Source organism: Adiantum capillus-veneris, chromosome 9, assembly GCF_014529385.1.
Source record: "Adiantum capillus-veneris isolate H3 chromosome 9, ASM1452938v2, whole genome shotgun sequence".
Classification (NCBI taxonomy): domain Eukaryota; kingdom Viridiplantae; phylum Streptophyta; class Polypodiopsida; order Polypodiales; family Pteridaceae; genus Adiantum; species Adiantum capillus-veneris.
Genome location: NC_140939.1, coordinates 4,571,421 through 4,643,509, shown reverse-complemented (window position 1 = coordinate 4,643,509; position 72,089 = coordinate 4,571,421). Strand labels below are relative to the sequence as shown.

The window sequence follows — 72,089 nt, the reverse complement described above, 5'->3', positions numbered from 1 at the left end:
CAACAGATATGGAGATAACGTGGCGAAAGGGAAATTGGTTTCAGAAACTCAAGAGCCACCACCAAACATTGATCGGCTCGGAGCTATTTTTATGTATGATAAGAAAACAACCAGGGTTTCAACTTATAACAAGAACGTGGGAATCTACAAGCATGAGAGTGAGGGTATTGTCTCTTACTTTCTCAACAAACAACCATACGTAAATGAACTAAGCAAAGACAAGGTTCTTTACTTATTCTCTTATGAAACTGCTACGGAGAAGGGCATAGTTTTTGTTGATAGATACGGACGAGAATACCAATGTATTCTCCTAGAGGAAGTAGAAAGAGCAACAGGTCCAGGAGCATCAGCATATGCCCCTGAGGAAATGCCAAGAGCCTCCCACACCCCAAGCAAGTCAACGAATCCTTTTTCAGATGAGTGTGACACTACCTCACATTCCACCCGACCGCAAGCATTCAACAACCAAGACCAACCAGCAAACCAGCCATCATTGCAGGCATGGCTTCGATAGAGTGAAACAATGGAACCAGACCGAAATCGAGATGGTTATCAAGCCGCACGAGGGCTCAGGGATTTGCAAGAACCACCACACTATTCAAGGTATCAAGCAGAGAGTAAGCCAAAGACACAATGGTCGATAGAGCCTACAGGACCACCCATAGAACGAGTTCAAAGAGAAGAACCACCTGCAGCGAGAACCGTTAGAAATTATGGCTTAGGAGCACCCTTTGGGAGAGGAACCAGCCTATTACGGAAGGCCTGAGGAGGTGTATCGACTGGGACGGGGCGATCCAATGATGAGATTTGTAGACCATCGAAGAATTAGACCTTCTCAAGTGCAAAAATGGGTAAACAAGAAATACACAGGAAAAAAGACCCAAGAGATCATGTAGCAGCCTTTGTGCGTGTAATTAGAGCCGAGGAGGTGTTAGATTTTTCCACCCAATTTGCAGGGTTTGGACTAACCTTAGAGGATGATGCGGCCACTTGGTTTGACTCTGTAGAGCGTAGAGACTTTGAGTCGATGGAGGAAGTGTTTGACGAGTTTATTGAGGAATTCTCTCAGAGGGGGATAGCTCATAATACCGTCTCACAGATCCACAAATTCAAATAGAAAGATGGAGAATCTATACGAAAGTCAGCCCTAAGACTAAAAAGATATGTTAAGTTCTGTCTTGTTGAAGAACTGCCAACTCAGTCCAGACTTATGCTGATATTCATCCAAGGACTAAGGAATGCAGATCTCTAGAAAGACTTAGATATGAAGAGGAGCACGACGTTGAATGAGTTGACCAAGGAGGCTATGTACCTTGTGGACAATTGTGTGGTCTACAAAGAAGGGGAGTTCAAGGACCTTGATGACAATTCATCTTCACAGCAAAGTGGAAGCAGGTCTTCTAAGACAGCACCGAAAGGAGAAGTAGCGGTAAACCAGGAGCAGCTCGTAGATGAAGTGCTAAAAAAGATCAACTTGTACGCCAAACCCCAGGCTAAACAGCCAAAGTGGTGTGCTATTCAACAAAAATGGACAAACCATGGGACCGAGTAATGTTATTATAACAAGGGATATGTGAGAGAGAGACCTTATGCTCCCCAAGCTCCAGTAGCTTCCCCTCAAGTTCCACCGATGCCCAGATATCAAGCAGGCAACTTACCAGGACCTGAGTAGAAAGACCACAACCGGTGTTGGGGCAACAACCACCCCTACCAGGATTAGGACCAGTTGGTGTAAGATACACACCAACGATAACTGAATCAGAAGAAAATACTTTGGTGCCTATGCATGCTTATTATGAAGATCCCAATGGATATGCGGCAAACCCTGTCTATTATCCACCGGAAGAACCCTCGACACCAGAACCATGGAGCATGATAGGGAATCAAGGACCACCAACTGCTGCACAGGCTGCAGGAGAAGGAAGATATAGCGTAGATGAACGAACATTGATGTTCATAGCCAATGGAGGCATGGGCGGACAGAGACATGCTTACCAACAAAGAGGGGCTCAAGGAGCACCTCAACAACCCAAGGGACCTTGTTACAAGTGTGGAGGAGGCCATTGGCTGAGAGACTGCCCTCACGATGAAATCATTAGAGTCAATGCGTATTGCCCAGAATGTGGGATTACTCATTTGATTCCCGATTTTCCTAAAAACCCTAGCAAAGGAGCAAAAACTACCTTGAACATGTTAGACACGGTACCTTCCAGTGGAGAATCGGAAAATGAAACAATCATACCTATTCAGGCGGTAACACGAGCCCAAGCCCAAAGAAGGACGAACGAACCCATAGTAGAAGAACCAAAAACCGGTGCCCAAAGTTCAGAAACGAAAAATCAGAGAAGCACTTGGAAAGCTAGAAAGGCGCGTAGGAAAGCCAGGAAAGAACGAGAGCAAACAGCCCTATCCGATGAGTTGAAACATACAAAGAACATATTGGAGCGGTTAGAGCATCTAGCTAGTTTAAGCTCACACACCACAACAGTCATAGTACCCAAGGAAATAGCAGAGCCCAAAAGTACAGGATTAGGAGGATCTGTACTGGCAGACAAGGTAAACGAGCAGTTGGATGCACTGCTAAAAGCTTATGAAGCTCGACTTAAAAAGAACCAAACCCAGGAGCAAAGGTGGATGACTTATCCATATGCAAAAATAGAAAAACAGAGCTTGGATATGTGTAAAAAGATGATTGAGACGGCTCAATCATTGATGGAAGAACTGTTGGGTAAGCACCAGCTCCAACCCCTATCCAACCAACATTAGAGAAACATGAGGAAACAAAGGAGAGACTCACTAATGATTACAAGGACAAGGGAGAGCCTATCATAGTGCCAAATACCACCGATGGGGCAAGTGACGGGTTCCAGCCTAAAATATTGGCAGAAATGGGTAAGGACGGTAACGGTCTAGATGATCTGTGGAAGCAAATCCGTGAGGCCAACAAGGCTGATAGGACGAGTAACCACATGAATAGCACGAGAAAAGAAAAGGAAAGTGATCTTACCTCCTATTGAAGAATTTGAAGCAAGATCGCAGATGGACTTTGAGATACATTCACAAGGGGGAGACCAAGGATCTATTAGTTCAGGGCACAGCCAACCAGACTCATTGAGAACTTTACCCTCTTACCTGGGAGAGTACTCGAAGCTAAGTCGGAAGTGAGAGCAATCCCATCTCAAAGACTTCCTTCTAACAAGATTGAGTTGTTATCCACTCCGGTGGCATGCACAATCACGTTGGCAGAACTCCTAAGGTTAAGGCCAAACATGTGGACCACAGTAGGAAGATGCCTAGAAAAATTTGGAGTGAAAGACCCCAACTTGAAGCTACAAGAAAGGATCAGGGAGTTGGACAGGCCTAATTTAAACACTAGGCCAGTGCCATTGAATAAGGTTGGGGAATATTGCGAGGAGAAGACGGAAACACTACGCTACCGGTAGTGTTCCAAGGAGTAGTCTCCAATGCTATTCTTGACAGTGGAGTGGGGGTTGCTATCGCCACCAAGGAAATCTGGAAAAAATGGGAAAAACCAGCTCTGAGGGCTACCAGAATGAAATTGCAATTGGCAGATGGGTTCATGGAAAAGCCTCTAGGACTCTTAGAAAAAGTAATTGTCACTTCGTGCGGAATCGAGTATGAGCATACATTTGCAATAGTCGATTTCGACAAAAAGAATAATTATGAGATAATCTTGGGACGACCATTCATGAGACAATTGAAGATGGTCCAAGATTGGGGTTATGAACACATATACCTCAGACATGGTGAAACGACAACTAAAATACACCTGAAAGACCATAGTTACAAGGATGTGAACCAAACACCTGTGGAAGAGTTTGATTCGGCTACAGTAGCAGGATCAGAACTACCAGCATGGTTAGGGCAACCAAAAGAGCTATGGATGTGCGGAGCTTCACATTGTGGAAGCTTAAGAAGAGAGGACTATGTCTTAGAAAGAACAATTGAGGACAAGGAGTACATTCCGGAACCTTTCCCTGAAGATACCTTGGAACCCCTGGAATGGGAACACATACTAGCAACATTGGATGTCTGTACCATTACCAACAGTCCAACAACAAAATTTTGCGATAAGGATGGCTATGATGTGCTACCCTTTTACATGGTAAGCGTTGTACCAGAAAAAGAAACAGTAGAACCTCCAGAACAAGAAGAGTTTTACAATTCCTCTGAACATTTGGAAGTAAATGATGATGCAGATAATGAGTGTTCAGACACCTCAAGTGAGCGTGGAAATGAAGCCGAGAATATCAAGTTTTATGATTTTGTTAATCAACACCCTAGACGCCAAGAACGCTGTAGGAGGAAACGAGCAGGAAACAAAGCGAGAGAGAACCTGATGCCCAGGATAAAAGGTAAAACTCACTATTTGATGCTTGAAAAGGCAGAGGATTGTGTGAAAGATCAAATATCAAAAAAAATCTCAAAAAATCGAAAAGAAAAAACGCGAGAGGAAACAAAACAGGTACGAAAAGCTAAAACCAAAACAAAATCACAAGAATCTGAAAAATCAAAAAGAGAAACAACAAAAGACCAAGAGTGGACCAAACTGGAGCGTAAATAGAAATACCAAGAACTGAAACGGTCTCTGAGAGAGATATGGACTACTGAAGAAGATAGTGATGGTAAAGGGGAGTCAGAAAAGGGGAACATGAACGTACCATCACACTATCGGAAGTTTACTATCCAGGACAGAAAAATCATCATGACACCACCAATCAGGGAGAGAACCAACCAAGAATCTTACGATGGGCCTGAAAATGCAAAAAAGATAGACCTCGCAGAACCAGGTGAAAAGCCTCAGCCGGTCTATATAGCTAACGATTTAGAGCCTGAGGAGGAAGTGCAGCTAACACAAATTCTCAAGAAGTATAAAGATGTGTTCGCTTGGTCCTATAAAGACCTCAAAGGAGTTGATCCATTGATATGCCAACATACAATTCCTTTGAAATCGGATGCAAAACCTAGCAAACAACGTCCTTATACATATAATGACACATTTGCCAAACGAATCAAAGAGGAGATTGATGAACTGATGGAAGCTGAATTTATCTATGAAATAGAACATACAGATTGGGTGTCACCCATTGTGGTAGTTCCCAAAAAGAATGGAAAACTGTGAGTGTGTGTAAACCTCAAGAAGGTGAATGCAGCAACCATAAGGGATAATTATCCCTTGCCAATCACAGAACATGTCCTTGAGCGAGTGGCCGGGAAATGGGGAAGATTTATGCGTATCGAGTTATGCCATTTGGCTTAACTAATGCACCAGCCACTTTCCAGAGGTTAATGACTCACGCATTCAAGGAATACCTAAGAATATTCTTAGAAATTTACATGGATGACCTATGTGTACACTCTCTTCTGCGAGAGGAACATATAGACCATTTGCAAAAGGTCTTTGAAAAGTGCAGGACATATCAAATCTGCCTTAACTCGGAAAAGTGTGTATTTATGGTTAAGCAAGGACGAATCTTAGGACACATTGTCTCAAGAAATGGCATTACCACAGACCTAGACAAAGTCAAAGTCATTGTAGACCTGCGCCTACTAATGTGAAGCAAGTGCAATCCTTCATGGGACACTGTGGATATTATCGAAGATTCATATACATGTATGCGGTTATCGCACAACCTCTGTATCGTTTGCTATAGTCAATTCCAAGTGGATCGAGGAGTGTGAAACTTCATTCCAAAACTTGAAGGAAAACCTTATATCGGCACATGTACTAGTGGCACCAGATTGGGAAAAGATATTCCATGTGCACATTGATGCTTCAGCATATGCCATTGGAAGTATTCTAGCTCAACCTGGAGACGAAACAATGGATTTTCCGGTTTGCTATGTGAGTCGACAGTTAAACAATGCAGAAAAGAACTACACAACCACCAAGAGGGAAGGGTTAGGAATGATTTATGCTGTAAAGAAATTTCGGCAATATTTGCTTGCAAACAAATTTGTGTTCTTCACAGATCATCAAGCTCTTTTGTACCTAGTAAATAAACCTTGCAATACAGGAAGAATTGTACGCTGGTTTATTATATTGCTAGAATTTGACTTCACATGTGTGGTCAAAAAGGGTAAAACCCATCTACGAGCGGATCATCTTTCAAGGATACACAATGGGGAAGCTCCTGAAGGAGTAGATGATGACATACCATATGCTTATCTTTTCAACGTTGAAATGGTACCTAAATGGTCTCAGGAAATTGTTAGCATTCTTTCCTTCAGAAGTAGGTTTGATCAGACGGAATGCAAACCCAAACAGCAAACAATTAGACACACAAAAAACTTCCAGTTGATAGCAGGACGGCTGTATCATCTTAGATCTGACCTAATCCTACGATTATGTATAAATCCGGAAGAATTCGAGTGCTACCTTGAAGAAGCACATGTCCAGGGTTGTGCATTTCATTGTTCAACCGTGAAGACACACCAGAGACTGAAACAATTAGGGGTTTATTGGCCAACTATGTATGCGGACACACATTCCTATATTATCAATTGTACTATATGTAGTGCCAAACGACCAGTGGATCACGCAACTTTGTTTCAGGTAAACATAGCACCTGCATGGAGTCAATATATCATTGAATTCTTAACCACCAAGACGTTCCCTGAGAACATCACAAGAGTACGGGAAAAAGCTATAGAGCTGGAAGCTCGTAACTTTCAGTTAATTGGGAATCAACTCTATAAGCGGGGAAAGGACAATCAACTTAGAATCTGTGCAAGTGAAAGTGAATACCTGCTGATTCTAGAACATGCACATAGCGGAATAAGTGGAGGCCATTTTTCGGGCGATAAGACAGCAAAAATTGTCTTAACCGCAGGAATTTGGTGGCCTACATTGCACATGGATGCCGAAGAGTTTGTAAAGCGTTGTGATGCATGTCAACGCACCAAGATGCCAATAAAAAGAGATGAGATGCCATTACGGCCAATGATGGGAGCAAGAGCATTTGCAAAGTGGGGCATTGATTTTGTGGGACCTATCTCACCCCCTGCATATCGCACCCATACCCAATATATCATTGTGGCTACGGACTATCTCACAAAATGGGTCGAAGCCAAAGCAACACAAAAATCTGATGCACGCACCATGGCACAATTTTTGTATGAGAATGTTTTTGTACGTTACGGGTTACCCGTAGAAATTGTCAGTGACCGTGGAACACACTTTCTCAATGAATTCATTGAATATCTGCTAGAGGAATTCATGGTCATACATAGGAAATCAGCACCATACCATCCACAGGCCAATAGGCAAGCTGAGGCCACAAATAAAACACTATGCACGGTTCTCACTAAAATAGTGTCAGAATCACGAACAGATTGGGATCAGCAGCTACACTCAACACTATGGGCATACAGGGTAGCTTACAAAACATCAATAGGAACAACACCATACAACATGGTATTTGGGCTACATGCTATACTACCCATAGAGTTTTTAATCCCAACTCTACGCGTAGCAAAAAGCTTGGAATAGACAGGACATGAGCTCTCTTCAAGAATTGATGATCTTGAAAAGCTAGATGAACTCCTCTTACGAGCTGTTGCTTCAATCTATGCTAAAAAGAGAAGACAAAAGGAATTTTTTGACAAGCATGTGCGTACCAAAGAGTTTAAAACAGGTGATTGCGTACTTGTTTATACCTTGAAACAACATGCCAAGAAACTTAAAAAGCGAAGGATGGGACCATTTGTGATTAGTGATCTATCACAAAGTGGAGCTGTCAAGCTTGCTACATTAGCAGGTGAAGAAATGCCAAGCTAGATTAGTGGATGTCGACTGAGGAGGTATTATCTACCACTCCACACAAATTCATCAAGGAAAACAACAAATGAAGGAAGCTCAAGACGAAGACAAGAACGCATTGCAAAAAGACGGCTTCTGCGACAACAACAAAAAAGTGGAGCACCATTGCGAACCAATGTCATTCGACTGACTAAGTTGGAGGATGAAACAGTGGAGCCAATAATTGCGGTCAACATAGGCAACAATCAAGTTGAATCAACAGCTTTGCTTGATTTGGGTGCTCAAGCAAATTTGATCTCTTACGGATTATACCAACAGCTCGAAGTCACAGGTCAACTTCATCCTACTCCTCAAGTACTGGAAAGTAGCACCTCACACCTGCTGAAAACATTGGGATGGAATATATTGCATGTATAGATACATCAATATATTTATCCACACAAATTCTATGTGGTGACAGATGAAAGCACACAACACCCAATGATGCTAGGGCAACCTTGGCAAAAAGCATACAATGTGCAGATAGATTGGAAAGCAAAGGTGGTCAAAATTCAACATGAAAATGAACAACAGGTGACAGATTTTGCTCAGCAATACAAGCATGATCAACTACAAGCCATGCAATCACTGGAAACAAAGCCAAAAGCACAAATGCCATCAAAGAACAACAGGAAACCCAAGACCAACAATCAGGTAAAAGCCAACCATGTTAATTACAAACAGATGAAGTCACCGACCACAATGCAAAAATCTAGGCTACCTAAACAAGGTAAACAAGTATGGATGCGGAAGGATCGAAATGCAATGGCAAAAAAACAACAATGTAACAAACGGATTCCAACAAAGCAGACTGTTCAACCCCAAACCAAGGGCATAAAACGAATGTGGATCCCAAAGAAAATGCTTAGCCATAACCCAAATGTCACTCACATTTGGATACCAAAGCAAAAGCCAAAGGAACTCCCTACGGTACAAGCAACAATGGAAAGCAGGCAGCTACATTTCAAAAAGGAGAACCGACATAAGTGGATGCCGATGAAAGACAAACCAGTGGCAAACAAGCAAGAGCCAAAACATCTACAAAAAAAGGCAGCAACAAAATACCAATGGAAAGTCAAGGCCATAAGGTCCATAGCCATTACATCCCCACCAGTTCTATCCTTAGACACAGCTACGACTCCATCAACAGTGTCGGCAAAGCAATTGCTTTTTGCCAAAAAGACAATTAAACAGAGAGCAGTAGAGTTACAGCTATTACTTGCAAAGAAAGCATGCAAGAAACCTCGACGGCGAATGCCAATAAGCATCTTGCTTATTCCCTTCTCTTGCACAGCATTAATTTTTCCATGCATTGACCGAGTATGCATAAAGTAGGGCCACATTAATCGTCCAGGCATTAGCACAACTTTTTCAACCTATACACGGCACATACTCCGAGGAGAAATCTTGTCATCCGGGAGGACTCCGGCTAGGGGGGGGGGGAGGCATTCTAGAGGCACTCTCAAATGCGGAACCAATGACAGAAACAGCAAAAAAGGGCATGATTTTCGACTAGTTTAAGAGTTGTTGTTTGATTGCGAGATTTTTTGGAGTAACCCAAGTATATATGCCCTTATACAGCATGAATCTACAGGTATATGGGGCCAAACGCCAAATCAAGCCCCTAAGTGTGTGTATATAAGTAGAAATAGCTATTTTTCAGGCAAAATATTGGTAAAACGAAGAAATCCAGTCATAAAAACTGCATGTGAGTGTATATAATGTGTTGCGGTGATGTTTGTGATTTATTATGATTTTTGGGGATTTTTTGGATTTTGATTTGCTATTTTTCTTTTAATTTTGCTAATTTTTTACAGAAAAACTTCAAAAATACAAAAAGCAGGTGCAAAACAGTCGTAATGAAAAAAAAAATATGGTGATGATCAGTGACTATAGAACAACCTATGGTACAGTGAGGGTGCAATTATGAGACTGGAGCGGAAAGCATGTTTTGGCCAGGTTTTGACCGAAATGACAAATTTTTGGTAAACAGAGCAAATGGAGTCCAAATCAAGAAATTTTTGAGCCTAAATCGCATCTCGCAAGAAGATAAGAGCACATGTCAAATTTCATGAAAAGTGGTTCGGGGACCTCCATTATAAGAAATTTTCACCCCATTTTTAGTTCATTCTCACTATTGATTTTGTGGAGAGAGCTTCTACCACCTAGAGCGGATCACCCTTCCAGAAGCTTCTATGACATGCACGTCTACCCGATCAGCTCCAAACATGAGAGGTAGGCTCACCACCTTGAGCTTTTCGTGCATGTTTGTCATTATGTTGCGAAAACTAGCGTAGGGGTCACACACAAAGCAAGCGGTAGAGACCTGCAAGTAGAGATGGCGGCCTAACGGCTAACCCGAAAGCAACAAGACTTCATCAGCAGCTTACCCTAGTCTAGGAGACCAGTCCTGGATAGCCAAAGGTAGTGGGAAACCATCGGAAAAAACCCTAATTCTCAGAAACCCGCAAGAAGCCACCCAATGGGAAATCGGTGAAACGACGACTAAATGCTACCAAAATTCATGGGTAGGAGCATCTCGACATGCTCAACAAGTCTATATGACCCGCATGACCAAAAAATGACCCGAAGCGGCACTAAACCAGTGAAACGGCATCAAACACACAAAGCGTCAAAATGCACTTGCGGCCAAACCGCAAGTCCGTTTGCCACCAAACTTCACGAGCGGCTTTCCTAGACCATCAACAACCAAGTCCTATGGTGGTAGACCACCACAAATCATCAAAGGTATGTAAACGCAACCACGGGTGCTTCTAGAGCGACAAATTGCCAAATGGAGCTCCGGTAAAGCCAAAGTCGACAAAAACCATACGGCAAGGATCCCCAAGGGATCGGGAAGCTATGGAGACCAACATCGAGAAATTTCATCTCCAAAAAGCACTCCAAAAGTCAGAAAATGGCCTCGGAGGCTCTGAAGTCCACACAGGGAGTTATACTCTATCCATTTTACTTTTTGGTTGAAATTAGGCTCAATAGGGACTTAGGGGGGCAAAGGGCAAGCACTGGGAGCACTAGCATTGAAAAAATCACCAATAGACATCCTATGCGTAGGATGTCTCAAGGGCCCTTTTTGGCACAAACCTCAACATTTTTTGTCATGCACATGTTCTGAATGACATTTACAAGCCATACACCAAGTTTCATCACATTTGGACCAGATTTGACCTCATATGCATGGAAAAATGCAAAGTTAGGGCATAGAGGCAATAATGGGCCAAATACCTACCAAATCTTGTCCAAATCCCATGAAACTTGCACAACACATTCACATACACACCAGCAAACAATCTGTGTGGTCAGAGAGAAAAAAGGATGAAATAGACATCCTACGCGTAGGATGTCTAATGGACCTTTTTGACATGGAAGGGATGTTTTATCATTCCAGATCTTATTACCTCATCATCAAGAGCCATATGTCAAGATTGAAGCCATTCTAATCATTTTTGACCCCCAACACCTTCAAAATACACTTTTTGAGCCCAAAAACACCTTACAGAGCCCTACAAGCATCAAACCTTGTCCAAATTCAAATCCAAGAACATGGCCATTGTTGGACGGGAGCTACTCACACACCCATGAAGTGCATGCAAACACTACCTAGATCAACATAATGTCAATCTAGGACACAGATGACACGATAGGCACATGGAGGAAATCTCTTTGGCTTGTCAAGCTGAGACCATCCTACACATACAACACTCTGGAAGGCCAACTAAACCACAATCAAGAACCTCACTGCTCTCAACTACACCACCTAGCCACATACACACATACGGAAGGTAACTCACCTAATCATGCCAGATTCATGCGAAACTTAAGGAACACCATCCCCTCACTAGGATACACCTGTCCCTAAGCTTCTACACTCAAAACCCTCACTCTAAACCCGTCTGCCAAAAACGCGTAGAATGACAGAGCAAAATTTTGAAAGTGCCCAAAACTGAAATTTATGAGTACCTATGCGTAGCTTATGTCTCCACGATTCTATAGACTACTAGCACGCAGAAAACAAACATCGTTTGATACACTTACGGCCATAAATAGCTCATAGATGCGTCGACGTGTGCGCTTCGTCTCGCGTGGAATGCTTGGCTTTGTCGTGTAGCTCTCCTCGAGCCTACAGTAATGGTGCAGTTGGATCTCCAATGTGTTGAGCGAGCAGGGCGTAGCAAGAGGATGAAGCTCACACTCGCTCTCTTTCTCTCTCACACACAGGAGGCGGCAGCGCTAAAGTTTGATTATGATAAAAGTCTCTTTTACAAAATGACCTAGGTACCTTATATACTAAGGCTACCTTAGGTTTAACCAAAAATGGGGTTGAAAGGGTCGAATGGCTTTGTATTTACAATCTGGAAGTGCCATTGCACCCCGGCTTCTGAAACTAGAATAACTACTCATTACAAATGACGTTTATAGCCATAATCCGCAACATTTCATAACTCGCAAAAGATAAGACTTTGGTACGACACTTGAGTTATGTTGTGTTGTTGACCCAGCGGTCAACATTCTCCCCTTCCGCGTTCATGTCGTCCCCGACATGACCTGATTGTCGATGGCGATGTGGTCTTTGCTGTCGTTTTGTTGTTGTAAAGAAAGTATAGATTGTAGCCTTTGCAGTAGCTTGTCTTGTTCGTTCAATCCGATGTACATAGTCTTCACATGATTCAAGAAAATCATAATTGATGAAGAACTTTATGTCTTTCACATCCACGCTCCGAGCTGCAGCATCTGTTTCTGTCATTATAGGTCTACTGCCATATCTAAATTCAAAAAGAACCCAATGTCGTTTAACTTGACTCTTATCATCATGGATAGAGAAAGCTCCATCCATCACTTGCTCCAGCAAATCTGTCGATTCGGAGTATTGGTGATTCTCAGAAACAACTTCTACAATCTGTAGGATTGAGTGATTGGCTTTCTGATCTTGTGAGCCAATGACAACTTTGTAAGGATTTTGTAGAAATTGTATGGCTAAACCCGTAACTTCTTTAGGCAAAGTTGCACTCCCATGCAAAGTCTTTCTGTCAGGCCGAATCCAGGACTTAATTATTCTAATCCCCACAAACTAAATGTCTTTCTCATGTTGGCTTATCGTCTATAGGTATGCACGTCGATGTGCATTCCTACAGAATGATTCACTAAACATGCTCATTGAAACAGCCATACTTTGCAAGAGGGTGCCTCCTCTTGAAAGTCCTCATACCTACTTTTGAGAGGTGCTGAGCGGTGTTCGAAAAACATCGAGATTTAGTGTATTTTTAATCGGCTAAGGTTGCAAAATCCCAGCTAAGTTTTGAGCTTGCCTCTACAAGAGTGTCAAGAGATCAACTTTCAACTTTGCCCTTATTTCCTTTGGTTAGGAAAAATGTTTTTTTTAAGCCCTAAGGTGGTCCTCTTGACTCTCTTGTAGGTATCTTGTAGGTATGCACATCGACGTGCATCGACGTGCATACCTATAAGAGGATCAAGAGGAGCACCTTAGGGCTTTAAAAAACCATTTTTCCTAACCAAAGGAAATAAGGGCAAAGTTGAAAGTTGATCGATTTTTAGGTCAAAATTTGAAGCTTTTGTCGGTATTTACAATAAATATTGTAAAATTTGACCCCAAGCAAGGCATGGTGTTCTGCCATGGCAACGTTGGCAACAACACTGTAGCCCAGGTACATGGGGAGGAAGGGACGATGACAATCTATATTCACTAAAGCGCTGTAAAAATACCCACCATTGTCAAAAATATAGACCAACAAATCTTTAAGTTAATCGCTACTATGATTTTAAAAAAAGGGGGGGGTGTAGGTATGCACGTCGACGTGCGGTCCTTGCGCTCCCTGCCTCCTTGCCCTCTAGGCATACACAACGACGCTGCCTCTCTCCTGTGCCGATCTAAAGAAATCAGAGAGAAAGAGACTATTGTCTCTCTTCACTGATGCAGAGATAGCGGGCGAGAGAGCCAAGAGCCTTGATCATGCATTGATGAGAGAGAGAGTGTCCAGTGCCCAGGCACATGTGGCCAGAAGAGAGAGGGTGCGGAGAGAGCGTAGTGGTACATACGCAAGACTGTACGTAGAAATCTGACTGCACGCAAAGCAACGGCTTCCTTCTCTCTCCCATTTTAGCTGCAAAGCATGATAATCCCACTCTTCTCTCTTGCACTCACGCTCACATACTCACACATACACACGAAACGTTGTCCAAGTCAGGCCTCCACTAAAACACACACACACACACACACAGGCACCTCCATCCACCATGGCCACCCCCATCTATGACACCTTAATTGAAAAGGATGAGGCCACTCGTGACAGAGAGCGAAAGAGACTCTCTCCAAAAAAAAAAAAACCTAAAAAATTGATGCCGTGCTTCTAAAATTAGTGCACTATAAATTGATGCTATGCTTCTAAAATTAGTGCACTAAAAATTTGATGCTGTGCCTCTAAAATTAGTGCACTAAAACTTTCTTTATAACTATAGACTTCAGAGGTATCTCCAAAGATTCTTCCTTTTCTTTTCTTTTTTAAATTGAGTCTACCTTAAAAGAAATATAATCGGCATATTTTAGCTTAGGCACCAATTGGCAACGTGTGCACCGCTGGCAATGCCCACCACGCAGACCTGGCAGCACTTGTAGCACAAAATATAGAAGAAGAAGAAAGTGGTACCACGCGGCAACCTGAATTGCTTTCTCCATTATACTATGTATTAGATGTGTTGTTTATGTAAGCTAATTTTTCTATTTCCTTGTAATCTAAGACATAGATTACATGTACACTCAAAACCACATACTTTGCTCGGATTTGGGCTTGCTCGGAAAAGATTGCTCGGGGTATGGTAAGACTCATTATCATGGACCTTCATATTGTCTTCCATTATCTTTCCAATCTACAAACATTCAACAATAAGTAAGCAATGATCGTCAAACTTTGATGGACTAAAAATTTGGTGGAAGGATTCTCACCTTGTCCACGTTGATGCGAGTCCAATGCTTATTCACTTGGACAACTTCCAAAGCATCATTGGTCATTCTCACTATAATGCCAAATCTTACAATAGCGTCATCTACACACTATAAGGGAGTCCACACCCCAAGCTTGCACATCCAATGATCATAGTGAAATCGTATGTACAAAGAGGTGTGGGCTTTTAAATAGCACCTCCTAATAACTGATGCTCTAGCCTTACAACAATACATATCCCCATTGTGCATGCCCTCCACAAAACCCCATTTTCTTCTAAAAACGTCCCTAAATATTCATAATCCACATCTTTCCATACAAGCATTGTGGTTGTATCCACAAATGCAAACTCTTTAAAGATATGCACAAAACAGTGAATAGGCAAACACCAACTCGAGCTCACAAACCTTGAAGCTTTAGAATAGCTCAAGGAGTTTTGGACATCTATTACCATCTTTTGCTTGAAAGATGCTATCGACCATAAATCTGGTTGTGGCAACTCCATACTTAATAAGAAAGATACTTTGATGGGTTCAAGCTTCCCATAACCTTGTGTAGAAGTAGGTACAATATAGGAGTGAGAATAGTAGAAAAATTTTATTTGAACCAATTTGGTTGGGCAAAGGTGTGCGAAAATTGTTGCTCCAATATCTACATGTATAGCATTGAATGTGTTGGAGAGGCTATAAAGTGGCTGCTCCTCCACCAATGTAGATGAAAATATGACTGCAAAATCATGCCAAATCATAATTATGAATCCATAAAAACATTCCACTGTGACTTCACACCCAGGTTTGTATTCTCAAAACATGTACTTACAATGTCCTGGGAATCGAACTAGTTGTTGCAATTGCATGCTTGACATTGAGAAAACATGTTGCACAATGGCTATGATCCCCTTGTCCTTGCGATTCTTGAAGCCAAGGAACTTTCCTTTTCAATGATGATCCAAGTTTGCACGGTTTCGAACACAATGAGGGCCAATACCAGATGGCTGCATGTATACCCAAGCACCTTTGGTGAACTCTTGTGGCACCCACTCACCATTTATATCTTTTTGTGTTGTGGCATGCAAGTGTTGTGACCTCATCCTTTGGCCGCCTTTAAGGAGTAGAGCTTGTCATGGGTGAATAAACGAAATTAGGTGGAGAAGGAGGACCCTGCTTGTTGTTGCAAGTGGAGAAAGGGAATGATTTTGAAATCGGTGTGTCATAGGGGGTGGTAGTCGCAAAGAGGAAAGGAGTGTGGTGACAATGGAGATAGCAAAAGGTGGATGATCTTTGCTTGGTGTGGGAATAGGAGGTGGGAGGGGAGGAGAAAGGAGCTTCTTTGTTGCTACAGTGGAGATGGTAGTAGAGAGATAGTGTTGGAGTAGAAGATGAGTGTAAGGGTTGCAAGCAAGGAGGGTTTCGAAAAGAGGTTCTAGAGAGAGAAAATCACTTTTTAAGTATAGAATAGTTTTGAGAGAGCTTTAGAGAGTAGAAAATGATGTTTTCAAAGTTTTTGAAAAATTTTGAATTTTAAGGTATTTTGGTATATGTTTTGACTTTTGGAAGTCAAAAAATATTTTTTTGATCATAAAATAGGTTTACGAGGGTTTTAAGAAGATGAGATTTTCAAAATTTTATAAAAATTTCAATTTTTTAGGGTTTTTTCAAAACCGGATCAAAATAGAGGAAAACTTGGAGGTTTTGGTTGCTTCCTCCACCTTCTCACTAGGTAAGAGGCCATTAAGAAGTGTAAGACTACTTTATCCCTTTACTTTTTTTAGAGCATAGAGTGTGTCCACCACCCTCTTCTCATTAACTGGCCTCTAATTAATCTTAATCCCAAAGGACCTCTAGAGGGCTCATATTTTTCTTAATGTATTGAGTATAGCAAGGAAGGGTATTAACCCCAAAAGTGTGTACTACACAATAGAGGTAGGGTAATTTACTATCATATGATTAAATGCATGAAAGAAAGGCAAATAACATATCCACCAAATAGATCACATGTCTTTGGAGATTGTATGTGTAGGTGATTAATGTCCAAAAGGTAACATGCATGTGTTGCATGAGTGCTTGACCAATATTAAACAATAAAACTCCAATCCAAATGGTCTCCCTGAAGCAATCAGGGAGTACTATGGATTAAGATTAAGATGTGTGCGTGTGTGTGTGTGTGTATGTGCGTGTACACACACACACACACACATATATATATATATATATATATATATATATATATATATATATATATATATATATATAATTTTGTATTGCCATGCCAAAACGCGAGAGGGGTGGTGTAAGCAAAATTGGAGGGACCCTCTCATGTTGTGGCGTGACAAAGCACACACAAAAGTAGACGGATCAGGAAAGATGGACATAACAAAAAGGATCATAGATTCAAACAAAAAGCTCATAATTTCATATTGTTTTAGAAGAAAGTTATAAACTTCTTACTTGTCTTCCTATTCCTCTTAGTATTTAATCTTTTGTGGCTTGATGGGGGTTTCTTCTCCTGTGGCTTTGCACACATTGTTGCTACAATGGCTACTTTTTGAGATTGTTTTAACTCCTTTGTGAGCTTTGCCACCATTGCTTTAACTTTCGAGAGCTTCCACTCTGCCTCTTCTAACTCGACATGTAACTTCTTGGATAGCTTGGCCTTCCATTTTTTCTGCTCAATCTTTTTGTCTTGCACACAAATCACTCAAAGGCCAAGTTTGTGTAGCCAGGGTGTTGATATTGTGTCGGTGATTAAAAAGTTCAGCTGTAATGATTAACCATACACGTGCTACAAGTTTAGTTAGAGGTTGCATTGAACCTTGTATGGCATTAAATGCACCTTACTCTATGTAATCAGGAAGGTGGCCATCACGTCACCATGGGCTTTTTAAGAAGCCTATAAATATGAATCGCCAGTTTACCCATCATCGTTTTTGTGATTACAACGTGCTCTCTATCACATATTTACGGGCCTTTTCAGAAGCCTATAAATATGAACCGCCTATTTACCCATCATTGTTTTTGTGACTATGAGTGCTCTCTATCTATAGCCAGAGAACACCTAGTCATTACCTTCATGTTTTTCAGCCAAAGTTCTTTTTGTGAGTACAAAATGGACCCTTATCAAATTGAGATTGAAGAGGAGCTGCCTTGCTCTCAGGAGACACCCAACAACATGCTATTTTAATTTCTTTAACGTATTGTACATCACCGCAAGGTTGAAATCAAGCCAATGTTTAACCTAGAGTTCTCATACTTCCTTGCAAATTTCGAGCACACCTACTAGCAACAAATGGCTAGCAGGAAGTTGAGTAGAAGGGAATCAATTTTGTGCATATGAAGGAGATAAATTCTAATCCTTCAAAGAAACATATTTTCTCCACAAGTTCCTTGAAGCTTCCATTGCAACCTAAAAAGAAGGAAAAAAACAACCAAAGTATGCACAAGAATGACATGAAATGTTCTGTGCATGACCGTAAATGTCGAACGATCGTATAAGGTTTCATATGAAGGTATCATGAAAGTCTAAGCAGTTTCAATGGCCTTAGATAAAGTTCTCGAATACTGAGGCTTAACCTTAGTTTTGTATTCCGAAGCTAAGCCTCAGATAAAACCATGTATTCATTTGGAAATCGTCTAGTCCATCTAGATTGAGAATGGTCTCGTAATACATGGAGATGTACTGCATAACTATAAGATTGTTATCAAGCTCGTGTCCCAAACATTCCAATTCTAATCTTTTTCTTCTTTGAATAAATTATTTTTTCACAGACGCATTAGGTAAAGGATCAAAGTATATGAAATATCGGATGCCATAATTGCATGGATGAATATGAAGACTATCCTTGACATTGTTGCTTGGATTCATTGAGCCAAGCCGAGAATTGGACAAGTCAATGAAGAGAATTGGACAAGTCAATGAAGACATCCAAAAATTCCTTTGAATAGCAACAAATAAGATTAAATTTACTAAAAAAATGATTAGGTCTTCCCAATCTTGAAAAATTAAAAATTCTTTCAAAACATCTGGAGTGCATAAGTGAAGGGTGAGTTTAGAAAATGAAAAGACCATGGAGGTGGAAAGTCAAAAGAACTTTTGTGTGCATATAAATAGAGATGGTCGAATCCACCTTATTCATTTGTGTTTTTCCTTTTAATTTTCTTTCCTCTAGCATTTTCAAGCCATTAGAGCCAATAAGAAAGCCTTTATTTTTTTTTAGAGCCATTAAGTATAACTTTTCATAGAATGTGTGACCGATTTTGAAAAAAGACAAATTAGGTGAAATTTGAAGAAGATTTAGTGCTTGGAGCAAACGAAGGAAAAGGGTGAGGTGGCAAATTAGGTGGAACTTGAAGAAGATTCAGTGCTTGGAGTAAACAAAGGGAAAGGGAGAGGTTGAGGTGGCAAGCGAGAAAGGCGCGGAAGGATACACGATGGGATGATTGACAGGTGGTTGTCTCGGTCTGTGGCAAAACTTCTCTCACCGACTTTTATGTCTTCATACGCTCGTCTCTCTCTCTCTCTCTCTCTCTCTCTCTCTCTCTCTCTCTTGCAGACGAAGAGCACCAGCAAAGCGAGCTCACAAAAGGTGATCTCTGTAGAGGGGTGAGGAGGTAGGGGGACACATGTGTGGAGGAGAGAGGGAGGCGCATAAAGAGAGGGGGGTAGGTACTAAATGGCACGGCCATGGGAGGGTGGGATCTACGGTGAGGGATTGTGGGCTAAATTTAAAAAAGTAATCTAGGGTACCCACATTTCGAAAGTAATCTAGGGTACCCCATTTTGCACACGTGGGATTTGAGCATGTGACCTCACCCTTGCGGCACATGTCCTAACGACTTCATCTTGTGTGCGCTTCTGAAGCATGCAAGCCCTAATTTACTTAAAACATGTGTGCAAGGCGGCAACATGGAGAGTAATCTAGGGTACCTAGATTACTTTCGGCATCACAGCCAAGATCTACGATCCGCAATCGCCTCACTGTAGATCCCACCCTCCCATGCCCGTGTCACTTAGTCTCAAGGACAAAGGATTATCGCGGAAGGTTGGGGGAACATAGGGCCCTCTGCTGAGGTGGATTTTTGGAGGGGGTGGAGACACAAATTTTCTAAGGGAATCCTAAACTTTATGGATTTCGTTTTTAAAGAGCGAATATGTCCGACACATTTTGAGAATTTGATAGTCCTTGGGATGAAATTTTATAATCACACAACTATAACATCATTTTATGCTTAAAGATAGTATGTAAAGGTGACAGGCGGAAGACACGTGGAGGAGCTGAGGCAAGAAACGATGGGTTTATGTAATTCATTGCATTGACTACAACGATGTGAGTTTGCGCAACTGGCTTAGAGCGGAGACCTTGCTAGCAAGCGAAACATCATGAGCTCGATCGTCGATCGTCGATCACATATGAAGTAGATAAATTCTAATCCTTCAAAGAAACACACTTTCTCCACAAGTTCCTTGAAGCTTCAATTGCATATGCGCAAGAACGACATCAAATGTTCCGTGCATGACCGTAAATGTTAAACGATCGTATAAGGTTTCATATGAAGGTATCATGAAAGACTAAACAGATTCAATGGACTTAGATAAGGTCCTCGAATACTGAGGCTTAACCTTAGTTTTGTATTTCGAAGCTAAGCCTCGGATAAAACCCTGTATTCATTAGAAATCGTCTAGTCCATCTAGATTGAGAATGGTCTCGTAATACATGGGAGATGTATTGTGTAACTATAAGTGTCGTTGAACTCGTGTCCCAGACATTCCAATTCTAATATTTCTCGTCTTTGAATAAATTATTTTTTCAAGGACGCATTAGGTAAAGGATCAAAGTATATGGAATATCGGATGCCATAATTGCATGGATGAATATAAAGACTATCCTTGGCATTGTTGCTTGGATTCAGTGAGTCAAGCCGAGAATTGGATAAGTCGATGGAGACATCCAAAATCTCTTTGAAAGCAACAAATAAAATAAATTTTTCTAAAAATTTGATTAAGTCTCCCCAATCTCAAAAAATTAAAAATCTGATTAAGTCTCCCAATCTCAAAAAATTTGTGTGCGTATAAATAGAGATGATCGAATCCACCTTACACATATGTGTTTTTCTTCTTAATTTTCTTTCCTCTAGCATTTTCAAACCTTTAGAGCTAGTAGAAAAGCCTTTTATTTTTTTTAGCGCCATTAAGTAAACCTTTTCATACAATGTGTGGTCGGTTTTGAAAAAAAGGCAAATTAGGTGGAATTTGAAGACGATTCAATGCTTGGAGCAAACGAAGGAAAGGGTGAGGTGGCAAATTAGGTGGAATTTGAAGAAATTTCAGTGCTTGGAGTAAACGAAAGGAAAGGGTGAGGTTGAGGTGGCAAGCGAAAAAGGCGCGGAAGGATACACGATGGGATGATTGAGAGGTGGGTTGTCTCGCTCTCTGGTAAAAGTTCTCTCATCGACTTCTATGTCTTTATACGCTCGACGCAGAGTCTCTCTCTCTCTCTCTCTCTCTCTCTCTCTCTCTCTCTCTCTCTCTCGTCTGCAGACAAAGAGCACCAACAAGGCGAGCTCACACAAGGTGGTCTCTGCAGAGGGATGAGGAGGTAGGAGGGCACATGCGTGGAGGAGAGAGGGAGGCGCATAAAGAGGGACGAAGAGGGGGGGGGTGTAGGTACTCAGTGACACGGCCATGGGACGGTGGGATCTACAGTGGGGGGGATTGTGGGCTAAATTACAAAAAGTAATTTAGAGTACCCACATTTCGAAAGTAATCTAGAGTACCCCATTTTGGACCCGTAGGATTTGAGCATGTGACCTCACCCTTGTGAGGCACATGTCCTAACCACTTCATCTTGTGTGCGCTTTTGAAGCATGCAGGCCCTAATCTACTTGAAACGTGTGTGCAAGGCGGCGACATTAAAAGCAATCTAAGGTACCTAGATTACTTTCGACGCCACCGCCAAGATCTATGGTCCACAATCGCCTCACCATAGATACCACCCTCCCATGTCCGTGTCACTTAGTCCCGTTGGGAGGGGGGGGGGGGGGGCTCACAGAGGATTATGCGGAGGATTGGGGGAATGTAGGGCCCTCTGCTGAGGTGGATTTTTGTAGGGGATGGGGACACAGAATATTCCAAGGGAATCCTAAACTTTATGGATTTCTTTTTTAGAGAGCGATGTCTTCACGATTTTGGGAAGATTTTTTTAAGCGGAATCTCAACGGATCCTCCTGGTTGTTATAAAAAGGGCAAGGTAAAAAAGGGACGAGCCATAGGTGGCAGCTAGAGGGGCAGAAGACACATAGAGGAGCTGAGGCAAGAAACGATAGTTTTTGGCCTTCAGAAGGCCATAGGAGAGTGGGTGAAGAATTAGTGTACTTTTTGTATTGTTGATTAAGAATCACGGATTGGTGACACATGTCAAATGAGCTTGTTTTATAATATATATGGGTTTTTTCATCATTTCAACTTGGTCCCTTCTTTTAATGCTCAATTGACTTCTTTGTTTAATAAAAGTTATATTTTATTTTTATAATGTAAATGGGTCTTTCCATCATTGTAATTTGGTCCCTTTATTTAATGCTCACTTGATTTTTTTTGCTTTTTAAATCTTTGTTTAATTTATAAGTTTTATAAAGATTATATTTTTATTTTATAATATAAGTGTCTCTTTTCATCATTGTAATTTGGTCCCTTTATTTAATGCTCATTTGACTTTTTTTTAACCTTTGTTTAGTTTATAAATGGGTCTCTTCATTTAAAGATCTAATTACTTTCTTGTCAATTTTTTGATTTTAACCATACTTTTTTCTTGTAAATTTATTTTCTTTACAGACAATTTTTAACTAAAAATTTATAAATTGTCCTTAAATGAAAGAATTTTTTTACCACTAAGATTTTTTTTTCAACTTTTGCTTTTGATATGCAAATGTCTTCTTATTACTTTAGTGCATGTATTATTATTAGGGATTAGCTTTTAAAAAAGTCACAACTAAGGATTTTTTTTCAACTTTTTTGTTGGATGTTCTCCATGTGACATTTGAACGTTTTTGAATTTTAATGTGTGCATATGGGAATGTCCCTCACTCTCTCACTTCGTTGGAGTCGAGGTATCTCTCTCTCTCTCTCTCTCTCTCTCTCTCTCTCTCTCTTCTGTAAGCCATCGTAAATCTTTGCCTTGTTTTTATGTAATTTATTGCATCGACTACAACGACGTGAGCTCTCGGAACTGGCTCAGAGCGAAGACCTTGCTGGCAAGCAAAACGTCATGAGCTCGATCGCCTATCGTTTGTGTCTGCCCAATTCTCTCGTTCAAGACTTAATGCTTGACACAATGGAATCTCTTGGAGATTCCACCTAATAGTGATGGTATAGAGCCAGGTCAGTAGTAAGTAATAGTGTTGTGTGAGAGCGAATATGTACAGAGTAAGGTATTTTGAGTTGTTTTATTCGAAGAAATGATCATGTCGCCAAATCATCATTGTTCGGAGTCCTACGTGGTTGCTTCACCACGATTTTTATTCCGAGATGGCAATTTCTCTGGCTAGGCTGGAAATAGAAGCGGCTCTCCTTACTGGAAGGAGCTCTCTCTCTCTCTCTCTCTCTCTCTCTCTCTCTCTCATGTGCAATGGAACAAGTTGTCTAATGCCATTGATGCACAGAGCACAAACCAATATCTATAGCAAAGAATGGGACAAAACGTGCTTTCCAACCATGGCATCAGTCGCCTGCAGAAAAGCGGCAAAAAATTGATAATAATGACCGGACAACGCCATGTTGGATGAGAGGCTGTGCAGCAATTTTGAAAAGACTAGAAGAGCATACCCATGCCTGGATTTTTCTTCAACCAGTTGACGCTGTCAAGCTAAATTTACCTGGTTACCACCAAATCATCACAAACCCCATGGATTTGGATACCGTAAAGCAAAAACTTGAGAGAAACGAGTACACATCTCCGCAGCAATATGCTAAAGATGTACGACTGACATTTGCAAATGCCAAGTATAATCCAAAGGATCAGGATCCTCATTTTATAGCACATCTTATGTCCAGCATGTTTGAGACACATTGGAAGACTTTCAATTCCGAGCTTAAGCAGCTTCAGCGTCCGAGTGAATGGGGCAATCATGACGAGGAGGACCACATTACCAAGAGGAGCGTATTCTCACCGACCACATCTTTAACCACAATGAGAGGCATTTCCAAGCTTAAGAGGCTCAAGCCACCCAGTGAATGAGACAATTGCAAGGAGGACCACACTACCCAGAAGGATGTGCTCTCTCCAGCCACATCTTTGGCTGCAATGAGAGGCAACAACCAATCTTAAACCCCCGCCATCAGAAGGGCTACTGATCTGGGCTCTAAAAAATATCCCCACGTACCAGTAAAGAATTAGAATCCAATGAGCAGAGCACCAGATATTCGACTGATGAACCTTGCGGTGGAAAAAGCTTCAATCATCTCACCTTCAACAGGTCAAACAAACGCAAACAGGCAACGACACCCGGACAGAATACAAAACAAAAGACCTAAAAACAACAAAGACAATGATTCAAATGAATCATCTTCAACAGGTCCGATTATCGGCGCCTACCAGTAAAAGGTGCCAACCCAGTGAGCAGGGCACCAGATATTCCACCAGTAAACCTTGCAGCGGACAGAGATTCAATTATGTCAGCTTCAACAGGTCAACAGAGGGCAAAAAAGCAACACCCAGACAGAAGACCTAAAAACAATGAAGACAGTAATTCAAATGAATCATCTTCAAGTGATTCAACTGAATCATCTTCAAGTGATTCAACTGAATCATCTTCAACAGGTCTGAGTATCACAGAAGAGCAGGCAATACGTAGTTCCGCAGACCTGCAAGAACTAGACAAAATCCCCTTGAAAATGCCAGCTATACTTTGCTGCCTGCAAAACATTTTGGCGCAACACTGATCTTGATTTTAAAACTCCTGATGGTTATACTTACTGATTAAGATACGAAGCAGATAAGGATCAAAGGCTGAGACAGGGACGGACAAAGACAGAGAGACAATTATGGTAAGCACAAGAGAGAGAGAGAATTAGGTGGTGTTGTAGAAGGGAAAGATACTCACCATGCCTTGAAACCATGAGACACTAATGAGTGTTGGAAAACTTATGGAATTAGAATTACATCCCACTCATGAGAGAGAGAGAGAAATGAAATGAAATGATATATTAACGTCTACAAGAGGCCAAAATGACCTATGAGACCAACTGATTACAATGATGAGTCTAGTACCAAGTCTGGGTACAAACAAGAAAACTACAAACAAAGAACTGATAGGAGTGCTACCGACTCCTATGGGTGGCTGGTAGGCTGAGCAATGGTATCACCATAAAGGTACAAAGTGGGGATAAGTGTCACCATGATACAATATAGCAGTAGCATGAAGCCTATCCCGATCGACATTCTGGGTATCGTGCTAGAATCCTATGGATCCTCTGCCGCAATCTCCGCCGGTGCTGCGTGGCTCCCCTCCTCAGTCGCGGTCGTCTCGATCTCCCTAACTCTGTAGCTCGATCAATGAGAGTACCGCTGATGTGTGTATGGGTGGGAACCGAGCTCTCTGGTGGTGGTGTCCCCTCTGACTCTGTGGTACTCAGACTGAAGAAATCTGAGATGCGTCTCTGGGACTGTCTCTGTCTTTGCCCATTCAATAGAGCGTCTCTATGTCTCTGAATCTCAAGTAGGAATAATCCAAGACATCTTTGATCCTGATATCTCATGACTCTGTCTAACGAGTCAAAACCATCTCTGAATAGACAATGAAAGCGTCCCCGTATCTCATAGTAGACTGTGTAGCGACATATATAGTGAAACTCTGTCTCTGGCTCTGCATGGCATAACTGACATATCCTACTGTCTGCTGGTATGCCTCTGAATCTACCTGTCTCAATCCCAAGCTGGTGTGAAGATGTGCGAATCTGGCCAATAGCACATCGTAACCTATGAGATAGATGTGTGTCCATGTAACTGGGCCGTGTGACAAATCCGTCTGTCGTGAGTTGAAGAAGATGTTCTCTATAGAAAACCCTCTTCGTACCCAACTCCCGTGATGGTTCTATCCATGTCCTCTTGCTATCAAGCTGGATAAGATCCTGCCGAATGAGTCTAGTAGTCTCCATCCGTGCAAGAGCCAAGGATGGTGCATCAAGAGAATACTGGAAAGGGGGCAGCCTGTCCATGCCTCTGAAACCACGTGCTTATCTGTGCATACCAACATGATGTATCTCCCTGTAATGCCAGCTGTCTGGATGACTCGAGAGCAAGCCTGGCATACCTGTCCCTGGTGGTGTCCCATAAGCTGTGTACAAATGATACTGATCTGGTGAGTGCCTCAACCTCCATAGGTGGGGCAGCCAGCTCCGCTCGTATGATGTCATGTGGGATTGAGGCCTTGGCTCTAATCAGCCTAGAAATCATAGATATCAGGGGTCTCTCCATATTAGTCCATCCAGCACTGTCAATAGACGGTCCCCAAACCTGAACCGCGTAGTGCATAACTGAAGCGACCAAAGTATCGAAAAGCCAGAGCTTTGTTCGAGGTTCCTGGAACTGAACCTGCGAACAAATCCTCTCTAAACCACCTAGGGCTGCATAGGCACGAGTCAATCTAGTGTCTGCTGCCACTTTCAGTGTGAACCTCGGTCCACTAAAGACCACCCCAAGATATGTGTATGCATCAGTGTACTCCATACTGTCCTGTCCATATGTGAAAGTAGGTGCTGATCTCCTAACCCACTGTGGCGTGGTATTAAATACCATGACCTTGGTTTTACCAAGGTTGACAGACAATCCACTATCCTCTGCAAAACTATGCAATGCGTCCAAATGTCTCTGCATACCCTCTGGCGATTCTGATATCAACACGATATCGTCAGCATACAATAAAAGAGGGATCCATGTCCCTGCATGCTGAGCACCTCTATCTCCTCCTCTGTCAATATAATCAGAGACCCCATCAACATACATACCAAATAAAGTAGAGGACAGTGGGCATCCCTGTTTCACTCCGATGGTGGAGTGAACTAGGTCGGATATCCCCTCTGATGTGCGTACATGACCCATCACTGAACTGTACAATGCCATGATCCCCCACATCAGCTCTGTGGGTACCCCCAATTCCATAAGCCGGTGCATCAATCTGGCCCTCGGCACTGTGTCAAACGCTTTGCGAAAATCCACAAAGCTGCAGTATATCCGTCTACCATGTGCTCGACCCTCCTCAATGATAGCTCTGAGTGTAAAGACATGATCTAGTGTGGAGAAACCCCTTCTGAAACCAGCCTGCCCAGGTGCTCGTATGCCCATAATCTCTGCCCAACTGCTCAGCCTATGCTCGAGGATGGATGCATATAACCGTGCCAATGTGTGTCCTACCATGATAGTACGGTAATTCCCCGGCACTGTGGGGTCACCTGTCTTGAAGATAGGTACAATAGTAGATAATCTCCAAGACTCAGGGAGACCCTCACACATGACACGGTTGAATAGCCGTGCAAGCATCTCTGCCAACAAATCCCCAGCATGTATAATGTGCTCTGCTACCAAACCCTCATGATCCTGTGCCCGTCTGGTCTTCATCCTGTCAATGGCCTCCTTTACCATCTCAGTGGTAAAGAAGGTGCTCGTAGCCGGACATGGCTGTGGTGGGTCTGGTAATGGTGGTTGTCCAGGTACAGTGTATAAAGATGTTGCATACTGCCCCCATATCTCTGTAGAAGTAATCACTGGTGGGGGAGACTTCTCATGGAATAGACGCCAAGCCTCTCCTGAATCTCTACTAAGGAAGAGCTGATATAAATCTTGCTCCATCTGGACCAAGAAAGCTCGCTTCTTCCGCCGCACTAGTCGTCGTGTAGCAATGCGAGACTGTCTATAGGTGATCACTCCCAATGTAAGGTCCCGCTGTATCTGAGCTCTCCTCTGTCTACACTCCTCATCATACCAATTGTTCTGAGGCATGTGTCCAGAAAGACGTCTCTGCCCCGGCTGAGTGTGTGGATATGCCTCTGTCGCTGCCCCATGTAATGTCACTGTCAGCATAGATGTGATCTCCTCCACTGTGTATACTGGCTCTGATGTGCATAAAAGCCTACGTATCTCCTCTACATAGACTGAATCAGTCTCTGGTGTAAAAGTATAGCGTGTATGTCCACCACCCCGTGAGGCCTGAGATGTATTGTACTCAAAGGAGACTGATAATGTTAAAAGTGCATGATCTACTGCTATCCCAACTGGCCTAGGTCCCACTGAAATCCTGAATGTGAGAGATAAAGCTCGGATATGTCAGAACATAGTCTACAGTGCTGGACCCATGTCTATGTGGAAAACAAGTAAAACCTGTAGACAATGGGAAAGTCGTTAAGCCATTCAGTATGGCTAAACTGTGAGTAGTCGTCATCTCTCTCAGGTATCTCCCATACTCTGTATGCTCTCTGTCGTGTGAGCATCTCTCAAGTCCCAACTCCTCTGGCTCAAGCTCTCTAAGCATCTCCTCTGATGTGTCATAGAAGACTGTCTGTGAGCTGCCTGTACGGGCATTGAAATCCCCCAGGAGTATGATGTCTCCATCTCTGGAGAACTCCCAGATATCATCATCAAGTGCAGAGTAAGGAGACTGTTCTATGGGTGAAGCATATACTGAAGTGCTGGGAGGAAAATAGCATATGGCGATGTACAAGAAACGTCCAGTCTCTGCCCTCAGCCTCACCCACAAGTATCTGGCCTGATAGAGAGAGAGAGAGAGAGAGAGAGAGAGAGAGAAAGAAAGAAAGAAAGAAAGAAAGATTTTTAACGTCTATGTCAGGCCGAAATCGGCCTATGAGACAAATCAAGTGTACATTGTGTGTATGTCATCCGTCTATCGGAAAGACAAATGAAACAAAATTGATACAAAACTGAACTGAATGTAGGTAGTGGAGTATCTGAGGAGGGATGGAGCTCTATCTCTAGGGGTATATGCATGTCTGTATGCTCAAGGTAGTACAATCATGAGAATGCATCAAGATAGAGAGAGAGAGAGAGAGAGAGAGAGAGAGAGAGAGAGAGAATCTGTCTGATGCATGTATACATGGTCTATTATGATCATAGAAGCCATCAATCATCTCACATACGTCCAAGCAAACAAAAGTTTTAGTCAAATGTGATCCTACTGTCATGTTCACATGACAATATCCATACAAAGAACATGGATCTCAAAATAGTCCCTACCAACAGATCGGTGAGGTATCAAAAGATGTACAGATCCAAGAGTTCCGGATCCAGTAAATCAGCCAGCGACTGCCTCGGTACAATCTGCACCCACTACATTATTAGTACATAAAAAGGATTATCTACATAGAGAGAGAAATATTCATACAACCTTACCTGCTCTGTACAAAGCAACTCTTGCGGTTGTGGCTTTACTACTGGGGCCGCTCGAGATGAGGTGGTGACCATTGCTGATGAATTGTAAATCGCTTTTTGACCGCCTGAACCAAAGAATGGGACCCCCGTCTCAGCATTGAGCAGCAACTCAATGATTGAAAAAGGCTTTATCAAAGCCTGGGGTCTGGTTTGAGCTTTCGCCGCATCATCAATAGATAGACATGGATGGACCAGGGACACTGAGGTGTTGATTCCTACCAGCTTACCCGATGCAATGAGGAACACCGGACCACCTGTGAAATTAAGACATCCTAGTATCTTCAACATACCCTAAACTAATCAAAATTGTACTCTAGCTAAGAACAATAAAAGCAATGAAAATAGAAACGATGATTACCCGAGTCTCCAGGTACTGATCCACCACTACCTGCAACTTGAAAGGAATCCAACATGTGTGTCGCAAAATGCCCTCTAGTAAGAGCCCACGTCAACTGCCATTGACCACCTGATATAAAACATAAAGTGTCTTTATCTCTTGCATGTATTCTCAATAACTAAATTTATCTTAAACAAAGAAGAATCAATTCACCTGAGCCCACACACTTGCAAGTTGAGTATCCAAACAGAAAATACTCCTCCCCAATCTGCAAGCTGAAGCGGATAAGTCCACAGGAGCAGTAGATCTATCAATACGCGTCATCACTCGCATAACAATGTAATCATGGGTTGCATTAAGTGCTTGGACCTCACATTGCACCTCCTATGAAGAACCAAGAAAGTATAATCAGATAGAGTATTAAATTCCATGCACGGTTCATAGAAGAAAACGCTTATCAAAGATATTAAGTCCAAATTTTTGAGTTCTAACAAAACTCTTAGAATGCTAGACTAGCAAAAACTCTCTCTCTCTCTCTCTCTCTCTCTCTCTCTCTCTCTCTCTCTCTCTCTCTCTCTCAAAATGAGGCAGGGCTCAAGCTATGTGTAGCCTATTTGCTGTAATAAGATAAAGCAGGGGCCAAGCTGTGAGGGCCTGATTGGTGACAATACAAAGATTGAAGCTGCTGCAGGAGTAATATGCAGGGGCCACAGCCGCAGTACAAAGTACAAAGGAGAAAAGTTAGGCAAGGAGCTAGTGCGTGCAAAGATGAAGCCAACTTTTCCTTTTCTTTATCTAGGTGATTGACATACTAGAATCATGGCATTGTAGATATTGGGTCTTATATGACACTTTGGACTTCTACAGACGTCATTACTTGATCTTTCTCTATCTATCCACATCTCAAACAGCCCAGCAAAAGTGATATTAGGTGCAGCGGAATGAATGTTGTATTTTCAAGGTTCCTTTTAGTTCTTAGGGAAAGAGAGAGCTTTCCGTCTTATGGAGAGTGCTATGATCACGAACAAAGTGAGTGGATATTGTGCGTGCAAGTGAATGAGACTGAGAGAAGGAGAGAGAAGAGATACGACACAGAGAGGTTGTAAAACCCTCCTCCGAAGGCCCCACTCTCGTCGGCGAGAGTGGTCTACTTTGATTGCACAAAGGTGTACAATGCGTATGCAATGGACTGATGCAATGGGACTATGCCGATGACGACGACGGTGACGACGACGGTGACGACGACGGTGATGACGACGGCGACTTGGGCTGAAATCTGAGATCTTCTAGACGCTGAATTTCTTGGATTGTTTCAAGGCTGAAAATGGACTGTTTTGGCTGCGTTTTCTTGGCTGAAAAATGAGGTTTCTTAGGGCTGAAAACTGATGGTCTTTACGGGCTGAATCTGCTAGGTGAATGATGCCGGTCTTAATTTGCTGCTGAAATCCAAAAACGCCAGGGACTGAAATTGGTCCTTCTGTCGCCGGGATTCTGCAAATGCAAAAACGCTAGGCTGATCTGCTGTGTCATGATGACGTTGGGGCTGATCTGCTGTGCACAAATCGCCGAGGCTGATCTGATGCAAAAACGCTAGGTCTTCTGTGGAGAAAACGCCAGAGTAGTCGCGGGGGTTGGTCTTGTTGAGAAGTTGCCTGTTGAGCAAGGTGCTCCTGCTGCCTCTTCTGCCAAATAGTGCTAGCTCTAGTTTGCTTATATACAAACTTAGCAAAATTGCCCTACCTACTTTTGTTGGAGAGTCGCTTAAAAATAATAAGTGAAAATACCAATAAATAGGAAAATAGGCTAAATGCACTAGAAAATTCCCCTAACTGATGCTAATGGATTCTGATGGGAATTCCGATGATCATGATGTGTGCAACCGGAGGATATGCATCTATGCTAAGTGACTAGGCATGCACGGTCTACGAATAGACTCACAAAAGTGCCAGATCACTGCTAATCTAAACTGACTGAACCCTACTGTGGTGTAGCTTGTCCACGGACACATAGGGTTGGGATGTGTCACGTGACAAGTGACAAGTGACAAGTGAGATGTCCTAATGTAAGGCATCACATGACACCATCAATACTATTGAGGAGATTTGCCAGCCTTCCAACACAACGCCACTCAAGTGATCCTCTAAAACTCAATTCGTCGAGTTTCTAGACCTCTCGCATCCACCCTTATCCCTTTTTGGCATGAACCAAAGCTTTGGACAAGAGAAACAAGTGCTCTGGAAATCAGCACGCCAACTTTAAAAACATGCCAAAGAGCTTTTTATCAACATTATAAGATACGTTTGGCAAATATACAAGCGCTGACCTCGTCACAAGATATACCCAGCTCGCATATGGTAGAGCTGGATGCCTTCACCCAAGACCAGCCAATGAAGGTCCACATTTATCCTTTAAAGACAAACTATAATGGCACTTTTAGTCTGACAATGTGCTAAAACTTATAAGGACACAAATATATGACAAAGCAAAATGTGGTGCATATGCACTAGTAAAAATGTTTAAAAAATGCTCCACAAACTTCACTCTAGCATGTACAGTGTACTGACATTTCTCTCAATCCAAGAAGAACATGATGAGGCTTATCTCGAGTTCCGATAAAAACAAAGTCACCCAAGATCTAAGATCTTGCATAAATTCAAAGTTACCTAAGATCTTGTGGATGTAAACCGTTGGACAATTAGGAAACCCAAGAAAGAAGGGCTTGTCCAGCCTCCCCTTGTTCCTCTTTTCACTCATTCAGAGCGGACCGTGCACTTAGCAGCCGGCCAATCGACGTGAGGTGGGAAAAAGCAACCTTGGTGTGAGCGCAAGGCCACTAAGGGGTTCGCCCGCAGAAAGAGTAGAGCTCGGGTAAGAGAAAAGCCTTCTCTAACATAGATTGCAAGCTAAAGAAAGAACTCAAGACCCTCGAGAACTCAAGAACCTCGAACCTCAAGGATTCAAGAACCACAAGAACCCAAGTTCCTCGTGAACTTAAGTACCCAAGATCTCATTGTATCGTCATCACCCAAAGCGGAATAAATACTTCGCGTGAAGGTGATGAGCATGGAGGTGGTGAAAAGAATTTTCTGCACCAGGAGGTTTTTCGGACCCTCCCCCTTCCCCATCTACGCCACGGTTTGCACCAAATCCTATGGAGGCTTTGGTCAAGACAATGATGGACATGATGCTACAACAAGAAGCGCAACGCGCCGCTTTGGACCGTGAGCGCGAAGAAAGAACGGCAGCCTTGGAGCGTGGGCGTGAGCGTGGGCGTGAGCGTGGGGCGTGAGCGTGAGGCGTGAGCAAGCGCGCTTGGCGGCCGAAGAAAGAACGACAGCCTTAGAGCATGAGCGTGAGCAAGCACGCTTGGCAGCCGAAGAAAGAACGGCAATCTTAGAGCGTGAGCGCGAGCAAGCGCGCTTGGCGGCCAAGGAAAGAAAGGTAGAATTGGATCACGAGCATGAAGACAGACGAGCGGCCTTGGAGTTAGAGCGTGAGACGCAGAGAGACCAACGCATGCAATTAATCGTATAAAACAATGTGACTCAACCCTACTCTCATAAACACTCAATCTTGGTTAGACATATGTATTGTAAGGATTCTAGGTACTAATCCTTAATTAAGTACTTAAACTCATGATTAAGACTTGAGAAACTTGAATTGAACTCAAAAGCAAAACTTAGAAGACTATGTGTTGATTGATTGATGATTGCTTGAAACTGAGTACAATAGGCTCCTTATATAGAAGACGAAGAGTCATAAATGAAAAGACACGTCTCATGGTGAAGAGACGCGACTGTAGACGTAAAGACACATCCTTTCGGCGAGCAGCTACAACCATTGGGCGAAGAGTCGCACCCGTAGAGCGAAGGGGTGTGACCAGTCGTCGAAGGAGTGTGGCTTTTGGCGAAGAGGTACGTCTCTTGGACGAAGGGGTGTGACCATCCAAGCGTAGGGGTCCTCCTTGGCATGGCACTTTGCGTATCTACAACTAGAAGTAGATGTAATGATGTTAACATAGCCACAATCGTGACATTCCCTCCCATTTAAAATGAGTGCCCGTGTCAAAGAAATGATTTTTGATGTTGATAGAACCTTGGAAAAGCATTGAATCTTCGAAAATCTTTGATCTTTTAGTTATCTGAAGTCTTTGTCTTTAACCTTTGCTACTTGCAAAACCTTTTTGCTTTGACTTCTAAATCCCATGTCATTGCATTATTCAAAGACTTTTTAGAGGAATCTGGCATAATCAGGTTGACTGCAACAAGAGATTGATCTTCAAAATTCTTCATGCGATGTAAGACTTCTAATTCAAAATCGTCCAGTAACTGCGAAATATTTGGGAAAGAGGAAATGTTCTCAAGGCATTCTTCAGATGGGGTACCTTCAACTTTATGAATCACCGGAGAGGATTTTGGCTTTAGATTGTGATCATCTTCCAATAATGAATCCCAAAATTCTTCAGAATCATCTTCAGAAACTGTCACTTCATGAGTTGCAATTGGCATATCATCATCCAACAAAGAATCAAAGAAAGCATAGTCGTCTTCAGACTCGGAATCCGCAACTATGTCCTTATCTTTGTCTGGTAACGAAGTATCACTTGGAAAAACTTCTTTCTTAAAATCATCTTTGTCTTCAACAATTGATTCAGGAGAAGTTAATAAATTCAAAAATTCATCAATTAGAATTTATGCATTTGCATCGGAGATCATATTCTCTTTATAATCCACTGTATCATGTCGTTTGACTAGTATACGTGAGGCTTGAATCACTCTTTCCGCATGAGAGCCCGTGTAAAGTCAATCACGTCCATCTTTGAAGAAATTGGTAGTATGTCCTCGAAAGCTAATTGCTAGATCATATTGGAATACCCAATGCTGACCAAGAATCATGTCGTAATAAGATAAAAGCATGACTTCAATATCAATTTTGATCTGCGTAAGTTTGAATCTCAAACTGCAACTGTCAAATTGTCTGATCACAAGTTAAAATTGATCCATCTGCTAATTCCACATCATATAAGTGAGATGTCTTCTGAGTTGGCAAACCAAGCTGTTGAATTATCTGAGTGCTGACAAAATTATTCGAGCATCCGCTGTCCACCAAAATATTGATGGAGCGACCATTGATACTTCCAAGAAGACTTAAAACTTGCTTTGAGAGAGGCTCCAAAACTGAAGAATTGCAATTGAGCATGCTTCATAAGAATAGTCGTATCCTCTGAGACACGAATCGTACTGATCACAAATTTTCCCTTATCCTTAGCAGAATCTAATTGTTCAGAATTTGATGATGTTTCCGCGTTGGAATTTCTTTTCGAATTAGACGGATTTGGTTTCTTTTGACATTGATACCATCTATGGTCACCACCACAAATTGTACATAATCCTTCCTTCTTTGAAGTCGAAGATCCATTTGACGAAGAGCCTTGTTGAGTATTGGAATGCCGATCTTGAGAAAACTCACGTCCTTCACCACGATCAAGTGGAGGAACATTTTAAGAAGATCTGCTTTGAGATTGTCGATCTTGAGAATAGAACCTTGAAGTTGAACAAAGTTGCGTTGCTTGCTGTCTGAACTGAGACTGATGTTGCTTACTTTCGCTATAGCTGTCTCTACGATCGCGCTGTGAAAAGCGAGCGCTATTTGAAGATCTATCACCAGGGAAAAAATTACGTGTAGGGCGCCAATTATCGCCAGACGCTCCACATAGGCAATTGCAGCATCCAAGGTGATAGGGTTGTATTTGTGCACATCGTCCTTCAGGTTGGTTTCGAGTCCGTTGATAAAGCTGTGAAGTTTATCAGAGAGACTAAGGGTATCTATCTCCAGAGTTAATCTTTGGAACTCTGTGGTGTACGCGGCCAAGGAACCTGTCTGGCTCAGGCGGCGAAGAGAGGACCGGACATGAAAATCCGCATTGGCAGGCTCGAACGCCTTGCGAATAGCACGCCGGAATTTATCCCAAGAAGATGTGTGTTTACCATCAGCAACCCGTCGTTGCCACCAAAGAAATGATGTGTCCTTGAGCAGAGAACTAGCAAGGGCAACTATTTACTCTCGACCAAGTCCGTGTGGGACATGTAGACCTCCATTTTGAATAGCCATTGGTCCAGCACGCGCTTGTCGCGGCGACCAGTGTATGGTTCGGGCAGTTTAACATCAAGCTTCTTCTTCTGTGTAGCATGAAAAATTTTGTAAAGTAATTGAAGTTCGCAATTGTCTACCTCTTCTGTTGGATCTGGTTCGTTTGGTTCGTCCACTGAAGCTTCGAAAGAAGGTGTTGAAGATGCTGCAATAGTAGTCCGAGATGCAGCACGACGACTTCGAGAAGTGTTTTGCGTCTGCATTTCATCCAAGCGAGTGTGAAGTGATGCGAAATTTGTGGAAAGTGTGGCCATCTACTCCTTGATAAGAGTAAGGGCATCGTCAGATTGACCACCTCCGTCCTGAGAATTCGGCATGGTTACGCCACAAAGGGAACTCTCGAACAAGTGCAAGTTCTGGGACGGGTACTCCAAGAGCGGAAATTATTTTTATAACGGGTTCTGGCGCTGAAAAAGGCTTCGGAAAAACACGAGCACTTTGTGTGCAGAGGGGTACACTCGTAATTCTTCTTTGGTACCTTGTCTATGTATGAGAAGTAGAGGGTAGGTGTAGGAAGTCCGTCATCAGCCATCGTGCGCACACAATGAGGCTGCCAGAAGCTTTGGCGCTCGAGAAATGCAGAAGGACATTCGAACTGGCTGGCGGAGAGCACCCACGCTGCAAATAGGCCATCGCTGGAGTGTTTGGGGTAATTTTTTAATGGTTTTGGAATTTTAGAGATGTCCACACTGCAGCAAGTTGGCTGGCCACTCAATGAGTAAAATTGAGGTCATTATAATCTTGTTGCCATCGTAAAAACTGCCCAATGTGAAAAAAAACCCAGCCAACGCGTAGAAATGAAGTTCAGCGTGGAGAACCAGCCAGCAAAGGTCTAGTGAAGCGTTTTTTTTTTTTGTCACTTGGGTAATATGCTACCGCTTGGGTGGTTTTGGTGGCCCTAGGTGAAGCGTTGCTTGGAGCATGTAGCGCTTGGCAACGGATGCGACGCGAGGAGTCTCCACCATAAGGGTGCAATTCAGCCATCTTTCGAAATTTCCGCCAAAGGGTACTCAGATGAACAAGTACACACTGGAGCTTAAAAAGGCACAGTCTTTCGCATTGACCCATGCAACATCACGAGCATCACACTTGCACATAGCCATGCTGCTGTCTCTGGTCTTGTATAATACTAGAACATAAGTAACTTTGGGTTACCTCATGCCGAGATGTGCAGGTACATTGTACCACCACCTTTCTTCTGCTTCCATGTAACTCGGGGAAGGGCAGGAGAGGGTAGCAGCGAAGGTGAGACAACCTTCAGGTCCCGGGAGAAAAATTTGCTCTAATACCACTGTAAGGATTCTAGGTACTAATCCTTAATTAAGTACTTAAACTCATGATTAAGACTTAAGAAACTTGAACTGAACTCGGAAACAAGACTTAGAAGACTCTGTGTTGATTGATTGATGACTGCTTGAAACTGAGTACAATAGGCTCCTTATATAGGAGACGAAGAGTCATAAATGAAAAGACACGTCTCATGGTAAAGAGATGCGACTTAAGACATAAAGAGACATCCTTTCGGCGAAGAGCTGCAACCATTGGGCGAAGAGTCGCACCCGTAGAGCGAAGGGGTGTGACCAGTCGTCGAAGGAGTGTGACTTTTGGCAAAGAGGTAGGCCTCTTGGGCAAAGGGGTGTGACCATCCAAGCGTAGGGGTCCTCCTTGGCATGGCACTTCGCGTATCTGCAACTAGGAGTAGATGTAATGTTGTTAACATAGTCACAATCGTGACATGCATTCCTCGTGCGAAAAAGAAAACGCACTTTGTAACTTCCTCAAAGCTGTAACTTTAATCACACCTGCCCTCTCACTTAAAGTTTGAGGGTCTTCTATTCAAAAACTTGGGAGTTAGATTGGATTCCCTTACTCCAAACTTTCTCCGAATAGCAACGTATCCTTTGAGGAGAGAGAACAAATATTTGATGTTTCTGTGTTCAATGGTTCTCGTCCCACTGCAAGGATTAAATTCTATGTACACTAAAGTGTACATTTTCAGCTTTTATTACTGACTCCACCATCTGCTGCAAAGTATCTTGCAGATGCGTCTACAAAATTGAGGCAAAAATCTTCGTTAAATTTTCTTTATCTTTCCTTCCTCAGAGAGGATCAAGAGTGGAGCTACCTTGGCAAGAGTGAACCACTACTTGCTTTGACTCACTCGTGTTGCTATTGGGCAAACTGATCCCAATCTTCTTGGATGCCTTCCTCAAAGCGTAGAGGAAAAAAAAAATTGTCCAAAATTCAACCTTGAATTGAATCCAAGTCTTGCTGTGAGTTCCTTGCAGAGCTTTGGTATACCACCAAGTACTTGCAATTCCCCTTGAGGTGTTTGGTTACATGCCTCACCTTTGAGACTTCTTAGAAATTGCCGTTTGCAAAGGCATCTTCGAAGTGTCGAATGAAAGCGGTAGCTTTCGGGACATCTTCCCTTCCGTCAAAAGTATCAAACTTGACTGGAGTGTTCCTAGGTCTAGAGACCTTCTTCATATCCTTCCCAGAATGACGGGATTTCTTGGCTATGGTTCTAGATTGATGTTCATGGATATTTTCTGAATTCTGAAGGATCTTGAGCATTCCGCTCCTTGGATTCTCTAGGTTCTTGAGCATCATGCTCGTCGCCTTCTCAGAGAATCCCAAGTCTTGTGTCGACTTCTTGCAGAGAGAAAAAAAAAATTCCAACTCTGCGAGCTTTTCCTTGCAGGACTTAGGGTTCCGCCTGCTTACTTCTCTCTTGGCTTGTCATGGTTTCTTCCCGTATCTTTTCAGAGTCATCCTCCTTTACAGAGAAAGAGAGGAGACCATGCTCTGATACCACTGTCACAAACGGGAGCGCATAGCAATATAGAATATACTCGGATAAATAGAATTTATCACTTAATATTGAAGCCAAAGGATATAGAGAGAAATAGAGAGAGAGAGAGAGAGAGAGATAGAGAGAGAAGATCAACACAGTATTGGGACCAGAAGATGGGTTGGTCCCCCCGCCCCCCGTAATAATATCTTTATTAATGAAGAGAAGTCTATACAAGCACTTGAACCGAACATATTACCGCGTTCGTTCTAGAATAAGACTTGAAGGTTCCCGAAAGCCTCAGCTTTCTATTCCTAAGGCAAAACCCTATTCCAAGGAACTTCCGTTCCTTATTTCAAATCCTCGAGAACCAAGGTTCTCGCCTCTGGATCTCACCTTCTAGACTCAGGGCATGGTATCCCTGCAACTTTTTTCCGACTCTGTTTCCAGAGTCCTCTTCTAGTAGAATAACTCCGCTTTCCCGGACACGAAGTCCTTACTTGGGAATCCCAACTTCCGGATCAAAACTTGAGAGACTACCTCTCTCCAATCCGTGGATCTACTTCCCAAACTCGGGTACGAAACCCTTGGGCTGATCTAGCTCTAGTTCCTCAGAGCGCTTTCTCCTGCAAAGGTCCATGCCTTCCTCTACTCCTACTCTCTCACTAAGAGGAAGTACACTTGCAAACAAATACTTAGAGATCATAACATGAAAATCGTTACCTTCAAAGTCTCTACGCTCGAAACGCAACTCGGTTCTCAAAAAGCAATTCTTCAGAAGAGATTTCTACATAGAAAATCCTCTCTTCCAATCCTACACACAAGAGGTGTGTTCTCGGGTTCCTTCTCGTAAATCAGCCCTGTCTACGACGTTTATCGGCTGAAAACAGAGAAAAACAGCAGCTTATCGCGATGGAAACGCGCTCCTAGGCACTTCTTCGCAAGGGAACTCGCTCACTGGGCCCTAGCGACATCTGGTACACTTGGGGCAACCATGGGTATCACCAACAATGTCTTCTTTGCGGCTCAAATCTGCAGCTCCTTGCAAAAATTAGTCTTCCCACTGGGAGAAGGCGTGTGATGCTTTTATAGCTCCCTGGCCACGACAAAGATAGCAGAGCATTGGCTACTCGCTTTTTTTTTTTTTTTACTCTTCTGCCAAGAAAAAAAGAGAGAAAAATCGTTGGCTGGTTTTTATTGCTTTATTTAATCATACGCTATCGACTTAATAAGTGGGTGGCCGGTCACCTTTAAAAATGGTTTGAATCTTCCCAAAAACTCAATAAAACCTTACAAGTTAAAAACAAAACTTTCACAACACTTTCCAGACGTCCCTGGATGCAATCACATGCACAGTTGCAATGCAGACATAGACTTCCTCGCAAGAAAGCATCTGGATTCCTGAAAAGCAACCCGCTTAATCAGAAAGCATCCGTTTTTCCTCAAAGTTTCCTCTGAACCCATCTTCATTCAAGAGCTTGCTTTTCCTTGTGCACAATTCTAACACAGTTCGGAATTTCCTCTTGACTACGGATATTCCCTTTCCGATGCACCCGTCACCCACCTTGTGACGCATCAAGAACACCCATCACCTAGTCTTTTCCTACCAAACTTACGATACAATCTCCTTCACGGTGCTCTATGTCACCCATCCTATGACGCATCAGAGATGTCTGTTCCCGGATGGTCGGATACTTCTTACTGATGCTCCCTATCACCCACCGATGTGACGCATCAGAAGTACCCGTTCCTGGTGGCCTTACAGATATTCCCTTTCACAGTGCTCTTGTCATTACTCTGAACGACGCACTAGGGATCCTCTGTACTCAGATGTCTCCAGTGAGACTGTAAGGTGCAACGGAATGAATGTTGTATTTTCTCAAGATTAGTGATCTTTATTGCTCAAGGTTCCTTTTAGTCCTTAGGGAAAGAGAGCTTTTCGTCTTATGGAGAGTGCTATGATCACGAACAAAGTGAGTGGATATTGTGCGTGCAAGTGAATGAGACTAAGAGGAGAGAGAAGAGATACGACACCGAGAGGTTGTAAAACCCTCCTCCGAAGGCCCCACTCTCGTCGGCGAGAGTGGTCTACTTTGATTGCACAAAGGTGTACAATGCGAATGCAATGGACTGATGCAATGGGGCTATGCCGATGACGACGACGGTGATGACGACGACTTAGGCTGAAATCTGTGATCTTCTATGGCTGAATTCAGGGTTGTCTTGGTGGCTGAAAATGACTGTTTTCTTGCGGTCTTAAGGGCTGAGATTCTCTGTTTTTGTCGAGGGTCCTTGGCTGAATAAAAACGCTGAACTGATGCAAAGCTAGGCTGCGTTTTTATGGGCTGTTGTCGTAGGCTAAACACGCTGATCTTGCAGGTTTGTCAATGCTGAAAAAACGCTTAAGGGGCAGTGTTTTCCATGCTAGAAAAACGCTGAATTGACCAGCAGAACTAGCGTTAGTAGTTGGCTGAAAAAATGCTGAGCTCGCAGGGACAAAAACGCCAACAGAGAAGGTGTGATGGCGATATCTCCAAGGGAAGGAAAACGCCAGGGGATGGGTCTTGATGGCGATGCTGGGCTGAAGCGAGAAACGCCAAGGGAATGGAGATGGATGGCGATGCTAACTGCTGAGGTTGCTGAGGGGGGAAACTGCTGAGAAGTTGCCTGTTGAGCGGGAAGCTCCTGCTGCCTCTTCTGCCAAAAAGTGCTAACTTGGGTTTGCTTATATATTAACTTAGCAAAATTGCCCTACCTACTTTTGTTGGAAAGTCACTTAAAAATAATAAGTGAAAATAACCAAAAATAGGAAAATAGGCTAAATGCACTGGAAAATTCCCCTGACTGAATCTGATGGATTCTAAAGGGAATACCGATGATCATGTTGTGTGCAACCGAAGGATATGCATCTATGCTAAGTGACTGGGCATGCACGGTCTACGAATAGACTCACAAAAGTGCCAAATCACTGCTAATCTAAACTGACTGGACTAACTGAACCCCTGCTGTGGTGTAGCTTGTCCACGGACACATAGGGTTGGGATGTGTCACGTGACATCCCTTCCTTTTCAAAATGAGGTACTGGTACCGAACTGTATGGCGTCGAGGGAGATCGCCAATAGCATCCGAAATCCTGGAAGGGACTCTTCGCCGGCCCACTCTGATGTGTGGGTCGTGCGGTACTTGAACTTCATAAAGGTCTGCAACGCTTGCTTCTTTGGGCCGCGCCGAAAGCGACTCAAAGTCTTTTGTAGCTCCTTTGATGCTTCAACTTCGTCGAGAATCCTGCTTCTTTCGTCTTCAAGAATCTCCATGGCTGAAAATTCCTGAAACCATCTCCAACACAAAACCATGAACATACCATTCCATGTAAAGTGAAGGAAAAAAATCTTGTCTTCTCTAAAGACTGTGTATGCAATGTAGATGAACATAGAGACGGAGTGACAACCCGTTCATCAAACACATGCAAACAATGCGCTCGAATCTTTTCAGTTTGATCGAAATCAATCAACTGTGGCAAATCACAATGGAAGTGCCCATTCTTGGTGCTCGTACTGCATGTACTCTTTCGGAAACTGTGTCATGCCAAGGAAGAGACGTGGAATGCGACTTCCTTACATACAAACTTTTCATCTTTTCATGAACAATCCGCATACATTCGTGCTCATCCATGATAGAAACGTGCTCAACATACAATATGTCATGCCTAAGAAAAGGGATCACATAATGATGATGACTAAAATACAGGAAACCATCACGAATGAAACACTCGAACAATACGTGCGTATCAATCATGCGAACACACAATACTTCCTGTGAGGGTTCTTTGGACCAAGGCTCGAGAGCCAAGATCGATCTTTCGTGATTGATCGAATCTGCAACGAGGTTAGCTTCACTAGAAAAAGCATCCACTAACACCTCATCCTGGTGAACAATCACATCTTTTTCAAGCAAGTCATCATGCTTGTCTTTATCATCCAAATCATCATGCAAATCATTATCATTCAATTCATCATGCTTCTCATAATCATGCAAATTTTGTGTGTCATGTTGTGGAGACAAAGAGACTGAGAGAGTCTCCTCCTCCTGAATCCTTCCAATCTTGTCCTGCATATTAGCAACGAGAGATGGAGAAGAAGCAATGTCCATTCCATGAAAGACAATAGGAGAATCACCTTTGGCATTGAGAGTTAAAGTGTTAGCCTCCCAATCAACGAGAGGGTTCAGTTCACGAAACCATTTCATACCTAAAATCATATCACATCCTGAGAGAGGAGAAACAACAAATCTTCTAGTGAAGGCAGTCTGTTGAATTGCAAACAGCACATCAAGGCACTCCTCCATGATGAGAGCGTCCATACCGGGACGAAAGCCAGAGACCTCGATAGGAGATCTCGGACTAGCTTCGAGGCGGGCTCTCTCAACAAGAGAGGAACTGATCACATCATGCATACTACTTGGGTCAAACAATATGACAAAATGGTGCCCCGACATACGACCATAACATTTAATGAGAGAATTATCAATGGGAGGGTTTTGAGAAACTTTGGGCACACCCGTGTTATCATTCATTGCATTAACGGATGTAGTGGGTGCTGTGGCTTCTTTAGATTCATTCGATTCAAGCTTAGGACATGTTCGTTTTATGTGACCCTTAATGTGACAATGAAAACAACGACCTTCCTTAGAATAAGTGCTTTGTTCTTCCGACGTGATGTAACCTCCTACAATTCCTTGTGCTACCTTTTCATCCGGAGTAAGCTTAGGTTTAGCAATTGTGTTAGCCTTACCCTTAGATTCATTGGAAGAATTCTTTGATGAGAGACTATTGGAAGATTGGTTAGAAGAGTTATCATTCTTACCATTCTTACCGTTCTGAGGGTTCTGAGAAGTCTGCGAGGTACTTGTGGAAGTCTTGTTCTCCTTAGGCTTTCCCTTGTTGTGCTTCATCTCATGTGCGAGAGCAATCGCTACCGCCTTGTTGAGATCGATTGGATCGAGTACCTCGACATCGTACTTGATATACTCATCCAATCCAAGGAGAAAAGCCTCTTTGCGCTCATCATCCGACATGCGTAGTTGGGTACCTAGTTGCAAAACACGATTAGAAAAAGACATAACTGGCATACCATTTTGCTTGAGAGCGCGCCAATCGTCCTTCAATCGTGCGAGGTACTGAGGTGGCATAAACCGCGCCTTGAGCTTGTCTTGGAAATTAGCCCAATCAAAAGAAAGGGGCGTGAAATCATCGACTGCCTCTAGGTGCGTGGCTAGCTGTGCCTCTTGCCATGCTTGGTACCAATTGATGGCATCACCGGCAAGGTACATAGTTGTCGTCAAAACTTTGCTATTTCCTGTCTTCTTAGTTGTCACAAAATAAGCATTAAATTGATGCAACCAAGAATGAATAACCGTAGCATCCATCTTACCGTCATACTTACTGAAAGTCAACTTCTCTGTGACTGGATGGTTGGAATCCACATCGTAGCTTGCGCCACTTGACGAACTCCCGCGATCTTTGGGTGGTTCGGTTTTCGAGGCTAGGACTTGGGCAAGCAACTCTTGAGTGCGTAGCTCTCGTCGAGCTTCACGCTCGGCCTCCAAGGCTGCAGCTCGTGCTGCCGCTTCCTCCTTTCATAGTTCTTTTCTTTCTTTTCTTGCATCGCGCTCGTGTTCTAAGGCAATGCGATTTTCTTCTTGTTGTGCGGCAAATCTTGCGTTTCTTTCGTCGCGCTCGCGGTCCTTGGCTGCTTGGTCTGCGGTCATTCTTGCAATTTTGTCGTCGCACTCACGGTCCTTGGCTGCTTGGTCTGCGGCCATTCTTGCAATTCTGTCGTCGCGCTCATGGTCCTGAGCAAGGCGATTTGCTTCTTGTATATCCATCATTGCCATCATCTGCTTGACCATTTCCTCCATAGGGTTTGGTGCACTTGGTGGCGTAGATGGCGAAGGGGGAGGGTTGAAGAAATCATCTCCGGGTGGGGACGAGTCTTCGTCGCCTCTCTCATGTTCATCACCTGTATGCAAAGTATCCATTCCGCTTCGGGTGACGACCATGAACTAGGATCTTGGGGTCTTAAGCTCGCGAGGAACTTGGGTTCTTGAGGATCTTGAGATTCTTGAGGTCCTTGATTCGTGAGAATCTTGGGTTCTTGAGGTTCTTGAGGTTCTTGAGTCTTGAGGGTCTTGGGTTCTTGGGGTTCTTGAGGTTTTCTTTCGCTTGCAAATCGCGTTGGAGAAGGATCTTCTCTTCACCCGAGTTCAACCCTTTTCTACGGACGCACCCCTTGGCGGCCTTGCGCTCACACCAAGGTTGCTTTTTCCCATCTCACGTCGATTGGCCGGCCGCTAAGTGCACGGTCCGCTCTCAATGAGTGAAAAGAGACACAAGAAGAGGCTGGACAAGCCCTTCTTTCTTGGGATTCGTGTCACTCTTCAACAAAACACGATTAGGAATCGCCACGCCCAAGTAAACTTGGGTTCGTGCGATCGCAACAAGCAAAAAAATTTATTGTGGTTCTTGTGGTTCTTTCCTTGAGTAATGCAAAACACTTCCAAAGCTCTGATACCAATGTAAGGTGCAGCGGAATGAATGTTGTATTTTCTCGAGATTAGTGATCTTTATTGCTCAAGGTTCCTTTTAGTTCTTAGGGAAAGAGAGAGCTTTCCGTCTTATGGAGAGTGCTATGATCACGAACAAAGTGAGTGGATATTGTGCGTGCAAGTGAATGAGACTGAGAGAAGGAGAGAGAAGAGATACAACACCGAGGTTGTAAAACCCTCCTCCAAAGGCCCCACTCTCATTGGCGAGAGTGGTCTACTTTGATTGCACAAAGGTGTACAATGCGAATGCAATGGACTGATGCAATGGGGCTATGCCGATGACGACAACTTAGGCTGAAATCTGTGATCTTCTATGGCTGAATTCGGGGTTGTCTTGGTGGCTGAAAATGACGGTTTTCTTGCGGTCTTAAGGGCTGAGATTCTCTGTTTTTGTCGAGGGTCCTTGGCTGAATAAAAACGCTGAACTGATGCAAAGCTGGGCTGCGTTTTTATGGGCTGTTGTCGTAGGCTAAACACGCTGATCTTGCAGGTTTGTCAATGCTGAAAAAACGCTGAAGAGGAAGTGTTTTCCATGCTAGAAAAATGCTGAATTGACCAGCAGAACTAGCGTTAGTAGTTGGCTGAAAAAACGCTGAGCTTGCAGGGACAAAAACGCAAGCAGAGAAGTTGTGATGGCGATATCTGCAAGGGAAGGAAAACGCCAGGGGATGGGTCTTGATCGCGATGCTCGGCTGAAGGGAGAAACGCCAAGGGAATGGAGATGGATGGCGATGCTAACTGCTGAGGGGGGGGTACTGCTGAGAAGTTGCCTGTTGAGCGGGAAGCTCCTGCTGCCTCTTCTGCCAAAAAGTGCTAACTTGGGTTTGCTTATATATTAACTTAGCAAAATTGCCCTACCTACTTTTGTTGGAAGTCACTTAAAAATAATAAGTGAAAATAACCAAAAATAGGAAAATAGGCTAAAAATGCACTGGAAAATAGGCTAAATGCACTGGAAAATTCCCCTGACTGAATCTCATGGATTCTGAAGGGAATACCGATGATCATGCTGTGTGCAACCGGAGGATATGCATCTATGCTAAGTGATTGGACATGCACGGTCTACGAATAGACTCACAAAAGTGCCAGATCATTGCTAATCTAAACTGACTGGACTGACTGAACCCTGTTGTGGTGTAGCTTGTCCACGGACACATAGGGTTGGGATGTGTCATGTGACAGAGACAAACCCTCTCGCCTAAAATTCCAATAATTCATTTAGAATTATTTTTCTTGGTGTTCCAAGCGAGAAAACCCTCTTACTTATAAATCCAATAATTCATTTAGAATTATTTTCTTGTCAGATAAAGCCAATTTAGCAGCTGATGTCAACAAAAACATGGCGGTCCATACAATGCCACCTCAACAGTCCAACGTAATTTGCAGGCAGGTTGCCACGTCAACAGTCCAATGTAATATGCGGAAATCCGTACACCTGTTGCCACGTTAGCAATTTGTTACACCAAAATATCTGGTGTGTGTATGTGTAGGTCCCGCTTTAAATTTATGTAAAGCTCTAGGAACTTGGGACCCATCGGACAAAGTCCCATAAGTTGGTGGGAACTCTTCTTTAATAAACTGCCTCACTCAATGACGTTATGTCAGTTGGTGGTAACTCCTTCTGCAGCTTCTAGGGTTTAGGCCTCTCAGTCGGGATCTGCAAGTCGGCTCAGGTCTTTAGTGGCTTGACACGTCAGCAATTTGTGACAACGTTAATATAAATAAGCTTTTCACATGCATATTTATGGCTCGTCGCTCATAGTTGTTAACAAAACTTCTGAGGTGGCGTTTCTTAATACAACGAAACCGTTTTGAAATTTTGAAACCCGTTTCATACGAAGCGTTTCGAAACTTCATGGCTATTATGCCTCAGACATTGTACTCTTGCAAAGTTATAATAAACAAATACCGGAAGGGGAGCTTGTCTTTGGGGCTAGTGCATCTTGGCACAGAGTTTTGCTCAGTTATTTGCAATTTCTCACGTGTATTGCAGTAGATCTTTGGTTTAATGTGTATTACACTTACTCCCTTTCATAACGAGGATAGCCAGGCCTCTCCATATGTAGGAAACTGTGACACAAAAAACTCAAGCACAAAGGCTCTCTATCTACATAAGTTGGAAGTTGGTGCGTGGAGTCAGCGTAATGACGCCAAACCCTAAAAGTAAGAGTCAAAGCACTCCGGAAGCTTGACGAGCAGCTCATTTGCCATGCACTGGAACGTCATGTCATCGCCAACCCTACCAAATTGTCCCATATCTCTAGTATGCATCATATAGAGCTCCTTCTTGAGGCATAGAACTCGTCCATACAACTTGTCCTCAAACATGTGGTAATCCCCATCCAAAGAGCATGAGCAAGCTCTTCATTGCGTAGCTCCGCAAGCACTATGTCGGAGAGGTTGAGTAGAAGGAATGTGTAGAGCGCTTGTCCTTGTCCAACCTCGCATCAATCTCGTCTTGGGTGAGGTGGGATCGGTTTTAAAATCGGGCTTTACCCTATTCTCTAGAGTAGTGAGCCAACTTCAAAGTTCATTGTACTTTACGATTGTCTTCACCTTTGTCATCCACGAACGATAGTTTTGGTACCATCCAACTTTGCCGTCTCCAAGAACATTGTGAACCCGTATGCCACAGTTATGACCATGTCTCCAAAGTCTCATCTCCTCGTCGATGGGTACACAAGTATGCACTGCATCGTCGTATCAGAAAGCACAGCTTCACACAGAAAATGCAAGCCGGAACCCAATGCCTAAAACACATGCTGGAAACACAAGCCAGACATGCACGCCGAAAAATGGAAGTAAAACTGCAAACTGGTTGCACTAGTTGAAAACGCAAAACTAAGTTACTTGGCTACATTAGTTCACTGCATCGGTTGGCTGCATTAATTTTGCGTTGGCAGAACTTGAGCAATGATACAATGTGAGCGAGGAGGGAGGGGGGGGGGGGGGGGGGGGGGGGCTGCAGGGGGGGCTGCATTAATTTTGCGTTGGCAGAACTTGAGCAATGATACAATGTGAGCGGGGGGGGGGAAGAGAGTCATGGAGAAAAATGCAGTGGGCACAGTAGCACACTCGACGTGCTTAGGTTACAACCGCTCGGTACAATGAATGGAGGAGGGGGGCAGCCCCTCCTTATATACACACAAGCATACAAAGTCAGCCTGTTAGAAATTTAGGGAGTGTGTGTATGGCCGGCTCAACAGTCATCCAGCCATAGGCAGGTGTCCTATGTACATCCGACCGTGTGTGCACGCGTGCAGCTCAAATCAACTTCTTGAGGAAGCTCATTCAGCTTGTACATTGCGTATGTGTGTATGTATGTAGGTATATGTTTATGTGTGTGTGTAATCTATTTCACATAGAAAAGAAGATAAATACCAAAAGATGCCATGAATACCTCTGTAGGAGCCTGGAGAAATGCCTTATAAGACTTCCCGACATATGTTTGGGCATTCGTCTGAAAGTTATGCAGGCAGGAGACTATGCAAGGTGCATCTGGGCCCTGAACCAATACTCCTACTGCAGGCTCCAATCCAGCGCTGTCCCTCATAATCGCCACACAATACAGGGCATCTACAGCATCCATTGCAGCCTTTAAAAATCACAAAATCGTGAAAAAGTTAAGACCTTTAAGATAGAGATACATAGCGAAACAAAAATACCAAATTGTCTCACACTCCCTCACTTCATCAAACAAGGCAGATAACACATGTCAGCACTACTCTCAAATCAAAGGATAAAACCGGTGAGATGATATAGGTTTTCCAAACATTTATCAAACATAAAGTTCAATACAACCAACATGGAGATTCATATATACCCAAAGTCTCATGGCATACATGATCTTAATGTCTGATTAATGCTGCCACTATTGAGTTTTGACTCCACTCCTTGAAAAGATAGAAAATCAGTAACATTTCAGTATTCCGATTTAGAATAGACCTATCGCTAATTAATTGCCCTCACAAAAGAATGAAATTATTCGGCTAAAGCTTGATGATCAATTCATGCCATTCAATAAGAAAGATTACTCATAAATTCTATACAAAAAATATGACTATGACGAGGCTACCTAGAAATTGAACTTTAAATAGATAAAACATGACAATTTACATTGGGATATCCAAAAGGACAAGTAATGTAGAGTAACTTGCTCCCCTAACTAAGGGAAACAGTTAGGCGGCAAGGCTACAATGCGGAGATTGTTCTCAACAAGATACCGGGTCCAAAAATGGACAGGAGAAATTCACCATACAAAAACTGTTTTGTTTATTTGATGCAGTGAAAAGAAAGCATGTCTTTGCTTGCTGTTCCAACTACTTTGGTTCATATTGGCAGCCTTCCTGGCGTTTACGGTCACAATCAACCTGTCGCATTATGTATGCTCACGAGAAACAATGGTTCAGTGAATGCTGACCAAACTCCTATGAAGTTTTTCCACGCAGAACGCCGGTAACACATCAGGCATAGAGGAGCTTCTGTCAAAGAGCTCGTTCAGTCAAAGCATTCAAGTTGTCACGGTTACAAAGGCTGCCAGTGGTAGAGCGTAGGGATGGGATAACAAAGGAAAATCAACACAGTCTTGTTGATAAAGAAGTTTGGAAAACCAATGAAAGCCAGCATATTCTTGTCGATCAAGGAAATCTGCCACTCGTGTTGCATATTTGCACATCTAGAAGTGAGTACGTGCGATGGAGTATGTACCGAGGTTGGTGTCGAAAATGAAGTTGAAACCAATTCAATGGAAGCTCACGTGGTGGTTACAACTAGAACATCATCGAGCGGAAGAAACAGACAGAAAAGAAATACAGACCTGGCGTTGTACAATGGAGTTCTCCAACACATACAAAGAGTGACGTTCACTTCACAAAGGCACACTTTGTGCTGGGCTCGCTACCGAGTTGCATACCTGGTTGCCGGTGATGGAGCGCAGGCGATGTTGCCGGCGATGGAGTGCAGGCGATGTTGCCGGAGGGTGCCAAACAAGAGACAACTCTCTGATCAAAGGGCAATTCTGATGAAAGGATGAGCTTTCCTTCACGCGCGAAAAAGGCCTGCTTTCAAACCATAATATTTTTGAAATTGGAATGTCCATTGAAACGTAACCTTATGGGAACAAGTGTTCATGCATTAGGGATTGTAGAGCTTCCAACAAAGGCCTTGCTATCAACGTCAAGCACTCGTTGACGATGATGAGTAGGAGCAAGCTCGTAACATGAGCAACAACAACGCCAATAATCAAAGCAAGAAGAAAAAGGGTGATCCTGACAAGGTTATTTATGAGCCGCGTGTGCATTCCCGATCATGCAGAGAGCAAGTAGGGATCCTCTTTAATGCAAAGAACAAGTGTGCATGTATCAGGGATTGTATGTGAATTCTCTTCAATGCATGAGCATGTGGCAGCAATGCAGTAATCTACTCGTGCACAAGCTCGAGTATCCTCATGAATATATGTATTCACTAGACAATTGTGGATTGTATTTCAAATCGTGCAATGCAATATCAATGTATCAAGAAAAAATAATGCATATGAATGTTCAAACGAGTGTCAGCTAAAGTCTAGATTGACTTGCCATGCGTGGGAGATGAGATGCCTTTCCTATTGAGGAGCATCAAGGGTTTGAAATGTAGGGTATACATAATTTTCCTTAATCCTAAAAAGTGGATTTTTATGGTTATACACGGAGAAGTTTTGGGGTGCAAAAATGGGATGTCCATGGACATGGGCAAGGTTGAGATGAATGCTAGATTACCAATATCCAGCAGTATCAAATAGGCCAACTTAGAACTCAACTTGAGAATGAAGTCACTTTAGTAAAAGAGAGAGCACAACCTCTTCTCTTCATGTGCCAAGCTTTCGACACTCACTATGCCCTTGTACCTACTTCACTTGAAACTCTACTTGAACGAGGTTCTTTCTTACTCTCCAAGCTTCGTGTCCATATAATATTTTATATGTTTGTGTGACTGATGCATGCATTCACAAAGATTGTTTGTTTCGGATGACACAATAGATTTGTCTATTTCCCACCAAAGTGAGTAGGATTAGTATGGGGGGGTAGACGCACATGTAGACTACTTGTTTTTGTTGTAATGGAAATGGACTATGAACTTTGAGAATAGAGGAATTCAAAGAATTAGAGTGAGCATTTTTGTGAAACTATTTTGAGAACATAGAGGGTGAACTTATTTAGTGGTAGCAACTTAATCATATTACTTAATTAACTTGGCATGGACAATACTTTTGCAAGAGAGAGAGTTTAGAGAACTTGACAACAGTTGAGGATCGGATTTGTGGAGCCGGTCCCCCCTCCAATAGGCTTTTGTGTTATAGATTCTCCCATCAAGAGAGACTTGGTACAATACAATCTTTGTGTTCCTTGTGACCTAGGTGATGCAATGAAGATGGAAAGCTTCATGCATCGTGAGCATAACATAGACTTTGTAGAAATCATTAACCATCCTCAGCCTCGGTCCCAAGGCCTCAAACACCTTCAAAGGTGGAGAGAGCTAGCGGGGAATGAGGGTAGGGAAGAGGAAGAAGAAACATTCATAGAAAAAAGAAATAGTTCCTCACTTATCATCACTCTTCTTGCTACCATACATAATAGCATAGTAATGAAGATGGAGAAGATGGCAAGCTTAAGCATTGAAGCGTGGCTCTTGGTTGGATTTGCATTCCATAGCCAAGAGTGTTGGTGTAGGCTCTCAACTTCTCTACTAGCTTGGAGAAGGAGATGGAGCTCTTGCATTTTGCACTTCACACAATGAGAGAGAGAGAGAGAGAGAGAGAGAGAGAGAGAGAGAGAGAGAGAGTGTGTGTGTGTGTGGCGGGGGGGGGGGGGGGGGGGGGGGGGGGTGGAGAGTATACCCCCCAAGCTAGCCCCCTCCTTGCTTTGGTCGACCCCCCCTTCTAGCACTATCTGGCACTTGATTGCACCTCCTCAAGCTTGGCCAATCACATGCTTAGTGCATATCAAGCAACAAGGTAGCGTTGGGACAAGTGTCCCCCTTTCTCCTTTGCGAGACAGAACTTGATAAATGCATAAACAATTAATTAAATTAACTAAATTATCATTGGACCCCTTGGAAGGCCAACCAATAGGCTTTATGTACACAATGAGGCCTTTGAAAAATCAGCCCCCCCCTCTCTCTTGGTCGACCCCTCTTGCTAAATCCTCTTGCTGGCATCTCATTGGACCTCTCCAGGCTTAGCCAATAGGATTTAAGAAGCATAAGTGATAGCCTTGTGACATGTATCCCCCTTTCCCCTTTTGTGAGAGCTTTAGGTAATTAAATAATGCAACCAAACTCTCATTGGACGCCTTTGTCTTCTGGCCAATAGGAAGCAGACAAGCCATTGGGCTGCTGAATGCTCATTGGACCCCTTGGGAGACTGTCCAATAGTCTTCTAGAGAGCTTAATTCTTATTAGTTCTTTTATCAAGTGTTTTTTAATGAATTAAACTAAAAGTACTCTAGCCTAATTCTCCTTGGTCCACCTCTATGGCCATCTAATAAGATTTGAGTGCACCTTGGGGGCAATTGGGCTAGGGACCTGACATGTGTCCCTTATTCCCTTTGTGTAAAGGGGCTTGCATGAGTGTGAATGTGTGTGTTTCTCTCTCATCTCCCTACTAAAAGGGCTCGCCCCCATCAATGTAGGACCACTTGAAGACTTTTTGTATACTCACAAAGCATCCAATTCCACTAAGCTTGACCATTTGGACTTACCTTTGAATTTTGGAAGTCTTAATGGGCTGAACCCTAAGGTCTTTGGAGCCCATTGTTGCACATTGCTCTTTTGCAGATAGCCCCCCCTTTGGATCCCTATTTTCCCTCCTTTAGATCCCTACTGTGGCCCGTCTGCCAGCTTAACCAATATTCTAGCTTTTTCTCCCCTGGCTCTTCCCCATATTAAATGATCAGTTTAACATGAGAAAATCATTTAGAAGAATTAGATATTAGTTATTATGATAGTCTGGCCAAAGGATAGAGGTTGTGCAAGATGAGTTAGAGTCCGACCTCTTGCATTCACATTTCAAAAAGGGTCTAAAGGTATTCCAACAATTCTTTAAGAATTTTTTGGGTCCTTGGATATGTCTTGGATAACGGGACCTTTTATTCGTGCTATAAATGCCAAATTAGAGCATTTAGAAGAATCTACATCAGAGATCTTGATTTGGCTAAGCTCAAAAAAGAAATTAGAGGATAGCAAGTGCTTTGCTTGGATAGCAATGGCTTTACAATTCTCTACAAGATCAGGGGAGATGCTACAAATAAGGGCTAATGATTCTAGTGAGAAAGGATCCCTATGATTGATGAGCTCAAAATCCCACATCTTGTGGTCAAGTCAAATAGAGTCCAATTCAACTTGTCTAGGAGAAAGTAATGAAAATAAGCTAGAGAAGCTTACAGAGATGTTTTTAGAAGGGGATAAGTCAGAAGCATGAAAAGCTAGACTAGGCAATGCTTCTTTCTCTTCAGGGTCCAATAAGTATAAATCCAAGAGAGGGTTGACAACTTCCACTTGAGATTTAAGCTCTATAGGAATAGATGGAGTACCATTTATTTGTAAAAGCTTATTTACAATACTAGGTAGGGATGAAAAGTCAAAATTCAAATCACATGAACCTTGCCAATCAATTAATGATGATAATGATATTAAAAGCTTATTAAATGCCTCAAGACAGTCAGTCTTCTCATCCTAGCAGCCATCAATGAGAGACAAGCACAATCTACTATGGTCAAAAGTATTTGGAATCAACCAAGAAAATTGAATTTTTCCACTACTCCTTGGTAGATTGCGGACTTCTTTCCTTGAAACTACAAATGTGTCGAGTTCAACTCATGACACTCAACACCTTTGGAGTGATTGTGTATTAGTGGGTCATAACCCTGAAGATACCACTCCTAGAGGCCTTATTAGTGCTGCAACTAAGCAACAGATCTTCTGCAATTGAAATCTTAGTCACAACTAAGTCTTCTTCTTCCATGAACAAATAAGAAAGATGTGAAAATACTCCCAAAGAAAATAGTAAGACTAGATTTTCTCAAGCATCTACACAAGAGATTACCTGTGTGGAGACTCTTCTAAGCTATTCATGTCTTCCTATGAATTAATTGCTTGATAGCAAGGCCATGCCTACTTGCTACCCATAGAAACCGTCATTGGAATTGGTTGCACCTTTCTTGACAAAACCACAAGGATGTGTTACATAAACTTCCTCAAATATGTCACCATTCAAGAAAGCAGTAATGATGTCTGACTAATGTACATCCCAACCAAAATGAGCTACCAATGCACATAGAAAACGCACAGTAGTCATATGACAACTGGGAGAAAAAGTCTCTTCATCAATGCCTTTTTGCTATGCATAACCCTTGCAACAAGTCAAGCCTTATAGCGATCAATCTCACCATCCGGCTTGCGTTTCAACTTGTAAACCCACTTTGTACCAATGGCCTTTTGCTAGGAGGCAAATCACATAACGTCCATGTGTCATTTTCTATAAGTGCATCATGTTCTGATTGCATGGCAGCCATCCATTTTTTTGGATTTTGTGCTTCATCAAAAGACAGAGGTTTCTCAACATCACATAAGCTAGACACAGCCAAAGCATAATAATATGATGCATAAGATGCATGGCGAGAACCCGAACGAGTACAACTAGACAAAGGTGCATCCAATTTACTGTCATGCAAAGTATGCACAAGTCATTTTGGCATACCTCTAGCCTGCTCATTCTCAGTCCTTTCCTCATCAAGTACATCATGTACATCTACATCAGTAATAGGCTGATCTGTAACATTTTCAGAAACCCTCCTAGGATATACATTTGCCTCATTGGAATTTACATTCAACATTCCAACATTGAAAAGAGGCAAGAAAGTTTCATAAACGTCCTGTGAGCTTACATTATTGTCTGTAGTACATGAGAGCAAGGGCTGAAGAGAATCTTACACAAACACAACGTCCCATGAAACCAAGATACGCTTTGTTTGCAAATGATACAACCTATAAACTTTGCTTCCAACACTATAACCAACAAAAATTCATTTGACAACCTTATCATCCAATTTTCTGCGTTGTATTTGTGGCACCAAAGCATAAGCCAAACAAGCAAAAATGCATGTGTGCTCAATAGAAGGCTTTATATCATGCCATACTTCATAAGGGGTTGTAGACTGTAAAGCTTTCGTAGGACACATGTTAAGTACATAAGTGGCACACATGATGGCCTCAAGCCAAAACAAATGCGGAAAAGCTTGACTTTTGACCATACATCGTGCCATTTTCGTAAGTGACTTATTCTTCCTCTCAGTAACACCATTTTATTGAGGTGTATAAATCACTGTACATTGGTGTTTTATCCCTCGACTAGCCAAAATTCAATTAAATTCATGAGACATATACTCCCCCCCTTGATTTGAACGAAGGGTGCCCATAGTACATTTTGAGACATTTTCAGCCATAGCTAGAAATTGTTTGAAGCACATAAACACTTTGGACTTCGCCTTAAGAGGATACACCCATGCATGCCTACAGTAATCATCAATGAAAGTCACAAAGTAAAGGTAATTCCCCAAGGACAGAGTTTGCATGGGCCCACAAACATCACTATGCACAAGGTGCAACCTGCATGTGGCCCTAACTAAACCATCCTTTGGAAACATCAAATGCTGCATCTTACCCAAATCACAACCTTCACAAACATGTTTGACAGGTGCTTCAAGAGGCGGAAAAGAAGCAACCATATCAAATTTCGACAAACGCAGCAGACTGACAAAATTTAGATGCCCAAAAGGTGCATGCCAAAGTTTTGCATTTGAAATAGTCTTAGAATCTGCAACTGCATTTGCAAAATTTTGCCCACACTTGCTATACAAAGTGAGCGTATACAGGCCATGACATAAAATGCCAGATGCAACAATTTCATCACCAAAATTGAGGTCATGTATTGTACATTTGTCATCCACAAATTTGACTACAAGACCAAGTCTAGCAAGTGCAAATACATACAAAAGATTCTTCTTGATCCCAAGTACATACAATGCACTCCCATTTGCAGCCGCAAGCACAATCTTTGCAACTCCCTTAATTGGATAAGAGGGATTGTTGGCACAAGTGGCTAATTTCCATGAGGGATATCCTCGAGAGAGGTAAACGAGTCACGATGTGAGGTAATGTGCTTTGTAGCACCACTATCAAACAACCACACGTGTGAATCTACAACAATTGACATCATGCATGCATCATAGACATCAGGATCATAAGTACACTCTGCACTAAAAGCCCACTCTACATCTACATCAGCATCACAATCTCTTTTCACAAAAGACTTTGCAATAAATGCACTTGTATTGGACCCTGTATTTGAATAAGCCTCTTTCTTCTTAGCCTCTTTTGCCTTCAATTTTGAACACTACTCGATCAAGTGATCATTATCTTTATAATAATGGCAACGCATCTTCTTTTTGCCCTTATCACCAGAATTCCCTGATGAATTGTACCAACATAAGCATTAGCAACAAATGATTTACCACTTTGCAGAAGAACCATGAGAAGTGTCTACATTGTTGTTACCACCTTTTCTTTGAGCAACAATAAAGGCATGTTTAACTGCACTTTGTCTAGTCCCGTTTTTTCTAGAAAGTGACTCTTGCAACAGCAATGTGCATAATGCATCAAACTTGACAACTTCTAGATTTTCTTGGTCATAAGTCTTCAAGTACTAGCAAAAGTCTGGTACGAATCTGGCAAAGCATCAATAACAGTCTGCACAAGGGAACTATCAGAAATGATTTCACCTGTAGAAATTAGTTGCTCATTGATATCCTTGACACCAGCAAGGAAAGTATCCATTTCATCTTCCTTATGCATAATCTTTGGCTCTAGATCTTTACATAGCAATGCAATTTTCACCTCACTACAACTTGAATAAAGACCAACCAAAATATCCCAAGCCTATTTTGTAGGTTTTGCTAAGCAAATGTGAGGGGTAATAGTGTGCTTCATAGACAATGTGATCAATGCATGAGCCTGTGCATCTTTTACATCCCAACAAGCTTGCTCAACCGTAGGTAAAATAGTTATGGAGGTAGCAACCCTGCCACCAAAACCTGTAACATCCTCAACATCGCCTACATCCTCAGTACCAGGACGTACATTAATTCCTTGCACAATGTTCCAAATGCCCTTTGACACTAGAACATGTTGCATCATGTAAGCCCACATAGGGTAGTTGTCCCCATCTCAGCAGCAAACATCTTGAACACATCTGTGTTTTTGTCAGCCATGGTAAATGTTGCACTTGATGTGAAAAATGCCTGAAAAGAGGAGAAACAAAGCGGAACAACACGTGTTATATACCACAAACTGTAAAAAAATGTAAGTACCTGTTATGTTGAAAACAGTATTGATAGAAGTTTTGCACAAAATGACAAAATAGCTTGTGCAGTACTGCATGTAGTGGAAACAGAGGCCGAAATGAGTCTAACTCAAAAATCTGAGCCAAAGCTCACAGGAATCGATCGGTGGATGCTCGCCAAAGTTCACAGAAATCGAAGAAAGTGAGCAGACGTGTGCTAGAGCTGCTGGCAACCTTATAGATTTTCTGAATAGATAGTACATACATTGTTAAGAAAGCGCACATTTGTAAGGCCCCCATTATGAGGAGAGCCTGATTTACCCTTGTAATTTTCTGTGGTAAAAGCGCACATTTGTAAGGCCCCCATTATGAGGAGAAGCCATCGTGCGTGAAGGAAAATCACTCACTGGAAACCAAAATTTTCACGGACAAGAATCAAGGGTAACTTTAAAGGCCTCGGGGGCGGAGGCCCCCGAGACTTTTTTTCGTCGGAATATTCTTTTTCGCCGGAATATTATGGCCGGCCGGCGGCCGGAAAGTGGTCGGAAAACAACCGGTCGATTGGCCGGTGGCCGGTTAAGCTCGGCGTCAACGGTGGCCTTCAATGTTTCGGAGATGAAGACCACGGAGGACTTGATGAAGTCACTTGACGACTTCTACGAGAAACCATCGGCATCCAATAAGGTATTTCCTATGAAGCGCTTGTTCAATCTAAAGATGGCAGAGAATGGTTCAGTTGCAGAACACCTAAATGACTTTAACACAAACATAAGTCAACTTAGATCAGTGAAAATCAATTTCAATGACGAAGTGCGAGCTCCCCTTATACTATCATCTCTACTGGATAGTTGGGACAGCCTTGTGATGGCTGTAAGTAATTCTATCTCTGGCACAAATACTCTTAAGTTTGAGGATGTTGTGGGTGTTCTCCTAAGCGAGGAAATGCGAAGGAGAAGCACAGGAGAATCATCAAGTGTTGCACTATCAGTGGAAACAAGAGGAAGGCTTAAGGAGAGGTTCAAAAACCAAAAGGGTCGTGATCGCTCAAGGCGGAGCAAGTCACGCACAAAGTCAGTTCTTGAATGTTGGAACTGCGGCAAGAAGGGCCACGTCAAGAAGGATTGTTGGTCCAAGAAGAAGAAGGAGACAAAGTCTCAAGACAACAAGCCAACATCGAAGGCCAATGTGGCAGGTAAAATAGAGCAAGATGCTCTAATTCTCTCATTAGACAATGTGTCTAATTCCTGGATAGGAGATTCCGGGGCTTCATTCCATGCGACACCACACAAGCAACATTTCCAAGACTACACCAAAGGTAATTTTGGGTATGTATACTTGGGAGATGATGAAGCTTGTGAAATTGTCGACAAAGGTACAGTTTGTGTCAAAACTGCTAACGGAAATGAATGGGAGCTTAAAGATGTTAGGCATGTTCCTTCTCTTCGCAAAAATTTGATCTCTACAGGACAATTGGACGATGAAGGTCACAACATTGCATTCGGAAACAAACGGTGGAAGATCTCAAAGGGATCTTTGGTGGTTGCCAAGGGTGAAAAAGTTGGTACACTTTACTTGTGTACTGTTAGCACGCAACCTTCAGCTTGTGCAGAAACTACAGAAGTTGACAGTGCGGTGTGACACTACCGACTTGGGCATATGAGTGCCAAAGGAATGCAAATCCTTCAAACAAAGAAGCTTCTACCAGGTTTGAGAGAAGTGGACTTAGAGTTCTGTGAAGATTGTGTTTATGGTAAACAAAAGAGGGTAAAATTTCAAAAATCAGGAAATGAAAGAAAAAATAAAAAACTTGAGTTGGTTCATTCTGATGTTTGGGGTCCTGCAATTACACCATCACTTGGTGGCTCATTGTACTATGTAACATTCATAGACGATGCGACTAGAAAAACATGGGTTTATGTCATGAAGAATAAATCCGATGTATTTTCCATATTTCAAAGGTGGAAAGCCTTTGTGGAGAATGAAACAGGTACCAAGGTTAAATGCCTCAGATCCGACAATGGAGGCGAATATTGCAGCCAAGCTTTTGAAAGCTTTTGTGCTAGCAATGGCATTCGGAGGCAAAGGACAACCCCAAGGACACCTCAACAAAATGGGATTTCGGAAAGGATGAACAGGACAATCATGGAACGAGCACGAAGCATGCGGCTACATGCAGGCCTACCGCTTGATCTTTGGACGGAAGCTGTAAGTACGTCTGTGTACTTAATCAATCGTTCACCCTCAACGGCATTGGATGGGGGAGTTCCAGAAGAGGCATGGACAGGTAAACCGGTGAATTATGCATTTCTCAAAGTGTTTGGGTGTGAGGCTTTCATGCACATAGATAGAAGCCTAAGATCAAAGTTAGATGCAAAGTCCAAAAAGTGTTTCTTCATTGGCTATGGAGAAGGAGACTTTGGGTATCGCCTATGGAATCCTGAAGATGGTAAAATCTTAAGGAGTAGGGATGTAATTTTTAACGAACAAAATATGTACAAAGATTACTTGGAAAGAAAACAAACAAAAGAAATAGGTGATGAGTACATGGAGCTTGAGGACGGTGAAGACTCAAGGACTACAAATGGTGACAATGTGCAACAACGTCAACCAAATGAGGAGCCTCAACCTATTCCCCGAAGATCTACAAGAGTAAGTAGACCTCCAGAAAGGTTTGTTCCTTCCTTCAACCATCTCTTGATCTCAGATTCTGGAGAGCCAGAATCATATGAAGAAGCTATGCAACATGAATCCAAAGAAGAATGGACGAAGAGCATGCAAGTGGAGATGGACTCACTACATCGCAACCAAACATGGGAGTTGGTTGAGTTGCCTAAAGGTAAACGGGCACTTCAAAACATATGGGTGTACAAGCTAAAGGAAGAAGAAGGTGGGAAGAAAAGGTACAAGTCTAGGCTTGTGGTAAAAGGTTTTTCTCAAAAGAAAGGCATTGACTTCAATGAAATATTTTCTCTTGTTGTAAAAATGAACTCAATTAGGCTTGTCTTAAGCCTTGTGGCTGCTCATGATTTCGATCTTGAGCAAATGGATGTAAATACGGCATTCCCTCACGGTGACTTAGAGGAGGAAATCTACATGCTTCAACCAAAGGGGTATGAAGTAAAAGGTAAGGAGAAAATGGTTTGCAGATTAAAGAAGAGCTTGTATGGTTTAAAGCAAGCATCAAGACAATGGTACTTGAAGTTTGATCGATGGATGTTGGATCATGGATTCACAAGATGCAACTCGGATCATTGCGTCTACACGGAGAATTTGGGAGATGGGAAATTCATCATCCTAATGTTGTATGTTGATGACATGTTGATTGCAAGTGCTAACATGTAGGACATCAAAGACCTAAAAGAGGAGCTATCCAAATCTTTTTCAATGAAAGATTTAGGTGCTGCAAAGAGGATACTTGGTATGAAAATATCAAGGGACAGGACGAAGAAGACAATAAAGCTATCTCAAGAAGATTACATCAAGAAGGTACTAGAAAGGTTTGCAATGCAAAATGCAAAACCAGTTTCTACACCTTTGGCTGGTCATTTTAAACTAACGAAGGATATGTGTCCAAAGACACAAGAGGAGATAGCCTATATATCTAAAGTTCCATATGGTGCAGCGGTAGGTTCTCTAATGTATGCTATGGTCTGGACAAGGCTAGACATTGCACATGCAGTGGGAGTTGTGAGTAGGTTCATGGACAACCCAGGTAAAGAGCATTGGCAAGCTGTGAAGTGGATACTTAGGTATCTAAAAGGGACAACAACAAATGCTTTGTATTTTGGAGGAACTGATATTTTTCTAGAAGGGTATGCTGATGCAGATATGGCAGGTGACAAAGATACTCGAAGGAGCACTACTGGCTATGTGTTCACGGTTGGAGGCACAGCAGTAAGCTGGGCTTCAAAGCTGCAGAAAGTGGTTTCACTTTCTACCACGGAAGCAGAGTATGTAGCAATGACAGAGGCAAGCAAAAAAATTCTGTGGCTTCACAGATTCTTAGAAGAGCTTGGATTCAAACAAGACAATTGTGTCTTGTACAGTGATAGCCAAAGCGCTATCCATCTTGCGAAGAACTCGGCCTTTCATTCAAGGACAAAGCACATTGAGGTGAGATATCACTTCATACGCACTCTTTTGGAAGAGGGACAACTAAAGCTAGGAAAGGTGCATACAAGTGAAAATCCTGCAGACATGTTTACAAAGGTGGTCAACAAGGAGAAATTGAGCTTTTGCTCATCTTCAATCGGCATTCAAGGATAAGAAGCCAGAATGGAAAGTAGTCACAGCTTTGGTTTGGAGATCAGTCTCCAAGTGGGAGATTGTTAAGTATGGAGCCTGATTTACCCTTGTAATTTTCTGTGGTAAAAGCGCACATTTGTAAGGCCCCCATTATGAGGAGAAGCCATCGTGCGTGAAGGAAAATCACTCACCGGAAACCAAAATTTTCACGGACAAGAATCAAGGGTAACTTTAAAGGCCTCGGGGGCGGAGGCCCCCGAGACTTTTTTTCGTCGGAATATTCTTTTTCGCCGGAATATTATGGCCGGTCGGCGGTCGGAAAGTGGTCGGAAAACAACCGGTCGATTGGCCGGTGGTCGGAAGTCAATGGCCGGTGGCCGAATTCAAAAGCGGACTTGTCTTCTCAAGGGCAGCCACACATGGGCGGATTGGAGGGTCTGATTTGGACTTATTCACACAAGGGCAGCTACACATGGCTGTCTCTCATAAGAGAGGACAGCCCTTTTGGCCTATAAAAGGAGGCCATTTCTACACACATTTCATAGTGTGAAGTTGATGCAACAAGGTGAGTGTGAGGTGGTGAGAGTGAAGCAAGGCGGGAGCTCCATTAAGGGTATAATCCCTTTGTAAACTACTTCTTGTTTTGAAGTACTAAAGCCATTGAGTGGCTGCTTTCCCGTGGACGTAGCCCACATTGGGTGAACCACGTATATCGTGTGTACTCTCTCTCTCTCTCTCTCTCTACTCTATCATCTCGTGTATATAAATCTGTCTCTCTCCATTAAGTAATCTACTCAATTATCTATTTAGCTACGTCTTATTTCCTAACATACATGTGTTGCTTGGAGCGGACAAAGGAATGATGTCAAATCACCTCTGTGGCCAAAAGTTTCTCTACATTTGAGGCTTCAAGTAAGCTAGCCACATTACTTGCAATGGCATGCTCTAAAGCCACAAAGGGATTATCATGGACTCCAAACAGTTGTCTTCTATGAGTCTTGTATGTGAAGTACTCTTTTTATTGTTACTTTATATTGCACCAATGGGCCTACCGGGCACGTAGAGGCCCATCATATCCCAAATCACATTCCAGTTCATTCTTTGCCAATAGAGAGTCTGTTGGTTGGCCCAACAATCTTTTGGGTCATACCAAAATTTTGTATGGGCCTGGAGTTGACAACTCCAGGGATACACATAATGATCATGTTGAAGTGCCAAGCGAGTTGAAAGTAACAAAGTACCTTAAATACAAACTTTTCACGGTAAACCCAAAAATGCACCAACATGAGGGGTGCTCTTTAAATCAACGCAAAAGAAATTCTCCTAATACATGAAGGAAAATCTAATGCGTCTCCAAAAGAATTAAAACCTCAGGGGGGTTTAAGACAATTGTAACTAAATGTGTATATAATGTCTCCAAAAAGTGATAAAACACACACACACACACACACATATTTCTCTCTCCTTGTTGCACTCTAAACACCCACATCCACCCATTGCAAGTCTTGCTTGCAACATGCAAGTACTTGTGGTATGAGTAAATATGCGATAAATACAGGCATATATGCAAAAGCACACAAAAACCTGCTCTGATACCAATTTATGATGGCGACCTACTCTGATACCAATTGTTGGAATTAGGGTTTCAAGAAAACACACACAGCTTGGAGAAGAGGAAAGAAGCTCAAGGCACACAACAGAGATAGTATTACTTGAGTGTGCAATGTAAAGGTAAGATAGCCCTAGAGTGATGGGTGTATATACAATGCATGAGGGAAAAAACCTCCTAGCAAATAAAAAAATGCCCCGGCTGTCCTAAGTGTGATCACATGCATCACTACCACATGTATACGGTAACATAGTGAAGATGACATTGGGGGACGGCTCTGTAGGTGCAAGTCCATGAATGGCGTGGGAAGCTTAGGTGCAAGCTCACAAAAAAGACAAATTTGAAGGCTCGCAGGGACTCGTAAAGAGGTAGAGAAGGGTAACACACAGATGGGAGAAGGTTTTGGTGACAGAAGCAGGAAGTGAAGGCTGGGCAATGAGGGTAGAGGGAATCTTGAAGGCATCTTTCAATTAATGTATTTTATTTTAAGCAAACCAAAAAGAGCCACTTTTTAAAAATATATAATACAGTTTTATATTAAAACACAACAAAAATCTCATATGATTGTAGGCACTTATTTGAACTTACTCTCCTTTGTCCCCACTTAACTTAGCAAGCCTTCGTGCCTCTTCACCTTGTTATATTTTTTGAATGCTTTTTATTAAAAAAAATTGGCTTAAGAAAAAAGTTTGGATATGACTTTCATCCAACTCTCAAATTTGAATGGTGGCCCTACTTTTCTTTGAAAGCTTATTAACCTTTTTACTAGATACACAAATAAGAAAGTTGAATATAAGTTCAGCAAGATGAAGGCTTTGAGGAATCTCTCATTTTCTTTCTACACAAATTGGAAGGGTATAACTAGGATATCCAAATACTTTTTTGAATATCTTCCAATTCTTTTGAAATATAATGGCTTCATTGACAAGGAAACATGTAGGACCATCACCTATACTTTTTCTTTTAAAAAAAAGACAAATGATGGGAAACTACTTTCAGAACCCTCTAAAAACTTCTCCCTCTAGCTCTCATACACACCAAATAAAGGAAGTTTTGGACACCACACACACACACACACACACACACACACACACAAACCCCCCTTCCAGGCATTGATTCTTTTAAAAAGGTGTTACCAAAAGAGGAGGAAATGTATTCAAGCTCTGTAATGGAATTGGCCTATTTAACTTGAGAGTAGCATAAATTAATGAGAGTACTTTTGAGAAATTACTTTGTGAGCATAGCGGGTGAACATAATTGAAGATAACAACATAATCATAACAATTAGTTAACTTGGCATGAACAATACTTTTGCAAGAGAGAGAATTTAGAGAACATGACAACATTTGAGGATCGGATTTATGTGGAGCCGGTCCCCTCTCCAACAGGCATTTGTATTATGATTTCTCCCATTAAGAGAGACTTGTTACAATAAAATCTTTGTGTTCCTTGTGACCTAGGTGATGCAATGAAGATGGAAAGCTTCATGCATCACAAACATAACATAAACTTTGAAGAAAGCTTTAACTATCCCAAGCCTCAGTCCCAAGACCTCAAACACCTTCGAAGGTGGAGAGAGCTAGCAGGGAATGAGGGTAGAGAAGAGGAAGAAGAAACATTTCATAGGAGAAAGAATTAGTTCCTCGCTTATCATAACTCTTCTTGCTAGCATAGATAATAGCATAGTAATGAAGATGGAGAATATGACAAGCTTAAGCATTGAAGCATGGCTCTTGGTTGGATTTGCACTCCATAGCCAAGGGTGTTGGTGTAGGCTCTCAACCTCTACTTGCTTGGAGAAGGAGAGGGAGCTCTTGCACTTTGCACAATGCACAATGAGAATGTGTGTGTGTGTGTGTGTGTGTGTGTGTGTGTGTGTGGGAGAGCCTAGCCAATCACAAGCACGAGGTATTACAAGCAACAAGGGTAGCCTTGGGACAAGTGTCCACCTTTCCCCTTTGAGAGAGAGGACTTGATAAATGCAAAGACAATTAATTAAATCTCCTAAATTATCATTGGACCCCTTGGGTAGCCAACCTATAGGCTTCAGGCACACCATGAGGGCAACACGAGGAGGAACTTGACAAGTGTCCCTTTGCTTTTTTTGTACCAAGCATGCCTTGTGTGAGTGTGTGGGTGTTCTCTCTCATCCCCCCTCTTGTAGGGCTCACCCCCTCCTTGTATGGATTGGATTTGACTTTTTGACACCTCAAGCCCCTCATGCTTAGGCCCAGTTCCCACCACAAGCTTGGCCCTTAAGCACTTTAAGCTTGGGCTGGGTTCTCACCTCAAGTACAGCCCTAGCATCTCAAGCATGACAAGCACCTGAAGCATCTCAATCGTCAAGCACCTCAATCATCAAGCACGACAAGCACCTCAAGCACCTTAAGCTTGGGCCAGGTTCCCACCTCAAGCTCAGCCATAGCTTACCTAAGGTCAAAGGACTTTTACACGCATTATTGGAGGTCTGTAATGAAGCTAACCCTAAGGTCTTATGCTCCATTGGTTAGCCTTGCTCTTTGATAGACCATCTCTCAGTTGGGCCCCTTTACCATTGGCCCCGTGTTGAGATAGACGTATAAGCACATGTCTATATCTTAGCCCTTGTTCCCGTTTATTCTCCCATAATATGAGAAAATCATTTGGGTTGGTTAAATATTAGAGTTTATGACAAGCTTTGTTGCCTTTTATCATTCACTCTCCTTCTCACATGTACACACACACACACACACACACACACACACACTATTACAATATTGTCTCTATGCAAAACAAAAATTGTTATATCTAATAATAGGTCACTCTATTCTTCAACAGATTGAGTACATATAAGGATAAAAGGAGAAGAAGAGTGAAGCGTGCAAACCAAGAGAGCCTTGAATATATACAAGCTTGAGTTGTACTACATTGTAGAGCTTGAAAGACTATTTGCTGAATTTCCAATTAGCATAATTCCATGATAGCTACATATGTTGCAAAGCCAATCAAAGTATGATATGTAGAACTATATCATTAATCAAGGTATCCCTTGGACATCACAGTCTTGGAGGTGATTTGCAACATGACACAACTTCGTAGGTGTTTTTTAACTCATCTTTTTGTCATCAATGTTAAATTTGCTTCTTGCCACAACTTCGTAGGTGTTTTTTAACTCATCTTTTTGTCATCAATGTTAAATTTGGTAAAGAAATTGTTGCAATGTTTTCATATGTATTCGCACACCCATGGATGTGTGCACGCACGTGCACGCACACACACACACAAGAAAATTAAAACACACCCTCACTTGAAAAAACACCATATGCCTACACAAATACATACACATGTGTGCACTCTTGTGCACGTGTGCATTTGTATGTGTGTTTGTACATGCACACACAATCACGCATTCAAATGTAAGTGAGTAAAGTTGGAGATTATAACTAAATACACTTCTTATGCGCACACGCGCGTGCACACACACACACACACTAATACATTTTGACTTAGTGCATATGCATATTGGTATATTTTTTACATCCATACAAAACTGAAATTTAGGGTTTTGTGATAAATGTAATAGGGATACTACAAACATGGTGGTTTAATGTTATATGTCCCATGGACACACCCTCCATATGTATAGACACATGCATATTCACAATGGCATTTTTGTAGTGAATTCAATGTTGTGAGAAGATATTCTCAACTTGTGTGATTACAAACAAAGAGATTGTGACAAGTGCTACTTGTCAAGATAAAACTCCTCTCTATCAAGATGGTAATTCTTTTTGTTGTGTGTGTGTGAAGCTGTGAATAGTTTACCTCATTACTAGAGAATGCAAGATGCTAGGCATTGCTAGATGTGACAATTATAACACGTGGATGGGGGGCGCTTTGTACTGTCACCCATTCAATACATGATTAATTCTAACTATGTGTTGTCTAGTTGGTTGGTAGGCGAGCCTTTCATCCCTCAGCTAAAAATGCTTATGGCATAAACATCTCCTACCAAATCCAATATCTTTGTGAATTTATTTTTGTATAATTGATCAATGCTATGATCTTTTGTAATTTATGATCATAAATATAATTTATTTTGTATTGAAATTTCAATCTAAATTGTACTTAACCATAGGATTCCAATTGCGGTTAGGATTAAATACATAAAACACACACATCCTTGTCCCCTAACTAGCCTTTGGTCGGGCTAATATCATATACTTAAGTGTCAATTTAGTTGATTTTTTTTTAGAGAGCTAATTGTTTACATGTATTATTTAGGAGAAATGGATTCCATCATTGGTTCAACTTGGATATGCTACTACCAAAGCTCATATTCCCATTCCTCTTATTGGCACTTAATGCACTTTATCATGTTTTAAGGGCTCTGATTTTCACAAGAAACTCCTAGATTTTGAAAAATTGTCATGTGGAAACAAAACCTTATCTACCATTAACATTGCATCTATAAATGATTGGATTTCTCTTCTTGTAACATCACGAAAAAACCCCACTTCATGCAAAGTCTAACCAAGAGGTTACATTGCAAAAGCTAACCAAGGGGTTTGAATTGTTACCATATACATGTGGTAGTGATGTGTGTGAACACACTAGGACCGCCGGGGCATTTTTTCCCTCTTTAGGAGGTTTTTTCCCCCGTGCATTGTATATACGCCCATCACTCTAGGGCTATCTATCTTTCCATTGCACACTAAGTAACATACTCTCTATTGTGTGCCTTGAGCTTCCTTCGTCTTCTCCAAGCTGTGTGTGTTTCTCTGCAACCCTAACTCCAACAATTGGTATCAGAGCAGGTCACGTCCTCCCGGGCTTAGTCGCCAGCTGCTCCAGCACACGCCTGCTCACTTTCTCCGATTTCAGTGAGCTTTGGCAAGCGTTCGCAGGTCGACAAATATTTTGGACAAACTCAAAGAGCTTGGTCTACTCAGAATTTTGATTTGGGCTCATTTCGGCCTCCGTTTCCACTACGGGCAGTACTGCACAGGTTATTTCGTCATTTTGTGCAGATTTTCTGTCAGTGCCGTTTTCTGCATAACAGGTGCCTTATAGTCTTCTACGGTTTGTGCTATATAGCACAAGTTGTTCCCGCTCCATTTCTCCTATTTTCGGGCAGTTTTCACATCAGGTGCAGCATTTACCATGGCTGACAACAACAACACAGATGTGTTCAAGATGTTTGCTGCTGAGGACAGGTTGGATGGGGACAACTACCCTATGTGGGCTTATATGATGCAACACGTTCTTGTGTCAAAAGGTGTCTGGAACATTGTGCAGGGCATTGATGTACGTCCTGGTTCTGAAGATGTAGGCGATATTGAGGATGTTGCAGGTCTTCCTGCAAGGATTGCAGCTGTTAGAGTTGTTTTGCCTACAGCAGAACAAGCTCGTTGGGATGTTAAGGATGCGCAGGCTCATGCATTGATTGCGTTGTCTGTGAAGCGCACCATTATTCCTCACATCCGTTCAGCAAAATCTGCAAAACAGGCTTGGGATATTCTAGCAGGTCTTTATGCAAGCCGCAATGAGGCTAAAATTGCTTTGCTGCGTAAAGAGCTAGAGTCGAAGATTATGCATGAGGAAGATGATATGGACACTTTCCTTGCTAGTGTCAAGGATATCAATGAGCAACTCATTTCTGCAGGTGAAGTCATTTCTGACAGTTCCCTTGTGCAGACTGTTCTTGATGCCTTACCAGATTCCTACCAGACTTTTGCTAGTACTTGGAGACTGATGACCCAAGGAAATCCTGAAGTTGTCAAGTTTGATGCATTATGCACATTGCTGTTGCAAGAGTCACTTTCTAGAAAAAACAGGACTAGGCAGCGTGCAGTTGAACAGGCTTTTATTGCTTCTCAAAGAAAGGGTGGTAACAGTAATGCAGCCACTTCTTATGGTTCTGCTGCGAGTGGCAAAAATTCTGTTCCTAATGCTTCTGCTGGCAGCACTTCGTCTGGCAATTCTGGTGATAAGGGCAAAAAGAAGATGCGTTGCCATTATTGTAAAGCCAATGATCACTTGATCAAGTCGTGTCCTAAGTTGAAGGCCAAAGAGGCTAAGAAGAAAGAGGGTGGTTCCACTGCAAATGCTGGTTCCACTACAAATGCAGCCATTGTTGAGTCTTCTGTGAAAGGAGATTGTGATGCTGATGTTGATGCAGAATGGGCTTTTAGCGCAGAGTGCACTTACAATCCTGCTGTCCATGATGCATGCTTGTCAGTTGCTGCAGATTCACATGTGTGGTATTTCGACAGTGGTGCTACAAAGCACATTACCTCACATCGTGAATTGTTTACCTCTCTCGAGTCTGTCCCTCATGGGAATTCAGTCACTTGTGCCAACAACGCCTCTTATCCAGTTCAGGGAGTTGGAAAGATTGTGCTCACTGCTGCTAATGGCAGTTCCTTCACACTTGTTGATGCACTTTATGTACCTGGGATCAAGAAGAATCTATTGTCTGTATCCGCACTTGCTAGACTTGGACTTGTAGTCAAATTTGTGGATGACAGATGTACAGTTCATGATCTCAGTTTTGGTGATGAAATTGTTGCATCTGGGCTTTTGTGCCGTGGGCTGTATAAGCTCACTTTGTATGACAAGTGTGGACAAAATTTTGCAAATGCTGTTGCAGATTCAAGGGCTATTTCAGATGCAAAACTTTGGCATGCACGTTTTGGTCATCTGAATTTTGCCAGTTTGCTGCGTTTGCAGAAATCTGATATGGTTGCTTCTTTGCCGCCTCTTGAAGCACCTATCAAACATGTTTGTGAAGGCTGTATTCTGGGTAAAATGCAGCGTTCTAAGTTTCCAAAGGATGGTTCAGTTAGGGCCACATGCAGGTTGCAGCTTGTGCATAGTGACGTTTGTGGGCCCATGCAAACTCCGTCCTTGGGCAATTACCTGTACTTCGTGACTTTCATTGATGATTACTCCAGGCATGCATGGGTATTTCCGCTTAAAGCAAAGTCCGAAGTTTTTGTGTGCTTCAAACAATTTTTGGCTATGGCTGAAAATGTCTCAAAATGTACTATGGGCACCCTCCGTTCCGATCGAGGGGGGGAGTATATGTCTCATGAATTTAATGCATTTCTGGCTAGTCGTGGGATAAAACACCAATGTACAGTGCCTTATACACCTCAGCAAAATGGTGTTGCTGAGAGGAAAAACAGGTCACTAACGGAAATGGCACGATGTATGGTCAAAAGTCAAGCTTTGCCGCATTCTTTTTGGCTTGAGGCCATCATGTGTGCCACTTATGTACTTAACAGGTGTCCTACGAAAGCTTTGCAGTCTATTACTCCATATGAAGCATGGCATGATAGAAAACCTTCTATTGAGCACATGCGTGTTTTTGGCTGTTTGGCATATGCTTTGGTGCCACAAGTGCAGCGCAAAAAATTGGATGATAAGGCTGTCAAATGTATTTTTGTTGGTTATAGTGCTGAAAGCAAAGGTTACAGGTTGTATCATCCGCAAACAAAACGTATTTTGGTTTCACGGGATGTAGTGTTTGTGGAAGATTCTGTTCAACCCTTGCTGTCATGTACTAGAGACAGTAATGTAAGCTCACAGGACATTTATGACACTTTGTTGCCTCTTTTTAGTGGTGGAAATACGAATGTAAGTTCCAATGAGGCAAATGTACAGCCTATGGGGGTTTCTGAAAATGTTTTAGAACAGCCTATTACTGATGCAGATGTACATGATGTACTTGATGAGGAAAGGGCTGAAAATGAGCAGGCTAGAGGTATGCCAAAATGGCTGGTGCACACTTTGCGTGATAGTAAATTGGATGCACCTTTATCTAGTCGTACTCGTTCAGGCTCTCGCCATGCATCTTATGCATCAGATTGTTATGCTTTGGCTGTGTCTAGTTTACATGATGTTGAGGAGCCTCTGTCTTTTGATGAAGCACAGAATTCAGAAAATTGGATTGCTGCCATGAAATCAGAATATGATGCACTTATAGAGAATGACACATGGACTTTATGTGATTTGCCTCCTGGCAAAAAGGCCATTGGTACGAAGTGGGTTTACAAGTTGAAACGCAAGCCGGATGGTGAGATCGATCGCCATAAGGCTCGACTTGTTGCAAAGGGTTATGCACAACAAAAAGGCATAGATTATGAAGAGACTTTTGCTCCCACTTGTCGTATGACTACTGTGCATTTTCTATGTGCATTGGCAGCTCATTTTGGTTGGGATGTACATCAATTAGACATTGTTACTGCTTTCTTGAATGGTGACATATTTGAGGAAGTTTATGTAACGCAGCCTCGCGATTTTGTCATAAAAGGACAAGAGGACAAAGTGTGCAAATGTAAGAAGGCTTTGTATGGGTTGAAGCAATCTCCTCGTGCTTGGTATGAGAAAGCTGACACTCATTTGGTTAAACGAGGCTTTCGTAACAGTCCAACAGAAAGCACATTGTATGTAAAGCGTGAGGATGATGTATTTCTCATTGTGGTTCTTTATGTTGATGATTTGCTGATCACTGGACCAAATGAGAGACATATTGCTGAATTTAAGGCTGATTTGAATGCTACTTTCAAGATGAAAGATTTGGGGCTGTTGCATCATTACTTGGGTATACAGTTTAAGCAGTGTGATGGTGGTATTGGCTTGTGTCAGAAAAGTTACATAGAGACATTGCTATGTAAGTTTGGACTTGAGGATTGCAAACCTATTGCCACTCCCATGGAAACAGGTTTGAAGTTGATTCTACATGATGCTGGCGATCCTGCTGATGTCACT

The 72,089-nt window shown here is 42.5% G+C and overlaps 1 protein-coding gene and 1 pseudogene across 3 annotated transcripts; one reads left to right on the top strand and one right to left on the bottom strand.

Moving 5' to 3' along the window:
• Positions 1–20,305: 20,305 nt before the first annotated feature.
• On the top strand, positions 20,306–24,726 carry LOC147450058 (uncharacterized; annotated as a pseudogene).
• Positions 24,727–28,875: 4,149 nt separating this feature from the next.
• LOC147450057 (uncharacterized) lies at positions 28,876–50,206 on the bottom strand. 3 transcript variants are annotated; one of them, XM_086520645.1, is made up of 6 exons: positions 50,021–50,151; positions 48,509–48,703; positions 29,775–29,829; positions 29,583–29,690; positions 29,186–29,478; positions 28,876–29,113 (listed from the first exon to the last, which is right to left on the bottom strand). In XM_086520645.1, the coding sequence occupies exons 2-6, from the start codon at positions 48,695–48,697 to the stop codon at positions 29,048–29,050; spliced, it is 711 nt and encodes a 236-aa protein (XP_086376771.1). In that variant the 5' UTR covers positions 48,698–48,703; positions 50,021–50,151; the 3' UTR covers positions 28,876–29,047. The 3 variants fall into 3 exon arrangements, 2 of the variants coding, with proteins under 2 accessions (XP_086376771.1, XP_086376772.1); XM_086520646.1 differs by having other exon boundaries at positions 48,509–48,684; positions 50,021–50,140; XR_015189249.1 differs by lacking the exon at positions 28,876–29,113 and having other exon boundaries at positions 29,340–29,478; positions 29,775–29,945; positions 50,021–50,206.
• Positions 50,207–72,089: the final 21,883 nt, after the last annotated feature.

What these genes read in the sequence shown, in the direction of transcription:
- LOC147450057 (XM_086520645.1), bottom strand. Translation starts at nt 48,697, where the DNA reads ATGGATGCTGTAGATGCCCTGTATTGTGTGGCGATTATGAGGGACAGC. An exon ending in TTGCAAGTGTGTGGGCTCAG is followed by an intron (nt 29,691 to 29,774) that starts GTGAATTGATTC and finishes GTTTTATATCAG; the next exon opens with GTGGTCAATGGCAGTTGACG. An exon ending in ATCAGTACCTGGAGACTCGG is followed by an intron (nt 29,479 to 29,582) that starts GTAATCATCGTT and finishes TTAATTTCACAG; the next exon opens with GTGGTCCGGTGTTCCTCATT.